Source organism: Sarcophilus harrisii, chromosome 1 (genome assembly GCF_902635505.1).
Source record: "Sarcophilus harrisii chromosome 1, mSarHar1.11, whole genome shotgun sequence".
NCBI classification, from domain to species: domain Eukaryota; kingdom Metazoa; phylum Chordata; class Mammalia; order Dasyuromorphia; family Dasyuridae; genus Sarcophilus; species Sarcophilus harrisii.
The window spans coordinates 219,310,207-219,371,154 of record NC_045426.1 but is presented as its reverse complement, the minus strand read 5'-3'; the positions used below and the strand labels follow the sequence as shown (position 1 = coordinate 219,371,154).

The 60,948-nt window shown below is 35.1% G+C and overlaps 1 protein-coding gene and 1 pseudogene across 1 annotated transcript; one reads left to right on the top strand and one right to left on the bottom strand.

Moving 5' to 3' along the window:
• Nucleotides 1–9,237: 9,237 nt before the first annotated feature.
• LOC100921936 lies at nt 9,238–37,405 on the bottom strand (annotated as a pseudogene).
• Nucleotides 37,406–49,668: 12,263 nt separating this feature from the next.
• On the top strand, nt 49,669–50,828 carry LOC100925584 (olfactory receptor 2K2-like). The gene is given in 2 exon segments (XM_012542673.3): nt 49,669–49,882; nt 49,885–50,828. Coding segments are annotated over 2 exon segments (942 nt in total). The 3' UTR covers nt 50,613–50,828.
• Nucleotides 50,829–60,948: the final 10,120 nt, after the last annotated feature.

Below are 60,948 nucleotides of genomic sequence, written 5' to 3'. Positions count from 1 at the left end.
GTTGAAAATTATCTTTGCATGTATTTGGAAAAATAAAATACTATTAATAAATTTTAAAAATAACTGGATAACAGTAATGTTGACTGACAGAATATCAGATGGGGTAAATAAAACCTAAATAGAAAATAACAAATAAGGAACTGACAAACTTGTACCCACTGCTGACCAGGGTAGGGGGTGAAAGAGGACTCAATGAGGTAGAAAGTATCTCTGGAGCCACCCTCTCACTTGATCTGCTGTCACTTCCTTGGAGCTACCACTCCCACTCTGTGACATCAAAGGATCAGTTCAGACCTTTTGGACAGCTAGTAGCTGTTGGCTTCCATGTTAGACTTCTGAGTCCCTTCTTGCTTTTCTGGGATATTCCATCCATAACTCCTTTTTTTTTTTTTTTTCCTTTTTCTTTTTTTAGACCCCAGAGAAAGTGGGATCTGAGTTTTAGAGGTTTTTTCAGTATGTCTAGTTACGTCTATACCAAAGACAGTTTATATCAGGAAACATCTCCAAAGATAAGAAGGGGTGAGGCAAAACGCATGATTTCCTTTGCCTTGCAAAAAAAAAGGAAATGAAAAAGGACATGCAGAAGGGGCCTTGTGGGTCAAGAACTTGGAGGATAGAAGTAGGTTGGTGGATTCAAGTCTGTTTTGAAGGTACAGAGCAACATAACTGATATCATTGATTTAAGTGATATATATATAGGCATGGGAGTATTTGAATTTCATTTTTCAACTTCTTTTTTTTATTATAACTTTTTATTTACAAGTTATTTGCATGGGTAATTTTATAGCATTGACAATTGCCAAACCTTTTGTTCCAATTTTTCCCTTCCTTCCCCCCATCCCCTTCCCCAGATGGCAGGTTGACCAATACATGTTATATATATTAAAGTATAAATTAAATACAATATAAGTATACATGTGCAAACAGTTATTTTGCTGTACAAAAAGAATCGGACTTTGAAATAATGTACAATTAGCCTGTGAAGGAAATCAAAAATGCAGGCGGACACAGATAGAGGGATTGGGAATTCTATGTAATGATTCATAGTCATCTCCCAGAGTTCTTTCACTGGGTGTAGCTGGTTCAATTAATTACTGCTCTATTGGAACTGATTTGGTTCATCTCATTGCTGGAGATGGCCACGTCCATCAGAATTGATCATCATATAGTGTTGTTGTTGAAGTATATAATGATCTCCTGGTTCTGCTCATTTCACACAGCATGAACTCGTGTAAGTCTCTCCAGGCCTTTCTGAAATCATCCTGTTGGTCATTTCTTACAGAACAGTAATATTCCATAATATTCATATACCACAATTTATTCAGCCATTCTCAATTGATAGGCATTGACTCAGTTTCCAGTTTCTGGTCACTATAAAGAGACTTCCACAAACATTTTGGCACATACAGGTCCCTTTCCCTTCTTTAGTATCTCTTTGGGGTATAAGCCCAGTAGAAACACTGCTGGATCAAAGGGCATGCACAGTTTGATAACTTTTTGAGCATAGTTCCAAATTGCTCTCCAGAATGGCTGGATGTAGTCACAATTCCACCAACAATGTATTAGTGTCCCTGTTTTCCCACATTCCCTCCAACATTCCACATTATCTTTCCCTGTCATTCTAGCCAGTCTGACAGGTATGTAGTAGTATCTCAGAGTTGTCTTAATTTGCATTTCTCTGATTAATAATGACTTGGAGAATTTTTTCATATGGTTGGAAATAGTTTCAATTTCTTCGTCTGAAAACTGTCTGTTCATTCATTTTTCAACTTCTTAACAGAAAGTATTTTAAAATGTCTCCCACAGTTCAAAATTCCATACTGAAGTCAGTATGGAATAGTGTAAATAGTTCTGAATTCATGTTAGCTATTTGGTTGTAAACAGCTTTCTGAGACAATTTCTTTCTCTACCAATTATGAGAATAGTGTTTCTTAAATGTTTTATGTGAGGTCTAGGGCAGGATATTGGGATTAAGACAGGTAACTAAAACATTTTCTGTGCCCAAAACGTTTAGTCTACTAAAGAAGAGGCAAAAGACAGGTGCAATACATCTATATGTGTAAAATACAAAATAATTGTAGAAATAAGAAAAAATTAGCCTGGCCTTCTGCAAAAAAAAAATGGTATTTGAGTTATCTTGAAGGAAAGGAAGGATTTTGAGAAGAACAGCATAGGAGAGAGAATTTTAGGCAAGGAAGGAGTATAGCAAAAGATCAGAAATGGTAAGAGAACATGAGGCTCTATCTTGCATATTTTGGGACTTTAGAATGAATATGCCAGGGAATAATGTATAGGAAGACTGGAAAGATTTTTTTTTATTTTAGTTGATTCTTTATGTCTGCCTCCTTTGTGACACCATTTAGGAGTTTACTGGTAGAATTACTGGAGTGGTTTGTCATTGATGGGGTGAGCCCTGAAACTGTCCTTGACTTTTGGGGTGAGCCCTGAAACTCTCCTGACAGGGACCCACCACCCCTCCCTACTTAGCTCGAACTTAAGTGATCTCATTTAGCTGGAGATCTGGAACTGATATTTCTATTGAGTAGCTGTACCCTCTATTGAGCTGAAAATTACTCCAGGATCACTCCTTCTTAGGTCGAACTTAAGTGATCTCATTCAGTTGAAAATCTAGGCCTGAGGACAGTGACAACATTGAAGGAATTTTATTAAATTAAAACCTCAGTCTCAGATTCCTTATAAAAACACAATTTTAAACTCATAATTTGCAAAAGTAGGAATCATGCCATGCCAAGGGACTTCTTTCCCCTTGGCACAGCTGTCTACCAGGGCCCTTGCCCACTGTGAAGAGACATTCTCTTCTCAGTGATAAACTTTTTGTTATCTCTTTGCCAGGATTTCTCTGCTAGGATCTTTATCTCTCCACCAGGACTTTGTCACTTGGAAGTCAGTCTTTCTAGCAAAAATTGACTTCTGTAATGCCAACAATAAACTTCCTTTTGCTGGTCCAATATTTCAAGTTTGTGAATTCTTTCACGTTGGACCTGCACTGACCAGAGAGAGGTTCCCACAACTCTATACTGTCAATGACTACATCATCATTTCCTTCTCCAGCTCATTTTACAGATGAATAAACAGAGAGAAGTGATTTTCCCAGGATTACACAACTAGTAAGTATCTGATGACTAGAATGAGTCTTCTTAACTTCAGGTCCTTAATTCTGTCCACTGTACCACACAGATGCCCCTGTACTTTAAAATTGTATGAGCAGGGAGTTGAATCAGGAAGACCAATTAGAAGTCTATTTATTGCAATAGTCCAGGAGAAAGGTGATAAGGGTGATGTCAATGGAGGAATAGGGAATGTATCCAAGAAACATTGTAGAGAAAGGAGCAAAAAAAAAAAAAAAAAAAGGCAAATAATTACACATGCAGAGTGAAAGAAAGTGACAAGTTCAGGATGATACTGAGGTTGTAAGTATGGGTAACTACAAGGATGTAGTACTCTCAATTGTAAGAGAAAATTCAGGAGAGAAGTGGGTTTTTGGAGGAAAGATTATAAATTCTGATTTGGACATATTGAATTTGAGATTACTGTGGAACATCTGGGGCAGCTAAGTAGCAGGGTGGATAGAGTGTCATCCTAGAGTCAAGAAGACTCATCTTTCTGAGTTCAAATTTGGCCTCAGACACTTACTGGCTAGGTGACCCTGAGCAAATTACTTCACCCTGTTTGCCTCAGTTTCCTCATCTGTAAAATGAGCTGGAAAAAGCAAACCACTCCAGTATCTTTGCAAGAAAACCCTCAATTGAGTAAAAGAGTTGGACATAACTGAGCAATTGCTACGGGACATCGAGTTCAAAATGTTCAATTGGTAATTGATAGTATGGGATTAGAGCTCTAGAGAAAGATTGGGGTGAACAAATTAAATCTAGGAATTATTTACATAGAGATGATCATTAAATCTATGGGAACTGAAGAGATCACCAAGTAAAAGGGATTACAGAGAAACTTGAAAAGAAGGCCCAGGACAGAGCTTTGGAAAGAATATCCACAGTTAATTGGAGTTACCTGGATAAAGATCCAACAAAGAAGAAATAAGAAGAATCAGACTGATATGTATAAAGAAAATGAAGAAAGAGAGACAAAGACAGAGAGAGACAGGGAAAAACAGAGACAGAGAAAGACAGGGAGAGAAAGATGGAGAGACAAAGAGATACAGAAAGAGAGAGAGAGAGAGAGAGAGAGAGAGAGAGAGAGAGAGAGAGAGAGGAGAGAATAAGACAGAGACAGAGAGTATACAGGAAGAGGTGATCAACAATGGCTTGAGAAAGATGCAGATTAATTAATTTCAATTTTGCAATTAAGAAATCATTAGTAAATTGTTTAAATTCAAACAACTCTGAATTCCACCTCATACATAGTAGATTGTTGAATATGATAGTGAAGCAAGTAGAATTAGAGAGTACAGAAGCCAACATCATCTGACAAAAGGGAAGTAAGAAAGGGAAAACAAAGTTTTTCCTCTCTCACTGGTTCAAGTTATGACATCCTTTGGGTACACAGATAGAGTATTGGAAAAGAGAGGGTTTCTAGAGAGAACTATAAATGTAATTCTCTAGAATAAGCTACAATACTATAGAGAAAAATAGCTTTGAATGACAACAAACACAATGACAATGAACCATAATTTCCATCTTTTGACATAGAGATGGTAAACTAGAAGTGCAGAATATGAAATACATTTTAGACTTGACTAATGTGTGAATTTGTTTTTTCCTGATTACACATTTATTGGGGGGAGGATGCCTTTATTTTTCTTTTTTTTTTTTTTTTGTAAGAGAGAATAAGGAAAAGGGTAGTGATATCTATATTTTAATTAAGGAAAAATGTTAACAAACCATTAAAAAAAAAGAAAAATTCAGAAAGGGCATAGAAATTCTCTTCCTGGTGTGGAGGGGTGGAGCGGGGAGTGGAACTTTGTCATGATCAGTAATTAAGATATCTTTTTCTATCAACCTTGTTCATCTAAGGATACACCCTGGTCAAAACCTAACACATTTCTTGTAGTATAAACTGTTTTTTCCCTACTCTTTTATTGTGCTTACATTCCAGGTAGCCCTTGTCTAATAAAATCTAGCAGTCTTCATCCGGAGAGGCAGAAAGTGAAAGAAAAAGTAGTTACTCAGTAAAGGCTTTATCCAATTCAACTTCATTGGTGTTATCAGTTCTTTGTATTGGCATTTGAAGAATTTCTCTCTGTGTCTCTATCTCTGTCCATCTCTTTCTGTCTTTGTCGTTCTATTTTTTTTTTCTCACACCTCCCTCTAGTTGTAGATCTCAATTCACATAGCAAAGCAGTATTATTTGCTAACAGGGTTTCATAATAGGAAAAGGCAATCTAAATAAAAAGCAACAGATAAAACAACATTTCTACATCTTCCTAAGTAATACACTATAATGCTCTTTCAAAGTCTTTTCATTTCTCTCTAAATCCAGGATAGTCCTCCCTTATCTTTATCCTATCAGGTAAGAACCATGCCTCATATTTTATTTTAAAAATTGAGGTCAAATAAATAATAAATAAATTGAGGTCTTTCATCAAGAGCTTCCTCTTCTCCTTATCTCATATGACTCAGATGTCTTCTATCATTATCTCTTCCTTCAACCCATCTCATATGAAGATTTAGCCCTTCTACTTTCCCAGGCAAATCTTTCTACTTTCAGGAATGATCCCATTCCTTCTGTCTTCTTCAGCAGATTGATCATTCTATCATCTACACTCACTTTTCTCCCTGGCTGGTGGCTGCTCCTCTATTGCCTACAACATGCCATGTCTCTCCCATCCTCCAAACACTCTCACTTAAATATTTCTATCCCTGATAACATGTTATAGCTCTCCTGCATTTTGAGGCTAAACTCATTGAAAAGATAGGTGCCTCCATTTCCTCTACTCTCACTCTCTTCTTCCTTCTATAGTGTGGCTTCCAACTTTATTCAACTGAAACTGCTTTCTCCAAAAGGTACCAATGATTTCTTAATTGATGAATCCAATGGCCTTTTCTCATTCTTCACCCTTCTTGATCTCTCTACAGCCTTTGATTCTGTATATTACCCTCTTTACCTTGATACTTTCCTCACTATTCACTCCTGGTTCTCCTCCTACTTATCTGATCTATTTTCTGTCTCCTTTGCTAGATCCTCATCCAGATAAGGTCCTCTAACCACAGGTATTCCACAGGACTCTCTCCCAGATCCTCTTTCTTCTCATTCTCAGTAAACTCCAGTGGTGCCTCTTGCCTCCAGTATCAATAACTACTTAAAAGGATTCACAATCACTAATAATCAGAGAAATCCAAATCGAAAAATCTTTAAAATATCTCACCGAAGAAATTGGGAAAGGTGATAATAGAGGGAAAAATTAAATGTTGATGAGGATTTGAGAAAACTAGTATGGTAATTTTCTTTTGGTTGTGCTCTGAATTCTTCCAAATATTCTGGAAAATAAATTTAGAATTATGCAATAGACAATTGACTAATAAAAACTTATCTGTAAGAAGATATTCATAACAGCATTATTTGTAGCAATTTTTCTTAAAAGGAAATACTATATTTATTTTCAATGATCAAAGAATTATTGGAGGGAAATGATAAGAACTAGAATATCATTGTACCACAATTTATGAATATGGAGACTTCAAAGAAATATAAAAGAATTTGTATGAAGTGGTGCAAAAAAATGACTAAAGCAAAACCCAAAGAACAATACATAGAACTACTATAATTCTCTATATGAGAAAAACTTCAAACAGCAAAAAAATGTTAAATATCAAATTAAAATATTCAACAATTAGACAAAAACATTAGACAATTAGAAAATGACTGAAATTCAAGATTCCAATCATAAACATTTGCCCTTTTATGTTATTTTACTTAACTATCCTGAATGGGAGTTAAACTAGGAAGTTTTGAAGTTACATACATACATACATACATATATATATATATATATATATATATATATATATACATAATAAAGCAATAATTTAAAACAAAGTTTCAGTGGAAGGTAATGGAGAAACAACATTAGCCACAGAATTTCATCCTTTGCCTTTTCCTCCCATAAGAGTCCTCTAATTCAAGGTAATTATGTAGTGCCTGGGATAGAATGTTGGGCCTGAAATAAAAAAGACTGAGTTAAAACTCTCCTTCAGAAATTTAATAGCTAGCTATATGATTTCTCTGAGTCATTTAATCTCTGTTTGCCTCAGTTTCCTTAACTATAAAATGGTTACTGTAAAAGAGTTGCTGTGAAGATCAAATGATATATTTGTAACAAGCTCTTGTAACATGCACATCACCTGGTGCATGATAGGCACCATATAAATGCATATTCCCTTTCCTAGGCAAAATGAATGTTAAGTACAAAAGGTGTTATGAGCCAGAACTTGAAATAAGGTGCTAAATCAGTGGAATTGATAGAGACAATAATTATTTAGCATGGGTTTAACAATACTTAGTACTTACTATAGTTCCACAAGATTCACACCTTTAAGAGAGCATATATAAACTAGGAGTCTCAACCAGGATTCAGTTGGGGAGATTCAGAAGCCAGCCTCAAGCTCTTGGAACCAAGACTACAGAAGGCCTCCAAGAAACTAACCAGGCCACAGGAAAGGAGACAAGACTTTGAAAGAGAAAATAAAGGATTTGGACTTTAATCCCTGGCTGCACTCGTGATGATTACTGAACTGAAACGAAGGCTGCTCCCAGAGACCCCAAGAAAACCCCAACAAGAGAACATTACATTTTAGAGAAGAATATTACAAAAAGGAATCACAGGATTGGGAAAAACTTGCAATATCCAGACCCAGAAAACCCTCGGCAGTTTGTTGGAAGGACAATCTCCAAACTATTCCTGAACAGCTGTAGTTTAGGACTCAGACATTAAAGGGGAATTACACAGGATTTCTTTCATTCTCAAAGAGAGCCATGACATAAGAAAAGTGATGTCATGATTTGCAAATCAATTGGATTTAAGTAATAGAGAATTGTAAACTCAACACTCTCGCTCTAGATCATCCAGTGGCAAGATATAGATCAGGATTAGTGGATCAGGTGGACAACTCTCTCACCTGTGGCTCAGAGAAGCTGTAGCATATATCACAGTCACATCCTGGTAAACCATTTTGGCAAATGGACTAAAGCAGGTTGAAGGTAACCAAAAAGTCTTAAACCCTACAGTGGGTCAGGGGATGTCTACACCAGGTATGTAAAGATTTCCTTGGTGGAATGGGTGGATGAGAACAATTTGTTTCAATGGCCAGGCAGGTAAAGCAGGTGTTATGGAGCACTTAGAGTTTAATTAGACATTGAAGACATCAAACTTTGTCCTGCCAATGAACAGTGATGGCTTTAGAAGAGAGAGTGAAGATGATGACTATGCAACTCTGCCTCTCTTAAATCCAATTCTTTGCTTTTCTAAAACAGCTCTAGCTTAGGTCTCTGGGTTTAAAAATAAAAGAGAGATAACAGAGCCCCACACTTTCTTTCATGAAGAAGAGGTAGCATCTTAGTTGAGGAATCTGGCTTAAGCTAGAAACTGGAAGGAGAGGAAGAACTCATTATTATATCCAATAGAACCATACTTGGCAACAATTAGAAGAATCACTTCAAGGCTTAGAAGAAACACCTGACAAAAAGGGCATGGAATTTGAGAAAAGTAGAGAGCAGTCCCAGAGAGATCAGCAAAATAACATCACCAGATATAGTGGTGATGTTATTCTTCCTAGATATAAGTTATCCTTCCACAAATATGTCCCAGCTACAAGAATTCTCTATGTATGTCCTAGCTGTGTGACCCTGGGCAAGTCACTTAACCCCAACCGCCTGAGCAAAAAAAAAAAGAATTCCATATGTATGTATGAACCCTGGCTATAAATTTTTCCTAATAGAAAATGGTAAGATTTTGTCTGCTTGCTCTTTGAACATATGAACCATGGCCATATATGTTTCCCACATATCTCTCATACATTCTATACATGGTTACTCTCTACAGATGGTATATTTATGAAAGAAGATTATGAAGTGTAGTGGGCCGCAGATAATGGGGGAACTCTGAGTGAGGTATAAGACTTACAAGAAGAAAGAATATGAAATTCCAGCAATAATAAGAAATGAATAAAATATTTGGAATGGAAGACCTAAGTGTTTGCTTTTTGTTGTTGACTAGATAACTAGAATTTTCTGCATTATTTATGCAGCATGGAGTTTTTATTATTTTACCTAAAGAAGTCTCTTTTTGGGAATGACAAACGTTTTTTAACAAGCCTGGTTTTCTCAATACACCTTTAAAGGCTTTTAAATTGTTTCATATCTGGTCAAGTTGAGATTTTTAAGAACCTCACTCAGAGTTCCCCCACTATCTGAGGCCCTCTACAAAGAAGGGAGCTAATCTGGATTTCACAGAGAAAAATCAAATAAATCAAAAGAGATTGTTGGGTGTAGGAGAGTGAAGAATTTCACCTTGTATAATCCAGCTGTGAGGAGTGCGAGGAGCACCAGTCTCCCAGTGCTGCTTCCCACAATGAGGGGAATAGGAGAATGGACTTTATATCATTCTACTTTGGTTACTGTCTGGATGTCATTTGAAAGGATGGGATATTGAGGGAAAAGAAACTCCAATTAACAAAAGTCATCACATTAACTCTTCTTTTTTCCTTCACATGTGCTTTGATCCACCACTTAGGGCTTTCCTATCTTAGATAAATTGTCTTATTAGAATTTTATTTCTTTTAAATCCAGTCTATTAATCCAACACAGATTCTCTCTTTTCAGGCTTCCTAAGCCCCCCACCAAAAAACCAAGAAGCACTTACTTTTTCTGTGCTCCTGGTCCTTAAACCCTGCTTCTCATACCAAGGAACCCTGCTTTCTAGATTGCAGCAATCCCTCCACCCAAGGCTCATTCCTTTCTTGGAATACTTATACCCTTTTGTGCAGACAAAAGTGTTAGATTTGAGTCAGAGGACATGGATTCAAATTCTGTCCCTGACATCCTTTAAGTTATTTAGCTTCTCTGGGTTTCATTTTCCTCATTTGTTAAGAAGAACCAGATGAACCAACCTAATCTTATCTGGTAGTGTGAACATGAGGCTATGGAAATCAGAGACCACTACTGATATACCTGAGAAAAGGTGAGTTCAGGCTTATTCCAAATGGTTTCATTGTCCAACATCACTGGAACCCAGAAGTCAATTTGGATGGGGAGATTCTGTTGACCCAGATTATTCACCTGTATTTAGAAGTTATAGAATACAATATTCCATACCCAGATTTCCCTATCAGCTCTTCTTCCAGAGCCAAAGAGAACTTTCCCCAAAATCAATCATTTACTTCTTTCTAAGATATTAGGAGTAAGAGGTCCTACATTTATGCATAAACTGGCCATTATTCATCCTCCTTACTTCCCAGAACAAATTGTTCTGTCCACCCCCCAATATACTATTTGCTTCCCATCAAGTCGTCAGTAACATTATTCTCATCTCTAGTTTTATATTCAGAACCCAGGAATCCTAAACCAACTCCCAGACCTTAACTCTCACTTGGTATCTGTGTTCTACAACACAGCTGTTCTTGTCTTCTGAGGCTGAGAAACTGAGATATTTTGTAGATTGTTCATGACTAATGGAAGAATGAATAGGAAAAATAGATGGGATATAAGGTGGTACTACTAGAATATAAACCCCCTTGAAGGCAAGACTATCTCTTCCTACCCCCTATCCCAGCAAAAAACCATGAATATATAAATAATACCTGTTAAATGAATGAAGTATTAGGCTAGAACTCAAAATTAGGGGGAATCCTGAATGCCTGAGAGGTGCAAATGGGTCTGCAGAAGATAGACTTGCAGAGTATTATAAAAGGAGGAATGTAGTCCAAAAGCATTAAGAGGCAATGAATGACAATGCTTTAATAATATCAAAGCATTAAGGGGCAATGAGTGTGAAGTATAAGCAATACTCATTAATTTGTACATGTTTTCTTCCCAGAGTTTTTCTCTTCAGGGACCAAAAGAGAGTCTGGGACCTCACATCTCTCTTCTCTTAAGCTCTCACCAAATCCATTCCTCATGAAGGCAGTGAACACTGAATAATTAAAAATCTACCGGTGAGAAGAGTTGCATGAAAATGGCTTTTGAGCCATAGCTATTAACATACACAATCACATATATACAATAATGCAATTATAGACCACTCTGAGCTAGGTGGGAAGCCAGTCTGTGACTATAATCCTCTGGGAATGTAAGGAAGAACACTGGCACCTGATGATCATCATGTAGACAGCATATTTCACAGATAGCTCCAACCGAAAGACAGCTTTGCTGGTCTTAGCAGTATTATCTTCACTGGAGACAAAAGAGGAAAGTCCATTCAAGAAAGGCTGCATGTAAGGTTTGTGTGCCCAAGAGCATCCAGTGGATGTAGAGTAGACTTCACCAGTTAACAGTAGATGGGATTTTTGAAAGAAAGGTTCTGATCTCACCTAGTCATGTTGGCTTTGAAGAGTAGTTTGTCTCCAAGGGAAGCCATAGGGAAGACATCAAATGTTATATTAAAATTGATCTGTATAGGGAGAAAAGAGAGAAGGGGAGATGATATTCAAAGGGAAGGAGTGCGAAAAAAGAAAGAACAGGAGGAAAAGGAAAGGAGGTATCACTGACCTCACTTTTCCCCCCAAAGATGGGGTGATTAACATGACAGTGACTGCTTCTTAAGGTCTCATCATCAGCTATTCCTAACTCACAGGTCACAGGAAGCAAATTTTGAGGTGGTTGGGTCTAAAGGAAGGGAGAAAACCAGAAATACATAATAGTTACATAGATGAAAAAAAAGGAAACAATAGATTTGTTCTTTGTAGGGCAAGTAATAGAAACCATGTGTGGCAAATTTCTGCTCTACACAAGAAATTGCTAATAACTAAGGCTATCTTGTGGAGTTATAGGAATGTGGGATTTAGAGCTAGAAATAACTCTAGAAATCATCTTCTAACCCAACTCCCTCATTTTACAGATGGAATAAGCAATTTTATAGGGAATAAGCATTTATTATGGCACATGTTATTATATTACATCATAATATGCTATGTTGTATTATATTATATGTATATTATATATGTCACTGTGTGAAGAGCTTTACAGATATCTCATTTGATTCTCATAAGAATACCTAGAGATAGGTACTACTATTATTATTCCTATTTTATAGTTGAAATAACTGAGGCAGAAAGAGGTTAACCAATTAACCCATCTGGAATGGCTAGTAAGAATCCATGGAGATGGTCAGACCTGAGGTCAGGTTTTCCTGACTCCAAACCTGGCTTTCTATCCACAGTACCACTTAGCTTCCTCAGTTGAGGAACCAAGACCCAAAGAGATATCTTGTCTTTCCCAGTTTCCCAGCAGAGTTGGGGTTCAATCTGTCTACTGATGCCAAATTTAATTCCTTTTTTTTCCCCAAGGCAATGGGATTTAAATGATTTGCCCACAGTCCCACAGTTAGTAAGTATTAAGTGTCTGAGGTCAAATTTAAACTCAGGTCCTCCTGATCCCAGGGCTGGGACACTATCCACTTTTAAGATGTGGTTCAATCTATCTCTCCAATCTTACCTCACATTACTCTTCTTTATGTATTAGGTAGTATAACCACTACAGTGGTAAACTACATATGCAAGTGTACTATGTACTAAGTGGTACAGTAGATAGAGCACTGGACTTAGAAGCAGGAAAATCTGAGTTTGAACTCTTAGATATTTGCTATTTGTGTGATCTCAAGCAAGTCACAAATTCGGTTTCTCTCAGTTTCCTTATTTATAAAATGAGGATAATTAGAGTACCTACCTCTCAAGTTTGTTATTGATCTTTGTGTCTCCCTCACCAAATAACCTGGTGCTTTGCAAACAAAAGGCATTTAATAATGTGGACTGAATTCTTATATTGAATTGGAAGTTAGAGTAGATGACCTTTAAGGTGTTATGATTTTATGATATATAGATCTTGCAGTATAAGAATCCCTTTGAAAAGGGATGAGGGAGAAAGGGTGGTAAATGTTTTTTTTTACTTTGGAAAGCTGAACATAATAGCTTGACAAATGCTCTCTCTGCCACAGTTCTTCTCAAAGGGAAAGGGGAAAGTATATATATATATATATATATATATATATATATATATAGATATAGAGAGAGAGAGAGAGAGAGAGAGAGAGAGAGAGGTAAGAGGAGCACAGGAAGACAAAGAAGAGGAGGAGGTGAAATGTGAGGAGGAAAAAGACAATAAAGAGGAGGAGAAGAAAGAAAAAGAAAGAAGGGAGGAAAGGGAAGGAGGAAGAAAGGAAGAAGGAAGAGGGAAGAAAGGAAAGGAAGAAGGAAGGAAGGAAAGGAAAGAAAGAAGAAAGGAAGGAAGGAAAGAAAGAAGGAAGGAAGGAAGGAAAGGAAGGGAGGAAAGAAAAAATGAAAGAAAAGAGAGAGAAAGAAAGAAAAGAAAGAAAAAAAGACAAAGAAGAAAAGATCTTAGTAACCTCATCCATCTAGGTCCTACTGCCTTCCCAGAACTTATACATCCTGCTTTCTCTAATCCCTTTTCTTAACCATTCTGTAGCAGTTCTTTCCCCAGCACTCACTGATGCAGTGAAGACAGTTTGAGAATTTCTGGCCAATACAGTGGGAGGTTCCCAGATAAAGATATGGGCTATCCCTCCACGGGAAAAAAAAATGATTGGGGTCAATGAATCCATTATGCATTACTTAAAAAAAATCAGGTATCCTCACACTCAAATTCCCCAGTTTTACATACTAGGTTCCCCATAAGTACACAGATAAAAATAAGAATCTATCAGGAAACAGTCCCTAATTTAAGATATACAAATGGGGACTGGTAATACAAAGAATGGGGAGAAGGAATAAAATTAAGACCTCAAATAAGGGTTAATTGATATAGAAACTGAAGAATCTCCTTTTACCAGTGCTGGTCAAACATCTTAGAAAATTGTGTAGAGCAGAATTTCTTAAACTTTTTCCACTTGGGACCCCTTTTCACCTGAGAGACCCTGAGTATATAGATTTTTTAAAACAGGAATACAAATCAAACATTTACTAATAATAAATCATAGATTTGTGACCCCCATGGGATCATAATCCAGGGCTTAAAAAGTTTTGGCCTATAGCATTGGGGGTTTATGGCACTTGCTCAGGGTCACAAAGCCATTATATATCAGAGCAGAAATTGAGGCTAGGTATTCCTGATATTAATGCCAGTTTTCTCTCCACTTTTTTTTTTTTTTATCATGGAGAATAACAGAGAAGCCCAAGAAAGACAAAGATGGAGAGAAGAGCTTTAAAGTCAACCCTTCTTCCTTCATGTTCTTATACATTAATTCATTCAACTAATATTTGCAAAATGTTATACTATTTACAATATGACAAATAAAAAATGGTGAAAAACACAGACTCATCTTTAAAGACTTTATATCTAATTGGAAAAGACAAGTTAACTATACATGAAATAACTAGAAAGGAATAAAAGTTAAACTATAATCAAGTATATTATTATTATATGATAGGCAGCATAATGCTTTTAAATTATACTAGAGGAAATGTTTGAGAGTCCATTGAATAGCAAGGAGTTCAAATCAAGGAATACTTTAAAAAATTTTTAATAGTATTTTTTCTCAAATACATGCAAAGAAAGATAGTTTTCAACATTCACCTTTGCAAAATCTTGTTTTGTAGAACGTCACAGACAGTGGGGAAACTCTGGGTGAGGCATAAGACCCTTCAGCCCAGAGGGAACCTCTAACAGTCTGGTTCGGCTCCCCATCTCCCCTAAGGGCTCTTAGCCTTCCTGAGAAGTCAGGGAGTGGTGACAACCTGTATTGTGATTGAAGCAGAGTGATACCAGGTGGTAAATAGGGCAATAGCAAGTTGTTTATGTGGTCCCACTGCACAGTATATACTTAGCGTGTTCCCAGTGTTTTGGTTACATAAGGATATGAGGGAATAAAAAAGAAAAAGAACTAGGAATAAATGGACTCCATTTTCCCACCATCCTAGGGAGTCCTGCCTCATCACTTCTCTACAAGGATGGTATATTTTAACCACCCCAGTGTGGAGGGTCTAGAAAGCAGGATACAACATTGTATTACAAATTTTTCTCCCTCTCTCCTTCCCTCTCCCCTCTCCATGACAGCAAGCAATCCAATATAGGGTAAATAAGCAATTCTTCTAAAAATATTTCCGTACTCATCAAGGTACACACAGACACACACAAATCAGATCAAAAGGAGAAAAAAAAAACATGAGAAAGGGGAAAAAAAGCAAACCACCACCAACAAAAGGTAAAAATACTATGCTATGATCCACATTCAATCTGTATAGTTCTTTCTCTGGATATAGACGGCACTTTCCATATCAACTCTATTGGAATTGCCTTGAATCACCTCATTGTTGAGAAAGAAAAATCAGGCAATATTTAAAGAAGAAATTAATTCAAGCTATTCATTGGGAGGTCAAATACTAAAACTCAAGCTCAAATAGTTTGGACACATAATAAGAAGAAAGGATGCACTGGAAAAGACCTTGATATTGGAAAAGATTGAAGGAAGAGGGGATTAGAGAGGCAAATTGGGTTGATGGTGTCATGGAAACAAAGAACATGACATTGTACAGATTTGGAGAGATAGTAAGGATAGAAAGGCCTGGCATGCTTTGGTTCATGGGGTTGTGAAGAGTCAGACTTAACAGAATTACTGAACTACAACAAAAGTATGACTTAGAGGGCCAGGTTTAAATATAGTTGAATTGTGGAACAGATAAAATAAAGGTTACTGATAATTTTAATGCTAGAATGGGGATTTTCTACTTGTGAGTTTCACTTCAGAGCTCCTGCAACCCTTGAGGAAGGAAGTCATTCTTTTGGAAGATTAATATGTTTGCAGCATGCAGAAATATTGGTGGACTAATTCAGACAGGAACAATTCAGAGGGGAAGTAGATAGTGATGGACCTGGAATCAGAAATACTCATCTTCCTTATTTCAAATCCCTTCTCAGACACTTACTAGCTGTGTGATTCTGGACAAGTTACTTAACCCTGTTTGACTCCGTGTCCTTATCTGTAAATTGAGCTGGAGAACGAAATGGCAAACCAGTAAATAGATATAAACCTCACCTGGCTAGGAGGGAATGATGCTGGACTTAGCCATTCCATGAAACACAAAGATAGCTCCATGATTTTCTTTCTCCTCTGTAGTCCCCACAGCCACATCTATTATCTAATCTCCATTAATGTTCCCCAGCACAGTCAAGGTTACTCCAAAAAGGCCCAAGGGATGTCCTTGCTGTCCCTATACAACAGCTTCACAGTGCCATTGAACCATCTGTAAAATGAAATTAGCAATTATCTTCAAAACCCAAGCAACATTTCTAGCCACAAATCTCAGACTCTCATCCCCACTCAGAACTTCCTGTACTCCATTAACCCACTTACATTCTGGGGTAAGGCACAGATGTGTACTTGACTTCTTTGTTTTTTTCATAGTAATTGGGAGCTCCAGTGAGGATCAGTGTTTTGGTTTTGTTTCAAGTCCACCAGTCAGAGTGTTATTGCAAAAATAGGAACCAATCTGAAAAGATAGAGGCCAAAATCACATATTCTCCTGATGTGCTTCTCACTACCACTACCACTAGAATTGCTCTAAAAGAAAAAATAATCACTGCTCCTATCTCTTCCCAGATATAAGCACTTTCTTCCTAGTAACTCCAAAGTTTCCTAAAGCACCAGAGCTTTAATAGAACACCTTCTCCCTAAGAAATCCTGCTCTTTTTGACCCTCATCCAGGGGTATGTTGGTAAATATTCAGCAATTACGGGGAGTGATAGAAGAGGTGAGGGAGGATGCATTTTAAAACCTAATAATTAACATTTTCTTCATCACTTTCTTAAGTGATTAAGCCCTGACTTGTAGCATTTTGCTAATTTACCGGGTATAAAAAGATTACCCTGAAAATTTAACAACCAGCTCTTACCAACTAGTTTGAGCTGGACCCTCACCTTTTACAATCATTTCATTATTCACCTGTGTCCCTTTCACTTCAGCTATTTGCTCCCAGCTACTTGATTTTTGAGTGAAGATGACAACCATTCCAGCATATTGGTAGCTGAGGGGCCCCTAGGATAAGCTTTTGAACCCCCATTTGAAAGGCCATTTCCATAGAATAATCTGGAGACAAAAACACCAGCTCATTTACCTCATTCTCTGCTTATTCTGTTCCCACCTTCTTTTCCCTATGATAGCCTTTCCTTTGAGTTTCCTTCTTTCTTTGAACCTTTCCTTACCAAGATAAGCAGTATTCATGTCTATGTCCTCTTTTTGTGTTTTAATAAAGACAGGAACCCCACTAGTGAGGTACAAGAAGAAGCCTCCAGACCAATCAAAGCTCCCCACAGCTCCAAGCGCTGGCCCTTCCTGGGAGAAAAATGCATCAGAATTGGGGGAATGGTGAAGAAAATTGAAGTGTGGAGTGCACAATATCTTTCAAAGAAAATGTATTCTCAGCTTCACCCTCTCTGCCCATCCTATCCCCAAGAATCCAACTCAGCAAAGAAGAACCTAATTTTCCCATTCAGAATAAGGACAGCTTTCCTGAATTTGTACAATTCAGTCTCTCCTGTCACTCTACTCTCACTTCCTGAGGTCCCTTTCCTGCTTTCTTTTTTAGGCAATGCGGTTAAGTGACTTACTCAGTCACATAACTTTTATGTTATGTCCTCTTGACTCCAGAGCCAGTACACTATCTCCTGTACAACCTAGCTGCTCCAGCTGCTTGTCTTCCAAGAGCATGAATGAACTCACCTGAGTATTGTACTGAACCCCTCTTGAGACATCCCATGCTCAAAAAAGCTACTTTTCACTGATTGGGTACCTGTGGGAAAGCAAGAAGGACGAATTCAGAGAGTATGTGTGGATATTCCCAGAGTAAGTGTGTTAAAAGTTCTTAGAATCAGAAAATGAAATCTAGACTTGGAACCAGTGTAAGTGCTTTGTGGTACAAGTGAGGGAAACCCAAAGCTGAGGAAGTGAAATACTAAGAGTTTAGAACTGAGAAGTGGTTGCTTTGGGAAAGAATAGGAATGAGAGAATAAGAATTTTTTAGTGCACCTACTATATGCCAAGCTCTGTTTTTTTTTTTTATACAAATATTTACAGTGCTTTTTACAAAAACTTATTTAAAGCTCATAACAACCTTTCGAAGTGGGTGCCATTATTATCCTAATTTTGCAGCTGAAGAAACTGAGACAAACAAAAGTTAAAAGGGATCCTGACTCCAGACTCAGTATTCTATTCTGGAAGTCAGAAATCTGATGACTGAGAGCTGGTTATGCTGGAGCTTGACTTGGGCACTGGCAATCTCATCTCAGCTTCCATGGCAAAGATGTTCTCTTGCATTTGGTTCTGGATGTTCTTCAGAGCCTCAGAGTTATCCACCTGAAATATGTACTCCTTTCCTGGGTCAGAGGCAATGAGGTTTAGTTCTTTCAGATAAGACTCAGTGTTGAAGACATTCCCCACCTGTCACAACAACAAAATCAGGGTCAGTGTGGGAACAGGTTCTTACTATTTGAAAATCTCTAAGGAAACAGAATTGCAATGCTATCCAGAGAGAAAAACAAGACAGGCAGCATGATACATTGGAAAAAGCAAAAGAGTTCAAATCCCACTTGTGATGCTTAATACCTGTGTGGCTTGGACTTGACACTTGACACTTAACCCATTTGGACCTCGGTTTCCTCATTTGTAAAGTGAGGAGGTTGTATTACATGGCTTTTGAGGTCCCTTCCAGCTCTATTTCGATGATCCTATGAGGTGGAAAGTATTTGTCATTCACAGAGAAAACGTCATAAAGGATGAACTTATTGAATGAAGCAACAAGGGAGGAGAAGCAATAATGAGGATTTTCCTTTCAGTGAAGAAAATAGAGAAAAGCTTTTCTTGTCCCATACTCCACTCACATATTGGATAATTCATTTTCTCTCTCTGCCAGAGGGGTGACGTCTTCATATTCCAATCTATCTCCTAGCTTTTGCCCATCTTTGATGAAAATGAGAATCTTGGTAAGATTCTCCATTAGAGCTCTGAAACAAGTCTTGCCTGTATAAGAAACATAAAGGGAAAGTCTCAAATTTCCACTAAATTTAGTCATGACAGACTCAAGAAGGAAATTCTTGATATAAAGACAAAGCTAATTCATAAGATCATAGCATAGTTAGAAGGAAGCTTAGATTTTCTTTAAGAGTTCTCTTTAAGTTTTTAGCATTTTTTCATTTTACAGATAAAGAAACCAAGGCCCAGACAGGTTAAATGACTTCCCAAGAATTAGAAAATTAATAAGTGTTTGAGGTGGGATTTGAAACTCAACTTCCTAATACTCAGACTGCTGAAGGAGGACACAGAGTTGAATCCTAGAAATGTCTGACTTGTGATTATCAGTGTGGCATAGTAGATAATGGGCTAAACTTGGGGTCAGGAATATTTATTTTCAGTCCTGTCTGTGACACTAGCTATGTGGGCCCATTACTTACATTCTCTAAGCGTCATTTTTTTTCCTCACTTGTAATATTAGCAAATTAGACTCAAAGACCTTTAAGGTCCCCTCCTATTCTAATTGCACAATCCTATGAGATGAAGCAAGATAATATAGTACAGACTTAGATATAATCAGGGGACACCTTCTAGGAGTGGAAAAAGCAGAGATGATGAACTTGACACTATCCTAGCTCCAATATTATTTCTTTCTATCTCTGAGAAAGGCAACAGTCTAATAATGATATTCTAATAATGAAAACATTCTAAATTTTATAGCACATCTTGATTCTGAGAACATTTTAATATTTATTATTTTATCCCAAAAGTCAAGAAGAAATATTGATGACTCTTATTTTAAGGAGGAGAAAAATGAAATTAAATGACTTGACTAAGTTTACCCAGGTAGCCAAACTTAGGTTTTCTGGCTCCTACTTTTTGGTTCTAGCTGCAATATTTCACAGAAATCACTCCCCAGCAAAGTAAAAATTAGCTGACTTTGATGAGGAAATTGCTCCAGTCGTGCAGATATAAAACTGCTTTGGGGGAAGGAACACACCAGATAGCTGAGTATAATTCTAAGAAGCCTCTTAGATCTCTACATTCTATATTATGTAAATCCAGCCTGGACCAAATTCTAGCTTCTCTGAAATCAGTGAAGTTAATATGTTTCTGATACTGTTTGGGAGAGAACTGGAGGAATGTCAGAGACTTCCCACTACTTCTCCAATTCATTCATAAAGCCAGTATTTAAGTGTCTTAGTCCTTGACACTTATAATCCAATAGGAAGATTCTATTGAATTGGAATTTGAAGAGAAAATACAACAGGGCTATCCTTGAGTGGGACTACAGAAGAAGTAAAAGCTTACAATACTTTCAGAATGGCTGAGGCAGTGAAGGTCTGCCCTATCAGTTGGAAAATGGAATTCAGCAAAATTCTTGGGTTAAGACTATTCTTGAATTGATTGAAGATGAAATGGATCTGGTATCTATTAGAGTACTGCATCAGAGAGAATTGGGGAGGGGGGGAGAAAGAAGGATAGGCTGGGATTACTTTGTAGGTAACCATCATTCAGAACCATTCAGAACCACCACTCAGCAACATTAAGCCCTATATGAACTTAATGATTTTTGAAATCCTGCAATTTTCCCCATCCTACAGACATCCTCCCTAGCCTATCCTGAAATTTCTCTGCTCCCAGCACCTCTTTCAATCCCACTTATTTCTAATAACCAAATTCAAGTATCTTACCAAATCATCCCATGGCCTTCACCAGAGTCTTGGTTTCATTGAATAGACCCAATACAGTCCTGATGAAATCCTTCATTCTCTGAAAGTCCTCAGATGAGATGCTATCGGAACCATCAATCTGGAATACAATGTCAATTTTTTTTTTCCTTGGGACACTCTGGAGATAAGGGAGGAAAAATAAAAAGAATTGACCAACATAGAATCATGGCCCTCTTTCTTGAACAAAGTAAATGACCAGACAGACAGCACACCAAAATATTGCTCTCTAAAGAACACTTTATCTTTCATTATGTAAGCTGAACATAAATGTCACTTCTTCCAGAAGTTCCCCCTATAGAATTCCCATAAAAGTAATTTCTCCCCATCTCTTGTGAATTTTCATAGTTCTTATTACCTTTCATATACATTATATCACATTTAATTATATTCTTTTATCTACCTCCCAGGACCCCTCCCCCCACCAATTTCTTTCTTTTTTTTTTTTTTTGGTCTCCCTTTTGTCAATGTTTTCACACACTAAATCACTACAGAATCAGAATTCATTTCAATCACTTCTACATCAAAATCCATCTCCCTTTATCAGAATAGTCAATCAGCCTGTCAAGAACCATATATTAAGTTGCACAAATTGTGCTAACTCTTGAAAGTACCCCCCCCAAAAAAAGGCATCAATTCTTCCTTTCTAGGAGCTTACTTTTAAATGGTAGATCATTTTCTCCTAATATACAGGTCTACTCTGTTGGGTTACAAGGAGGAAACTGGATAGCAGGGAAAAGGATTGGACTTGGAAAAGGATTTGAAACTCCCAACTGGGAAATTGGCAGGATAGCACTTTCTTGTCTTAAAGAGCTGCCCAGAATACCAAGAAGTTTTGAGTTACCCATGGTCACAGTGACAGAAGCAAGATTTGAACCCAGACCATATTATCAATGAGCAGTAGTCTGATGAAATCCATGTATCCTTTCTTAGAATAATGTGTTTAAATGCATAAGACAAAATATATAGAATTAAAATGGAATATAATTACACTGAAATGTAGCTATCATATGTATGTGTATTTAAAAATACATGGACCCTAGATTAAGAACCCTTGCAATATATCATGCTACTCCTACAATCAATTTATGAAGAATTATTGAAGAATAATTATGAAGCATAAGCCAATGCCCTGTTTCATCCATCCTTGGGAAGGAAGTCCTCTAATCCTGGCTCAAACAAAATTAGCAAAAGAACTCTCTCAACCTGGCCTGAAGCATTCATTTTCTGTTCCCATTGGTTGCCATTCAATATTAATTTCCCCCCTGGGAAAGAAGTTTAGTGCTCTTTTTTTGGTTGGGGGTTTGCTACTGAATTATGGATGGGGTAATGAGATTGTTCTAAGTGCTGTATTAATAGTTGAATACCCCTAAGGGCAATAGTCCAGGACCTTCTGGACCTCTTGCAGTCTGGAATTCAGAAAGAAGCAGAGACCATTCAGGTAGAAAATCTCTCCACAGAGTTGGTGCGCTGTGGAGCCATAAGCCTGTGGAGCAAAAAGGTACTAATTAGAAGGAGGGGGTTCCAGATTGCTGAGATCCTTCTCCTTGATCTAGCTCACTCTGACTTAGGATCAAAGGACCCAGAATCATAGATTTAGGTCTGGAAGAAACCAGAAGCCATCCCTTCCTGTTCCCTCATTTGCTAGAGATGACATGTTAAGTGACTCACTTCAACTCTGAAGGTAGGCTTTCCACTTTCTGAAGGTAAGTACTCAGATTTTCCTGACTCCAAATCCATCACTCTATCTATCTACAATATTAACTGTGTAATTTCAGTTTACATGTTTTGGTAATCCAGCAATTTTACCATGAGTTCAGAAGGACTGGTGGCCATGCTTAAGGTAAAGCCTAAAGACAAATTCACTGCATCCGAAGAAAATAGAGAGAAAGACAATTATTTGTATGTGCCTGGATCAGGGACTTGGAAACAGAGGACTAGAATCCAGATAGAAAGCAGTTACTCGAAGGACAGGTTGACGTCTTCCTGTGCCATAGTTAGTCATAAAGTTATCCTGTGTGATTAATGGATCCCTTCTCCAGGTGCACTCCAACCACAAGCCTGGTAAATGCAGACAGATATTTCTGAAAAGCTTCATACAGATTCCTACATATTGATTCCTATGTTCATCGTTCCCTGTTTTACAGAGTGTATCTTGGATGTTTTTAAGGAGTAGAAAAAACTTGGAGTCAGAGGACCTGACTTCAAAGCTCATTTTTTTATGCTTATGTGACTTTCAGGCAAGTCCCTGACCTTCATTAGACCTCATTTTCCTTATTGTAAAAATGAGGAAAATGGGTTAGATGGCCTCTGAGGTCCTTTTGGGGTCAGAGCCAGAGTCTACTAAAAACTACATACCCAGATAAGGAAAGTGGAGCAACAAAACTTCTCATCTATTTCTCTTTATTTGTTCTGCAAAAACAAAACAAAACAAACAAAAAACCCCAGCAACAACAGCTTTTTGGAGGAATATGTACAGGTTTGTAGAAATGAATTATCACATTTTGGTAATTCATTCAATATCTTTTCATTCTTATTATATCTGTTATTGTGATCTGTGATATTACTATTGTAATTGTTTTGGGATGCTATAAATCATACTCATTTAAGATAGTGAACTTAATAAAAGTTGTGTGTGTTCTGATTGTTCCTCCAACCAGCCTTGAGGTCAATTCTTTGTCTATGATTTCAACCCAGTATAGCATAGAAGATTGAGAAAAGCTATGATGTTTATCTAAAGCATGGAATAATGGTATAAAGTCTTGTGGTCCAAGGGAAATAACTTTGCAAACCAGAAGAAATTCATTTCACATAAAATAGAGAAAACTGGATAATTTGTCATCCTACAAAAGATCTCCAAAGAACAGTTGGGGTTCTCTAATAACCTATTACCCATAGGGAAATTAAATTCCCTGGTGAATAGGATCCCACAAAAGCCCAGGGTTTGAGAACAAGCTAGCAAAAATGCTTTTAATTCCTTTTAATTCCTTTTCTCAGTTTTCTCATAAGAGCAGAGGAAGAAGGCAGAAGGGTATGTGCAAATTATGTAGCAAGATATGATGAGAGTGGGGAAAGATTCCATTTCACAGAGTACACTAGGCTGAATTGATTAAGGTGGTTACGTAAAAGTGGTTGCTTCAGAAGTAGGAAACACTGGAAAGAGGAAGAAGAAAAGAGGAAGAAGCAATATGAGATGTGTAGAACAGTTTCCACCTTATGTCACCAGCTTAGAAGTGAAAAGTTCTTTCTAAGGGCAGCATCAGGATCTTAAATATATGTTAATGATAAGAGTGGTGATCTCATGACTTCCAGGCTATTGGATGCCCTGTTGTTTTCAGGATCTATCCATCCTGGAAAAAGATTTTTTATTTTAGTTCCAAGTTCTGGCCCCATTGAGAAGGCAAGAAATAGAATAGCCATGATACATGTGAATTTATGCAAAACATAATTTTGTACTATGTTCTGAAGGAGAAAAAGCAAGGAAAATAAAGAAAGGTAAAAAATGTTTCAATCAACACTCTAAAATCATCAGTTCTCTGTCTAGAAGTGGAAATCATTTTATATTATGAGTCCTTTGGAATTGTGGTAAATCATTGTATTATTAAAGTTATTAAGTTTTTCACAGTCAATTATCTTTAAAATATTTCTGCTACTGTACAGATTATTTTCTTATTTTATTTTGTATCATAAATCACATAAATCTTCTCAGCTTTTTCTGAAACTTATTTTCATTATTTCTTTTAACTCAATAGCATTTTTTCACATTCATATACTTGTTCAACCATTCCCCAACTGATGAATATGCCCTTAGTTTTCAACTCTGCCACCACAAAAAGAGATGTTATATTTTTGTTACATATGGAGCCTTTTTATTTAATCTTTTTGGAGAATAGACATATTATCAGTATTGCTGGATCAAAGAGTAGGCACAGTTTAATAGCCTTTTGGACATAGTTCCAAATTGCTTTCCAGAATGACTAGACTAGTCCATAGCATATTTTTATGGGTCACACATCAGATTGACAAGAGATAAGACCAAAGTTTTCTCTCCTTACAACACTACCTTTATAGAAAAGGTGGATCCTGAAAACTAATTCATACCATTAGGGTATACCCAACAGTGTGAATGCCCTGAGCATCTGGATGCCATCAGCAAGTCATGAACAAGGAGATGAAGAGGAAAAAAAGTCAGAATCTTTGATCTGATAGTCCTTTTTAAAGTCTCTGTAAAGAATCTCCTACTCACCGCTTGGTTGGCTGACCAAAACCAGTTCAGAATGTTAATCATACTCCAGGATCAATCCAAGTCACTTCCAGTATATGTCATCAGACTCTCCCAGAAGCAGGTTTCTCCATATGGAAAGCTACCTTTAGAGGTATTCCATAACATCATTACAGTAATAACATAACTCATTTCTAGGTAAATGTCATTTCCTAAGAAATTCTTAATTTCTTGATCTCTTGATAAAGGAAATGAAATACTAGCCACTTCACTTATTTCTAACTGCCTTACTGTCTGTATTTAAATACTGATTAGAACTTTGAGTTTACATACAGAAGAAAAATTTAAATTATCTCAAACAAGAGTTAGAAATGAGCAAGATTCTGCTTTTTAAAAATTTTTTTGAAGAGAGAGACTGAAAAAGGGCATGTATGGAGTAAAGAGTTCCAAATATCAAGTAATCCCAGGATGGAATTTAGGTCTGTATCAGCCCAGAGCTCAGAAGAAGATTATGTAGGTTATAATTATGAAAAACTTTACTTGCTGGACACTAACTAGTATATATTTTGGCAGCACTGGACAGTTGAGATTCTGTGTCTGTCTCCTCTGTTAATTCTAACATAAGAAGCATCTTCTTAATCAAATAGTTACATCATTAGACCAAAATAATGATACCACCCACAGGCATGGGAAGGTATGGACTAGTCCATGGCATATTTGCATGTAGAGATATAGAAATCTTCAATAAAGGACATGACATCTTACACCAATTTAACTCCCAGCTCTATATTCTCAATCCAATTCTTAATTGAAAGTCTACCTCTCCCTCTTTTCCACAACAGTTTTAAAAAAGTGCCAGTGAATAATCTGAGTACTTATTTTTAACTATCAATATAGTCTTTAAATTGAAACATTTGAGAAATACAACAGGAGAAGTACCTGAAATTGAAAGAATTTCCTCATTTCTAATTTCTTTCAACATTCAGAAGGCCCAAAGAAAAAGTTTCTCTCCATTTCTTGAGCATTCTGGGCCCTGTTCCCTATTCTTACTCCAGTTGTATTTCTTAATTGTTTCAATTTGAAGACTCAATGCTCATTTAGGTAAGATAGGTGGAAGTTGCTCAGGGGTGGATTTAACATCAATTTAGGCAAAAACCTCATCAATCGTTAGATTAATCATTCTACCAAATTGAGTAGAGTAACCATCTAGGGAGGTAGTAATTTTTCTTCTGTGGAAGGAAACTGATCTTGTAGTGGATAGAAGATGGGCTTGAAGTCAGAAAGAACTGAGTTTAAATTGAATCTTTGATACTTATTAGTTATGGGACCTTGAGCAAGTCACTTAATTTCTGTCTGCTTCAGTTTATTCAACTGTTGCAAAAGTGATAATAATGATACCTATTAGTATACTATATAATATTATTAAAATAAATTATCTTTATCATACAATATTTTATTAGTATCTTAATCATATTGATATATTAGTATCATAACATATCATTTAATATAATTCATGTCATATGCATAATATAATAAAGTACTAAAATAAAATATTATATTATTACATTATAATTATATCTTATCATAATAATATCGTTGTTAATATTAATAATAACACCTATGGAGAAAGAAATGGCAAATCCTTCCAGTATCTTTGCCAGGAAAACCCCAAATGGAGTCACAAACATTATAGAAAAGACTAAACAATAGCAGTTATTTAGTAAGGTTGTTATGAGGATCAAATGAGATGCATAAAATGCTTATCACAAAGGAATGGTAAGCACAAAATAAATGCTTATTCTCTTTTCCTCATTAAGCTAGGTAATCATTTTCTGAGGGTGTTGTTTAAAAGATTCTTGGCAAGGAATAAGGGAACTTTAAAAAGAGCTGAAATTATGAATTTTCTTACTCAGACACAACCACCATAAACCTTACTCAATGCAATCAACCCTATCTCCATTTTTGCTTAAATGTGAAGGCCAGAAAATAGAGACTTTGAGTGTTGGTCCAAGGCTGATGCTGGTGAGATAACTAAGAAGTACTGGGGAGCAAGGAGTAATAAGAAAAGTGTGCTTTCAAATAGCTTCCATTTAAATTAATTCTTACTAATTAGGTACTAAATTTTCATTTCTATATCTTATTTAATTTTGACTTTGATTTCTTTCTTGCTGAAGTATTGCAAGTGGCATCAGCAACTTTAAAATTTGACATCCTTTAAATTAGATGTTTTGGGGCAGTTACCTTAGAATTCTGATTCTGAGGTCCCTTTCAGTTGAGATTCTGTGATTCTGAACTAGTATCCCAATTAACTTTGACATTTTTCATTTGAAGTTTGAATAAGCTTTGAAGTTGAGAATACACATAATAAGGTTTGGTCAAAAGTATATAACCATACTACAGATGGTTATATAAAGTTGCATGATAAGGAAGAGTAAGATTTGGAAAGTGATTCTGTGTGGGAGGACAATTGTAGGTGGGTTATAGGATATCTGGATTCTATAAGTACAAGATCACTTAAAATAAGTTGATTAATGGAAGAAAAATAATTATTTCTCAAAAAGGTCAGGTGGAGTCCTAAATTCTGTGGTCGATCAGCTTCTCATTTCATTTTCACAATATCCCAATTAAGAAATAAAGATTCTTCATTATTACATAAATATATGGGGCAACTAAGGGGAAGAGACTTGGGTCACACAGTGAACAAATAGATTAGAAATAAAATCCACAATGGTTTTTTTTCTTGCATGTGCATGAAGACCTATAAAAGAAATATATCTTTGCCTACAGTAAGAAGATATTTGAAGGCAGAATAGAATAGGGAGTTTTCAATTTTTTTTCTCCAGGACCTAAAATTGAAGTTTATACAACAATCCACACTATGTTCCTGCTTATTCATAAATAAGAACAATCTAATTCTGACTAATTATCTAATTGATTCAAATTATTAAAGATAAAATTTTTAATTGACTAAAATTTGGTTCCATGGCAAATGAATTTTTTTCATGCTCCTTACTAACCTTGCCCCCCACAAAAATTTAAATTCTAGAGAAAGAGCAACTAAAGTTGAATTTATGAGAAGACTAAAACATAATACAAAGTACAAAACCTAATGAAATAACATTAAAAAGTTCACTTAGCACTTCCACTCAGAATTCCCACCCTCAGATACATTTGATATATTAGGAACAATTAGTATAAGCAACTTCATAGTTTTAAGATTAAGGGTACAGCTCTAAGTACTATCCAGGCCCCACCTTGGAAGTGAGTTAGTCTGAATCTTTCCTTTCCAAAAGGAGTGTCCAGCTCCATGAAGGAAATGAAGAACAACTTGAGAAAACTACCCAAAAAAAGTCTGGCAGTGCAGGGTTCTGTACAGAGCTACTGGCTAGAGAGGAATCCCTCTCCAACCCATAGGGAAAGGGGACTGGAAATGTGGATACATCAAGGAGAATGTGTCCCAAAAAGCAATGATTCTGAGAAAAAGAACAAATTGAAATGCAAAAATGTTGAAGCAGAAAAAAATTTGCAAAAGAGTACAAAAGACAACAATGTTAATAGAATACATAAATGCTACAACCCCAAATCACTAATCTTGAAGATAGGTTGAAGCAATATAAGGATTATATTGAAGCAATATAAGGATTATCATGATGTACATAATAAATTTTAAAACCTCAATACAATACTGAAGGAAATAATCTAGAAAAACTGTCCAAACCTTTTAAATAGAGACAAAAAAGCATCACTTGAGAAGGACTCTATATCACTATCTTAAAACAAAACATCAAACATTTTAAACATTAAGGTATACAGAAATTAAATTCTATAAATTCAGTAACAAAAAAACAAATTTTACAATTAGCAAAGTCAAAGGCTTTGTAATAAAAAGGAATATCAACTAGTATAATTCAATATTATTTCACAAAAGAAACTGGAATACTAAGTTAAAAAAAAAAGGAAAAGAATCTCAAATGGCAATTCAAAATAGTATATCTACAAAGCTGAGCCTAATCAACATATTCTTGTCCACAATCTCAGATGCACAACCCTGAGATTATTTAATTTTTAAACGCTGAAATAACTGAATACACAAGGATTAATAAAAATAATTATAAAGAAAAGACTGATCAATTCAATTCATAGAGTAAAAAAAAAAGAAAAGGAGAGATTATAGAGAGGCAAAAAAGATGAAAGCATTCAAGATTTAAGGAGAAGAATCATAAGGAAAGGGGGAAAGATAAATATTCCCTTGACACCAAATAAATGAATTAATATCTTGATATTTCTTGGATAACCCAGTGAGATATAATATGAATACAGGGAGGGAATGTAAGATCTAATGGGTATGCATTAGTAGTGAAGAAGAAGTAATTCCTCTAGTTTTTTTACAAAAATGTAAGGCATAGAAGAACCACATGGGAGCAATACAAGGAAGGGGCTACATTGGGGCTTATAAATGGAGGAAAGGGGGAAAAGAAAGAGTGCCACCAAAAAATCCCATGGAATCAGAGATATGATGATACAACCTTAATATTAAAGTCATATATCCTTTTAGAATGCATTTTAGAATATGGTAAAAAGTGTTAAGGTAAGCCTAATTTTTGCCAGGCTGTTTTTCAAGTTTTATCAAATAGATAATTCTTCCCTACGCAATCATGTTTTCTGATTTATTGAATTTTGATTATTGAGTTCCATTATTTCTAAATCTCTCATTTTCAGTTTGTTCTTTTTATTTTCTATTTTTTTTTAAATAAGCACTAGACAGTTTTGAAGATTGATGTTTTAAAATATAGTTTGAGGCCTAGAAGTGCTATTTCACTTTTGTTCCTATTTTTGAAATTTTCCTTTGATATTCTAGATCTCTTACTTTCTCAGATAAGTTCTATTATTACTTTATGAAATTTTAAAATTTAAAGATAATTTGATTAAAATATCATTACTATGCTTCACCCCTCCTTGATTTAGGAATTAGAACCAGATTTTTCTCATAAAGAAAACATGATTTCTTTCTCAATTTTTAAGGAAAAAGTTTGTTAATTTTGGGAATAATTTGCATAGTATTAGTCATAATTGTTCATTAAAGATTTATTCAAAGTTTCTTACGAAACCATCAGGTCATTTTTTTTCCCATTAGTAATTTCATTGTAACTAATATTATTTCTTTTTCTGAGACTGAATAATTCAAGATTTCTACTTGGTCTTCTGTTAGTTTGAACATTTTGTATTTTTGAAGGTATTCTATTTCTTTTGTGTTTTCAATTTTGATAGCATATGCAGGTTCTGAAAATTATTTTTTTTGCTTTGTTTTAATCTTGTGTTTGCTATTTTTCATTTGAATTTCTGCCCTCTTTTTAATCAGATTAATTAAAAGTTTTTCAATTTTATTAGTTTTTCAAAGAAATTGCTTTTAGTTTTGTCATTTATATAGTGTTTTTTTCCTTCCAGTTTATTGGTTTCTTCTCTAATTTTTAATACATTTATGCTTATATTGGATGTTTATTTTTTCAGTTTTTTAATTTTACAAATGAATATTTTGTTCATTAATTCTCTTCTTTTTTATTGTTTTTATATTTTTATATCATTAGTTTATGTTTTGGGGACATAGCTTTCCTCTTGAGGACCTTAACCTGAGCTTTACTACATCCTTGAAATTTAGGTATCCTATTTCATCATTATTTTCTTTCATATAATTGCCTTATTGTTTTTATGATTTGTTCCCCATTTCATTATTATTTAGATTTCATTAGTAAACATCTATTTGGGTCTATATTTTTATTTATTCTTCCTGAACTGATTACAATTTTTATTGTATTATGGTCTATAAATTATAGACTTATTTTTCCTTTGCAATATGTCTGTGCCATGATACATGATTAGTTTTTTTTTCAAATTACTGAGAAGCATGTATATTCTTTAGCTGATACCATTTAGAAGATGGCTTTTGTGCTAGAATGCTTTTAGCTCTAATTTCTCCAGAAATTTGTTCAATTCTATATTTCCTTTTTTATTTTCTCATTGTTAGATTTATCGAAAACTGGAAAATCTCTTACCACTATTGTTTTAGTATCTTGTAATTCAGTTCATTTTTTTCTTTATGGATTTTGATCTTAAGACATTTGTAACATGTAAGTTAAATACTAAAAAAATTGATATTTATGATTCCTTTCAGTACAGTATAGTTTCTTTGTTTATATATTTTAAATGCTTGTTTTTTGCTTTACTTGACAGTATAATTGCAATTCTTGGTTTCAAAGTCACCTGATGCATAGTAAATTTTGCTCCATTTCTTCATTTTTATTCTAATATGTCTTTGATTTTTAAGTGTGTTTCTTGTAAACAACAGATTGTGGGATTCTATTTTTCTAACCATTCTATCACTTTTTTTTATTGTTTAATACATTCATTTAAAATTATGAGTTAAGTTTATTATTTTCTTTCATTTAATTATAACATATTTTTCCAAGTTAGGATTTCCCCCTCTTTTTCAGTAAATACAATATTTTGTCTCCTATTATTCTATCTTAATTTATTTCAAGGCATCCTATTCCCACCAGTTCTCTTCCCTTTATTTTCAGACACCTTACCTGTTATTTGTTACACCTTTCCCTTTGTTTGGAGTTTTCATTTACTGTTTAATTCCTTTTCCTTTATTATTTTTGTATTGTTTTCTGATTCTTCCCTCTTTTTTCTCTTTATTAAATAATCAAGTAAAAGACTTCCCTTCAATTTATTTCATTTGTTAATTTTTAAATTTCATTTTCTGTACCTTTTCTAAAAAGTATTTCCCTCATTCTCTTCCCTTCCTGTCTATTCTGGACTTTTATTCTTGGATTCATGGCCTTTCCATTTAATCTCTTTTTTCTTTAGTCTCTGTGGTCCTTATTAAAATAGAGTTTCCAAGTTATCTATTTTGAGTTCCCTCTTCAAAACAGTTTCTATGTCATTGCCTATTTTTGTCTCCCTCTATAATATTTCATTGGATGATCTCATCAACTCTCATGGATTTAATTGTTATCTCTATACTGATGATTCTCATCTGACCGCCAGTCTCACATTTCTAGTTGCCTTTTAGACCTCTCAAACCGGATATCTAGTAGACATCTAAAACTCATTATATTTAAAACAGAAATAATTATCTTTCCTCTTAAACCTTCCCCCCTCCCAACTTTCTTATTACTATAGAAGGCAAGAGCATCCTCTCAATCCTTCAGATTTACAACTAAGGATTTATCCTGGAATCCTCACTATCTCTCATCCCTCATATCCAAGTTGTTGCCAAGCACTTTTGAGTTCTTCTGTGTAGATTGCAAATAACAGAAGGAATTACAAAACCTGACTTATTAGAGAATAGAGACAGTACCATTTAGCCTGGGCTATTTTGGGGGCCATATTTGGGACTTATAGCTAAGACTGACACACCTACAAGAGGTGTGCATATGAGGGTTGCAGGAGTATCACTGAGTGGGACATGACAGAAATGCTAAGACTACCTAGCCAGTGAGCAGGCTGACATAAGACATTCCAAGGGTTATGGATAATGAGGTTTATGCATCTCTTTAGATTGTGCTCCTTGGAGGAGGCTATAAATTTCCCTATTTGCAACTCAAATATGGATGGTATGTACAATGTACTTTAATTATTTAGGATAATTTGCCTATGACTAAAAGTTATACTTAAATTAATATTCAGAAGCTATTCATTCAAGGTTAGGTTTGTTAAGTGATATTTTCTATTCCATGACCAAAGATTTGAGAGGAGTATGTCCAAATAAACATTTAAGAAAGAACTTAAAAATAACAAGGGGATGGATGCAGGGGTGTTCTGGAACAAACTTAAACGGGTTTTAGAAACTACTGTTAAATTTTCACTGTGAGTATCTATACTTCAAAAATTGGCAAATGCTAAAATTCAGAAATTAATTTACTCTTTTATTGATTTTTAGACTTTTAAAAGTGATGGATAAAATGTAAATATTGTAGATTAATTTAAGAGGGTGTACATTTTTTTTGGAAGAACCAGTTGTTAAATACTCACCAAGACATTTGGAGTGGATGTTTCATTTTTCATATTGCTAATTTGTATATTTTAACAAGCCACCATGTTAGAATGTAAGTTTATTTTAATCTTTTATTTTTTGCAGACATATGTAAGTGAATTTCAACATTCACTTAAATTTTTAAAAAATTTCAATTGTATTTTAGTTTTTCATATACATGTAAAGATAATTTTCAACATTCTTTTTAGACTTTGTGTTCCAAATTTTTCTCCTCCCTTCTCTTACTTCCTACATATATCCATATTTGCTGTGTTGTAGAAGAAAAATATACTAAAAGAAAAAAAATAAGAAAGAAAAAAAACAACAAAAGTGATGAAAATATTATGCTTTCATCAACATTCAATCTCCATAGTTCTCTCTCTAGTGAATGGCATTTTCCATACCAAGTCTATTATTGGTACTGCCTTGAAACACCAAATTGTTGAGAAGAGCCAAGTCTATCATAGTTGATCCTTACATAATCTTGTTACTGTGTACACAATTCTCTTGATTCTTCTCAGATTGTAAGCAACTTAAGGACAGAAACTGGTTTTGCTTTTTCTTTGTATCCCAGTACTGGGATTGTGCCAGGCAGATAGTAAGTACTTAATAAATGCTAGTTGATTGACTAATTAATAGGTAAGAAATGCAGCATGAACTCTCTGAAAGTAATACAGGAACCTCACTTTTTGAATTCAGTATCCATTAACAGAAATTCTTTGTAATTAGCTCTTTGGGACATTATCCCCAAGACATCTGAAATTTTTCTCTTTGAATATTTTAGTTTCTAAACTTTAAATTGTTCAGAGACTAAAAGGAATCCCCAGAAACCAACAGAAGATTTAAATTTGCTCATAGCTTTAATAGTTAGTTCTTTGAAGTTTTCTTCTGTCTTGGAACAATTTTGAAAGAAATGGATATGTGAGTTTGGACTTTACATTAAATTCTTTCTCATTCTTAACCTTTAATATTAATGCATGTTTTTTCCTGGGGTTATCAAATTTTGTCCGTTGCTAAGCTAACATCATCTCACAGAGTGGCAATGACTGGAATACTGAAACATCGGCGTAATTCTTCTACTTACCGTCATAGCAACAGCATTTGTTGGGTACGTTCTTCCTTGAGGCCAAATATCATTCTGAGGTGCTACTGTAATTACGAACCTATTATCCGCTATTCCCTACATTGGCACAACTCTGGCAGAATGAATTTGAGGGGGCTTTGCAGTAGATAAGGCAACTCTCACACGGTTCTTTGCCTTTCACTTCATTCTACCATTTATCATCATAGCATTAGCTATTGTTCACCTACTCTTCCTACATGAAACAGGCTCTAATAATCCCTCCGGTATCAATCCAGACTCAGATAAAATCCCATTTCACCCTTACTATACTATTAAAGACGCCTTAGGCTTCATATTTCTTCTCCTTGTACTCCTACTCTTAGCTCTTTTTTCACCAGATTTACTAGGTGATCCAGATAACTTTTCACCTGCCAACCCATTAAATACACCTCCACACATCAAACCAGAATGATATTTTCTATTTGCATACGCCATTCTACGTTCTATTCCTAATAAACTAGGAGGCGTTCTCGCTTTACTAGCATCTATCCTAATTCTCCAAATCATCCCACTACTACACACAGCCAACCAACGAAGCATAATATTTCGCCCAGTCTCCCAAACCCTATTCTGAATTCTCACCGCTAACCTAGTAACACTCACCTGAATTGGTGGTCAGCCAGTAGAAAAGCCGTTCATTATCATTGGCCAATTAGCCTCTATGCTCTACTTCCTACTAATTCTTGTCCTTATACCTCTTGCGGGGCTATTCGAAAACTATATACTAAAACCTAAATGAAGAGTCCAAGTAATTTAACTAAAATACTGGCCTTGTAAGTCAGCTATGTAGGTAAACCCCTTCCTAGGACCAATCAGGAAGAAGGCATTATGCCCCGCCATCAACGCCCAAAGCTGATATTCTACTTAAACTACTTCCTGCACAAAAATATTTTTATTTTTTTATTGCAAAATTTAATTTGTATACTATCCCAGTATTAAATTTTTTTGTAAAATTTTTATAAATTTTTAATTTAAGTCAAAAATATATATCTATATATAAGTACATATATTAATGTATTATGATATATTTATGTATATAGAGCATACATTTATATTCCTCTATCATATAATTAATATACATAATAATCATATATTACTAAATACATTAATATAATATATTGCTAATAATTAATACATTCATATCTTTAACTAATATAAATCATAATAGTACATAATACATAATATGTATATATTACATAAGACATATAATGTTGGCGTACATAGACATTAACTCCATGGACCGAGATCAGCAAAGCTATTTCCTCTAGCAGATCACCGTCATTATGGGTACCTTTATCCTCCACTCACGAGAGATCAGCAACCCGCCATCTGAAGATACAACATCCTTCAGAGCAAGCCCATAACTTGTGGATGAACCTTCTTTCCTACGACTGGCTATTGGTTGCTACTTCAGGCCCATTCGTTCCTATTTCAGCTCAACCATGCTTTTCGTAGAGGCATTTGTGATGGTAACAATGCTGTTTGGCCTCATATCGCGGCATCTCCAGTGATCGCTACGGCATTAGGTAGTTTTTAATTTGGGGGTGGTTTATCAGCAGGGCGGGAGCCTGGGGGACGCCATTAAAAGTGCAGACTTACATAACAAGGCCAACGACATTTTAAACGGACATCAACTGAGGACTCTTTTCGGACACGCGTTTATTTCCATCATGGTGTAAATATATGAATGATGATTAAACATTAGATTAATTAAAAGCAAGATAGATATATATTGTTTAGATATTAAGATATATATTAGATATCAATTAATTTACACATATAATCAATGATCGATAGACATATTATTATATTAATAAACCTTACTAGACATGAGTTTATATTCCTCCCCCCCCCCGCAATATTTCACTTTCGACTAGACAATATAACTAGGAACGTGTTTATACGAGTGGGCGTATGTGTGTGTGTATGTGTGTGTGTATGTGTATGTGTGTGTATGTGTGTATATATGTGTGTGTTGTGTGTGTGTGTATGTGTGTGTGTGTATGTGTGTGTGTATGTGTGTGTGTGTATGTGTGTGCGTGCGTGTTTAAAATAATAACAAATATAAACAACACCTATAAAAGTTTCTTACCACTAAACCCCCCTACCCCCCTTACTAAATTTTATCGCTTCCGTCAAACCCCCAAACTGGATGATAGGCCTTTAGTATGGTAATTGAATACCTCAGAGAAATAGGTTTTAAAATACATGTAAGTAACAACTAGGCCTAACTAAGACCAATATACCACTACTTACTGTTAAACTTCTACTGCTATAGAACATTACAATAAACACCCTAATATTCCATTAATCAAACACACAACCGCTTTCCAACCCAAACTTAAAATTTTTATGGAAAAAAAACAAAAATAAATTAAAATAAATTTAATACTGACATAGTATACAAACTTAACATTTTCAAAATTTTTGATAAATTTTGAAATTCATAATATACTGTTTGTGTAGCTTAATGCAAAGCAAAGCACTGAAAATGCTTAGATGGACTTTAATCAGTTCCACAAGCACAGAGGTTTGGTCCTGGCCTTACTGTTAATTTTTATTAGACCTACACATGCAAGTTTCTGCAACCCAGTGAGTATGTCCTTTTAACTTCATTAGAGTATAAAGGAGCTGGTATCAGGCATACTTAAACAAGCAGCCCATGACACCTTGTTCAACCACACCCCCACGGGTTACAGCAGTGACTAACATTGAGCTATAAACAAAAGTTTGACTAAATCATAATAAACAAGGGTTGGTAAATCTCGTGCCAGCCACCGGGGTCATACGATTAACCCGAATTAACAGAAAAACGGTGTAAAGGGTGTTTAAGCATATAACCAAACAAATAAAGTTAAAACTCAACTATGCTGTAATACGCCCTAGTTGATATTAAAATACGCAACTTACGTGACTTTACCAATGCTGAAGACACTAAAGCTAAGGTACAAACTGGGATTAGAGACCCCACTATGCTTAGCCGTAAACCTAGGTAATTAAACAACAAAATTACTCCAGAGACTACTAGCAACTCTTAAAACTCAAAGGACTTGGCGGTGCCCTAGACCCTCCTAGAGGAGCCTGTTCTATAATCGATAAACCCCGATACACCTCACCCCTTCTCGCTCAACAGTCTATATACCGCCATCGTCAGCTCACCCCAATAGGGCCCCAAAGTGAGCAAAATCATCAAACCATAAAAACGTTAGGTCAAGGTGTAGCATATGAAGGGGGAAGCAATGGGCTACATTTTCTACATTAGAACATAACGGATTGTCTACTGAAATAAAGACATGAAGGAGGATTTAGTAGTAAATTAAGAATAGAGAGCTTAATTGAAATAGGCAACAGGGTGCGTACACACCACTCGTCACCCTCCTCGATATAGTAACCTTTAATACCTAATTAGAATACGACAAAAAGAGGAGAAAAGTCGTAACATGGTAAGTGTACTGGAAAGTGCACTTGGACAATCAAAATGTAGCTTAATTAAAGCATTTAGCTTACACCTAAAAGATTTCAGCTAATCCTGACCATTTTGAGCTAGATCTAGTCCTAGAAACAATATATTAAACTATTTTTTGCATCAACAAAACATTTATTAGGCCCTAGTATAGGTGATAGAACAGACAAACACCTAGGCACAATAGAGAGAGTACCGTGAGGAAACGTTGAAAGATTCCATCCTGTAAGCAATAAAAAGCAAAGACTTCACCTTCTACCTTTTGCATAATGATTTAGCCAGTCAAACCCGACAAAACGAATTAAAGCCCGTCTTCCCTAAATTAAGTGAGCTATTGTAGAACAGTTGACAGAACGAACTCATCTGTGTAGCAAAACAGTGAGATGATTTTACAATAGAGGGGAAAAGCCTATTGAACTTAATGATAGCTGGTTGTCCAAAACATGAATTTAAGTTCAACTTTAAATTTAACCTAAGTACCTATAAACATTATTTAAATTTAAATTTAAAGTTACTCAAAAGAGGGACAACTCTTTTGATAAGTAGACAAACTTTTCTAGAGGATAATGAAACTAACACAAAACATCGTAGGCCTAAGAGCAGCCATCAATTAAGAAAGCGTTAAAGCTCAAACTTATCTAATACTTAATACCTATAATTAACCAAAATCCCTAATCTTATATTGGACAATTCTATATTTATTTAGAAGGTATAATGCTAATATGAGTAACCTGAATATATTCTCCTTGCACAAGCATAAATACAGATCGGAACAACCGCTTACACTTAACCAAACAAATAATTATAACTACATACTAGTACCTTACTATATATTTTGTTAACCCAACCCAGGTGTGCATGTAAAGGAAAGATTAAAAGGAATAAAAGGAACTCGGCAAACATGAACCCCCTGTTTTACCAAAACATCACCTCTAGCATTTACCAGTATTAGAGGCACTGCCTGCCCGGTGAGTTATGACTTTAACGGCTGGTTCCTGACCTGCAAAGGTAGCATAATCACTTGTCTCTTAATTGGAGACTAGTATGAATGGCACCACGAGGGTTCAACTGTCTCTTATTCCTAATCAGTGAAATTGACCTTCCCGTGCAGAGGCGGGAATAATTATACAAGACGAGAAGACCCTGTGGAGCTTAAGTCGTATAACTCAACAAATACCAATATTTAACCTATCGGAACAACCTGTATAATCCTTGAGTTATAGTCTTTGGTTGGGGTGACCTCGGAGCATAAAATAACCTCCGAATGAATATAACCCAGATTAACAAATCTAAGTGTAATATTACCAGTAATTGACCCACATTTTGATCAACGGAACAAGTTACCCCAGGGATAACAGTGCAATCCTATTTGAGAGCCCATATCAAAAATAGGGTACGACCTCGATGTTGGATCAGGACATCCAAATGGTGCAACCGCTATTAAAGGTTCGTTTGTTCAACGATTAAAGTCCTACGTGATCTGAGTTCAGACCGGAGAAATCCAGGTCGGTTTCTATCTGTAAATTCATTTCTCCCAGTACGAAAGGACAAGAGAAATAGGGCCAACATTCATAGTAAGCCCTAGAATCAACATATGAATTTATCTAAATATACTAAATCAATTTATATACCCCAAGAACAGGATTGTTAAGATGGCAGAGCTGGTAATTGCATAAAGTTTAAGCCTTTACTCCTAGAGGTTCAAACCCTCTTCTTAATAAATGTTTACAATTAATCTTCTACTCTATATTATCCCAATTCTCCTAGCAGTCGCTTTCCTAACACTTATTGAACGTAAAGTATTAGGCTATATACAATTTCAAAAAGGTCCAAATATTGTAGGGCATACACCTCCTCAGCATTTCTGACTTGATAAAACTATTTACTAAAGAACCACTTCATCCACTAACCTCTTCCACCTCAATATTTATTATTGCCCTATTTTAGCCCTCTCCATTGCTTTAACAATCTGAACTGCCCTACCCATACCTAACACCCTATTAGACCTAAACCTCGGACTTATTTTCATCCTCTCCCTGTCTGGTTTATCAGTTTATTCTATCCTATGATCAGGATGAGCTTCTAACTCAAAATATGCTTTGATCGGAGCACTACAAGCAGTAGCACAGACTATCTCACATGAAGTCTCCTTAGCTATCATTCTCTTATCTATCATACTAATTAATGGATCTTTTACATTAAAAACAATATCAATTACCCAAAAACTTCGACTTAACAAACGGCCTCTTTAAAATATGATATATCTCTACCTGGGAAACAAATCGGCCCCGTCTAACGAGGAGGTCTGAACTAGTATCGGCTTTAATTGAATCTCTGGCCCTTTGTATATTCTTTTTAGCAAGTATCAAATATTATTTTTAAAACACTATCCCTTTTTCTTAGGACCTTCCCTCATCCAAACTTACTTACCTAAACACCTTTTTATACAAAAAACCTCTTTCTCCCAAGCTTTTCTTATGGGCATCTCCCCGTTCCTAGTCAACTAATACCTATTGAAAAAATTTCCTTCTTTAAATATCCTATGTTTTTCTCCCACCAATCCTTTTCCTTATTTACAAATATGAAATATTCTGATAAAATTTCTTGATAGGGTAAATAATAGGGTGCAAGCCCCCTTTTTCTAGGACAATGGGACTAAACCTATCCAAAGAACTCAAAACCCTTTCCCCCATTACACCAATTAAAGGTCACAAATAAATATAGGCCCATACCCCGAAATGTTGGTTCCACCCTTCCCATACTAATGTCCCCCTGCCTTTCATTTTTAACACTAAGCCTTTTTTTGGGAACCTGCCTAAATTTCAGTGACACTGATTCCAGCCTGAATAGGTTAAAATTAACACATCAGTATTTCCCATAACAAAACAACCCACGGCCAACAGCTAAAAATATTTTTCTTCACAACCCCCTCTATGGTAATAATATTTGCCATCATTTACAACCATGATCAACAAATCAATGAACCAATCCCTTTAGACATTTAGGCTTCCCTCTCAATAACTTTGTCAGCTGTCAAACTAGGTCTTGTTTCACTTCTGAGATGAAGTACACAAGAATCCCTACTAACGGAATTCCCCTACAAAAATTTTCCTACTCTATTTTTCCTCGCCCTCACCAATAATAAAAATCCTAGTAATCCCTACTTCTATCTACTTTGTAGGGGGGTGGCCCTTTCAAACCCACCTCGTCCTGCCCTTTCCTATCCGCCCATATAGGGAATAGTATTGCAAAATTAACCCCCTAATTATCCCTAACACTTACTTCTATTTTAACCTAAACATTTCCCAACCCTTAACCTTTCAAATCCCAAAATCAAATCTGGGGTCTATGAAACTCAGCTACAGCAACTTCATTCCCTCCCTTCCCTTCTATCCCTTGGAGCCTACCCCTCTTCGGCTTCATCCTAAATGACTTATTTTGCAAAATTAATTCTGGCAACATCAAACTGCCACATTAATAGCCCTCTCCCTACTAAACCTTTTTCTTCTTATGGACTTATCTACATCCCCAATACCATCACCAATAATTCTAAAAATACAATGATATAATAACTCAATCAAACCATACTAATTCCAACAGCGACAGTAATCTCTTCCCTACTTCCTCTCCTCCACTATTTAACCTCTCTTAACTAAAATACAAGTTTATCTTGCTAATCAATCCAAATCAACACTTTAATTAATAAGTTCTCTAAAAAGCCTGCTACAAGCTACTTCTTCAATTTCTTCAACTAATTAAACTTCAGGCCATAAAACTTGGAAATCAGACCAAAGGCCTTCAAAGCCTTAAGCGGTGTTAAACCCCTTAAAAAGGTCCAGAGACTCCTTTCCTCTAAGAAAAAAAGGCGGGGGGTCCGGGGTATCTTAATAAACTATCTCTTCAAACTGGGGGTTTTTTCCTACTTCTTGTTAACATGCCCTTAACATTTTGGCTTCAATTTATTAACCTGGTAAAAGGGGCTCTATCTTGTCTTTAATTTAATTCAATGCTTTCCTACCATTTCCTATTTCATTTTCCATGACTTTTCTCTACAAACCATAAAGACATCAGACTCTTTATTTCTATTCCCCGGGCAGGCATAATTGGCCGCTCTAAGTCTCTTAATTCAGCAGAACTGGGCCAACCAGGTACTCTTATCAGTGATGATCAGTCTGTTTATCTAACTGCCCTGCTTTTGTAATAATTTTCTTCCCAATTAACCTTATTATAATTGGAGTTTTGGGCAGTCCCCTAAAAGGACTCCTAAAGCTTCCTAATAAATAATGGTTTCTGACTTTACCCCTTACCTTCTCTATCGCGTCTTCAACAGTTGGGCGCTGGGACTGGATGAACAGTTTTCCCCCTTTGGGTAACCTACCTCAGGGGGCCTCTGTGATTTTATTTTCTCACTTCACCTAGCAGGTATTTCATCCATTTTAGGTGCTATTAACTTTTTTACAAAATTATTAATATAAAACCCCCCAATATCTCTATCAAACACCATTATTTGTTTGATCAGTAATAATCAAGTTCTCCTCTTTCATTGCCCCTTACGGCAAGGGTATCCCAAATTACTAACAGACCGTAATTTAAATACAACATTTTTGATCCTGCTGGAGGAGGAGTCCTATTTTCCACATTTATTGTTTTTTGGACCCCAAATATATATTCTAATTTTCCAGGGTTGAATAATCTCCATATTTACATACTATGCAGGTAAAAAAGAACCGTTTACACAGGGATAGTCTGAACAATTATCGTTGCTTTCTAGGCTTCTTGTATGAGCTCATCACATATTCACCGTAGGATAGATGTTGACACACGGCATTTTTTCCAATATAATTTCGCTATTCCTAAGTAAAGTTTGTGACGCTACATTACATGGGTAATTTAAATGATCCCCAAAATATTTGGCTTTGGCTTTTTTTCTCTTTACAATTGGGGAGGAATCTATTAATTTTAGATATTGTTCTTCTGATACATTTTGTAATGGCCACTTCCATTCTCCTATCCATGGTGGTTTTTTGCAATTATGGAGGCTTTGTCCTGATTCCCTCTAACAGGCTATATCTAAATGAATATGACAAAATTCATTTTCTATTATATTTTAGCGTCAATATAACCCCAACACTTCCTGGGTCTCATTCCTCCCGATACTCAGTTATCCAGATCTTACACAGCAAAATTACTATCTTCAATTGGCTCCTTTTTCCCTCACAGCTTAATCTATAGTATTTATTATCTGAGGGCATTCCTCTAAAGGGGAAGTCTCTTCCGTAAATAACCCACTAATATCGAAGCCTTGGTTTGCCCTCCTCCATACCATACATTTAACAAAGTTTTCATCAAAGCAGATAAACAAAAGGAAGGAATAACCCCAAAAGTTGATTTCAAGTCCCCCATAACCATTATGACTTTCTCCAGTTTAGTTAATAACAATTCATAACTTTGCCATGGTTAAATTCGGTTTAACCCTGTTTTTATTTGCCATATCCTATACAGTTGGGTTTCAGATGCTACTTCTCCCATTATAGAAGAACTCATATACTTCCGATCATACAGTAAAATTCGTCTTCTAATTAGCTCCTTAGTACATGTACTATTCTAATACACAACAAAACTAAACACACCAGTACTATAGACGCTCAAAGGTAAGACCATTTGGACAATTATACCTGCAATTATCCTTGTCTAATTGTTCCCTCCCTTTTTTCTTTATAATAGATAAATTTTTTAACCCTATCACAGTTAAAATATGGACATCAATGGTACGAAACTTGAAATACACTGACTGAGGTTTATCCGACTCATATAAGGTCCAACCAGACTTAAACCCTGGGCACTGCGACTGCTGGTTGACAATAGTAGTTCTTCAGACTACCATTCGAATTTAATCTCTCAGGTAATCATGGAAGTACCCTCTCTTGGACTAAAACGATGCTGTCCCTGGACGATTAAAAAGTACTAAATCTCCCCCGGGTTTTTTTGGTCAATGTTCAGGATTTGTGGGCTCTAATCCGCATGCCTATTTTGGAAATTCGACCCTAAATCTTTGAAATTGTCTATAATTCAAACATCTTTGGAAATAACATAATTAAGTTTTTTGGGTTTAACCCCCTCAAAACTTTTTCAATTAGAAACATCAGCATGTTCCTTTTTAAATTTACTATTTTCTTTTTTTAATACAACTCTGGTTTGAAATAATCTATTTTTCCTCAGAAAATCCTCAAACTCCAAATTGTTTCCCTGGAAAAAATGAACGAATTTGTTTCATCTGCCCTACTATTTGCTTTCCCTCCAAATTTTATAATTTTCCCTTGTCTTATTTACAACATCTAACGTTGACCCCCAATCAATTCAAATCCCGGTCCACATCCGATCATTAAAAAATAATAAAATCATAATAACCTGGTTCCATGAAATTTATCTCATCCTATCCAATTGCTATGAATAAATCTTCTAAATCCTCCTTATTCTTTCCCCCAACAAAAACATCAGTTTATCCCTTTTGAATAGGATGTGGCGGGTTTCGGAATAAAAAAAGTCTTTGTCCCCTACGGAACTCCACACCTTGTTTATATTTATTATCAGAAAATCGCCTCTTTTTCCTTTGCATTGGTTCGTTAATTTCCCTGGTCTCTAATTCACCTAATTAGCTCACCCTTAGGCTAGTAGTTAACTTGTACATCCTCAATCACTTCCCCCTTTAAATTTTAGGTGGCGTGCTAAATTTTTTCACCTTGGGGTTTATTGCGATTATAATTATTTAATTCAACATATAATGATCAACCAAACTCATACTTAAGTAAACCCCCTGACCACTAACAGGACAATATCAAACATCCACCTCGGAATAATTATATGATTCCTTTCCATTCCTGCTTTAATGGACTTTAACTATACCTAAATATCAATGATGCGAGATTTTGGGGGAAGGAACCTATCAAGGACATCATGCCCTTGTCCAAAACCTGCTTGCGGTCCTTTTCATTACATCAAGTTTTCTTTTTCCTAGGCTTTTTCAGCTTTCTCCATTACCTTCCCCAGCTCTAGAATTGGGGCTCTGACCTCCTTGAATTCATTCTTAATCCACTAGAGTACCATTAAAACACAGCCATTCTTCCTTAGGGTTTCTATTACCACCATGCCTAATGAAGGAACATAAAAAATAATCCAATTAACAACTACTTTGGCTTTGGTTTGCTTACAATCTTCAAGCACAGAATATTTGAAGCCCTTTACTTCTCTGATGGGATTTAGGATCAACATTCTTTTGAACTGGCTTCCGTTTTGTAATTTTGGTTCTTTTTCTTAATTGTATGCCTTTCACACTTTTCATCATTTCCCATCTACATCACTTTGGGTTTGAGCTGCACTATTTGACACTTTGTTGGATGTTGTATTATTCCTATTTTTCTACTGATGGGGCTCCTATTTTTCTAGTATAATTATCGTTTCCAATCTTAGGTTCTGGGTAAAACCAGAAAAATAATTAACCTAAAATAACCCCTTAATCAACTCTGCTCTAGCAACTATGTATTTAATGGCCCTACCACAATTATACTTATACCTGAAAAATCAAGCCCTTATGAATCGGGTTTACCCAAATAAAATTTTCCTATAAAATTCCTAGTCGCTAACATTTTTATTTGATTTAAAAGTATCCCTACCCTGGGCTTTCAAACCTACTACCAGCACTATACTCTTTTTCTATCCATCATCATCCAACTCAGGGGCCTTGCATTAGGTGGTTTCAAAAGGTTGATAGAATGGTTTTTAATCTAATTAAGATAATTTTTCGACTCAATAAATCATTCCCTAACCCGAATACCTTACTTTCTATTAACATAAATCTTATTTAGCCAATTAGCCTAACGGTTTAATCTAGTCCACCTAATATCTACCCTTCTTTGTTTAGAAGGGATAATATTGTCCTTGTTCATCCTTATAACACTACTAATCACCCACTTCCATATATTCTCAATATCTATAACACCATTAATTCTACTGGTCTTCTCAGCCAGTGAAGCAGGAATCGGCCTTGTACTGCTAGTAAAAATCTCAACAACCCATGGTAATGATTACGTCCAAAATTTAAACCTATTACAATGTTAAAATTCTTACATCAACTTTCATACTTATCCCCCTAACATGATACTCCAAAAAATCCTGACTATGAATTAACACCACTACACACAGCTTTATTATTAGCATTTGAAGCTTAACCTTATTCTACCACAACTCTGACTTAGGCTACAACTATAATAATTCTTTCTCCTTAGACTCTTTATCAGGCCCACTATTTATTCTATCATGCTGACTTCTTCCACTAATAATTATTGCTAGTCAAAATCACCTAGCTCATGAACCTTTGATATGAAAAAAAATTTACTTAACTACACTTATTATCCTCCAACTTTCCCTAATCATAGCTTTTACCTCATCTGAATTAATTATATTCTACATCCTATTCGAAACTACCCTAATTCCTACTCTTATTATTATTACACGCTGAGGTAGCCAAAATGAACGACTTAATGCAGGCCTATATTTCCTCTTCTACACCCTAGTAGGCTCCCTTCCTCTTCTAGTAGCATTATTTTATCTACATAATAATCTAGGCTCCCTTCATATGCTTACTATAACATTAGTATCACCTACCCTGGACTCTTCTATATCAACTTCTTTACTTTGATATGCCTGCATGATAGCATTTATAGTTAAAATACCACTCTATGGCCTCCATCTTTGATTACCTAAAGCACACGTAGAAGCTCCCATTGCGGGCTCTATAGTATTAGCTGCCATTCTACTAAAACTAGGCGGTTACGGCATTATACGAATCACAGCATTTACAGAACCATCTACATCAACTTTATGCTACCCATTTATAATTCTATCTCTTTGAGGTATAATTATAACAAGCTCTATTTGCCTTTGCAAATATAGCAAGCCATATTCATTTCTGACTTACTTTTTGCTATCAAATTCCATACAACCTTGTATCCCAGAAAGTCAGGCTCAATCTAGTTACATCAATAGCACAATTTAGTACCAAAATTTAGGATATTCTGGAATTTTTTTAAATTGAAAAACCACAACTGAAAGAAAAGAAAAAAGTATAATAAATTCAAGTCCTGTCTGTGAGGCACACTGGACATGTGTCTTCACTTACCCTCTCAGTATTCCAAAATTAATTAAGGCTTTAAGGTGCAGAGAAGATGCTGACCTGCATGGTAGACAGAGTGTCCTCATTTTGTAGTTTTGTATATTAGTGAGACTATGAATTAGTCCTTATCCTTATTCCTAACAAGCAAGAAGAATCAAAGTCATGTGAGAGGGACAGGGATAGATTTCAGGGTAAGTATGAATATAGTGGTAAAAAAAAATTACCTCTTTATGTTCACTATCTAATTGAAATAGCATTTCCTACAACTATGGATTTTTAAAAATTTAAATTAAAATTTATTCAAGTAACAAGTATAAGCAATTGTAATTTGTAAAAAAAAATATTCTAAGGAGTCCTTACATTTACACCAGATTGCCAAAGATATTTGTGGTATTAAAAAGGTGAAGTGAAGAATCCTTAATATCAAAATTTATATTTTCAAAGTTATTTTAATAATTAATATGTTTCTTCTAAATTTTTGAGTGTGATGAGCTGGGAGAAGGGGATGCCTTTGACAGAAGTAGAGCAGTTGGGATAGGGTGTTGGAGTTGAGCAAATAGAAACAATGAATGTTTACCAGGCAGGAAGGAAATGGAACAGTGGTTAGAGAGTGCCCCAAGTTTTAAGTTTAGGATGATGGACTTGTGTAAGTCTTAATATAGCAGAGAAAAAGACAGAGGATGGGGAAAGAAAGAAAATGCTAGAGAGCAAAGGCATTTAAAAGGTTATTTAGTTTGGAAGAAATAAAACTTAGAGGAATATGATTGATCATATTATGATCAATAATTTCAAATATTTGAAGAACTACCAGGGGAAGAAGAATTGAATTAATTTCATGTAATTCTGAAGGATATAGTCAATTAGTAGAAGTTACAGGAAAGTAATTTTATTCTCAATTTAAAGAAGCATCTCCTAAAAATTAGATTTTCTTAAGAGATGAGTTCCTTGTCAGTAAATAGAGGCAGGATGAAAGGGTAAGAAATGTTGAACTGGCTGGCCTCACAGATGCCTACTAAATCAAATTTTTTGACTTACATTATTCAATTCTTGGAGCAAGTTAAGGGACCAAAATAAATTTTTATTAATACTGTGAAGATCTATAAAAAGCATGATTATCTCTGCTGTTTGATTTTTTTTAATACAAAGCCTCTAGTATTTAATTTTTTTTAAAAATCTGATTAATAATAGTCACAGTTTAGAGAAAATTTTCAAGTAATATTTTTATTCATATCTTCTGGTTTTATGCCATCTTCATTTTAAAATATATCCCTCTTTCATATTCCACCCAAAGAGCCATTCCTTGAATAAGCCACATTCAACAAAGGCTAATAAGAAGAAAGAAAATAGACAGTTCATCAAGACCAATCAATATATCAATTAATTTGGGCTGAATAGGCAATGCTTCACACTGATTGTCTCCCACATTCATAAAGAAATAGGGGAAGGAGGTGCATTTTCTTGAGATATGACATTTCATGGATACTGTATACTGGGGTTGAAGGAAAAGAATATAAAATTGCATATTTCTATCGTAAACATGAATTTCTTTTTCACATTTCTTTCCCATAAGTATTTTATGTTCTTAGTGAGTTGCTATGAGTCAACTAGATAATGACAGTGGATAGAATGATAGACCTGGAGTGAGGAACGCCTGAATTCAAATTCTCCTTCAGACATTTATTAGGTGTGTGACTTGGGCAAGATATTACCTTTGGCTCAACTTTCTCAACTGTACAATGAGAATAATAATAGCACTTTCTCACAGAGTTATTGTGATGATCAAATGAGATAACATTTCTAAAACACCTTCTACATAGTAGACACAATAGAAATGTTAGCTATAAGTATTACTATGAAAGATTTTTAAATTTTTTAAGTGTTTTAAGTTCTAGTATAACAACACAAATAATTTTCAAGAGTAAGCTGAACCTGAGGTCATTTTAATTAAACAGCCAATAACCAATCAATAAGTATTTATTAAGCTTGGTATTCTGAGCCAGATAGGTCAAATAGATGGCATGGTAGAGAGAGTCCTGGGATTGAAGTCAAGAAGACTCATCTTTCTGAGTTAAATCTAGCCTCAGATGTTTCCTAGTTGTGTGATCCTGGGCAATTCCTTTAGCTCTGTTTGCCTCAGTTTTCTCATCTGTAAAATAAGCTGAAAAATGAAATGGCAAACCATTCCAGTATCTTAATCAAGAAAATGCAAATGAAGTCATAGAGTCAGGCAAAACTAAGATGACTGAACAATAACAATGTGCCAGATATTGTGCTAGGTATTGGGTGTACAAAAGCCAAAACAAAATCCAATGAAATTTCCCTGTTTCAAATAACTTAATTCTTTTGGGGGGAGATAACTTGTAATCATAAAAACATATACAAAACATATGCTATATGGATGTAAGATGGTTTCAGAGAGGAGGCAATTGTGAGAGGAGGTATCATTAAGAACTCATATAAAATATAGCATGTGAACTGAAAGTTGAAGACAATTAAGTAAAATAACAAGCAGAGGGGATGTATGTCAGACATGGTAAATTGCAAAGACATGGAGACTGAAGAGGAAATTTTATGTGTAATGAAAAATAAGAAGGCAGTTTGATTGAACTGTAAAATGTATGGAATTTGAAACAAAACTTTGTTACTTAACAATCTTTGGGGATCAAATTATATGTAAGTTAGAGAAATAATCTTTGCTAAGGATAGAATTTACTGTCACTCAATTAAACATTATGAAATGTTCACCTCTTTCTATATCCACAGATAAAAGAGGAAAAACATGATAGAAGGAGAAAATCACACCATTTGGACCTATTTTGTTTTGGAGGGATTTTCTAAGTATCCAGAATTAGAGATGGTTCTTTTTGCATTCAGTCTGATAATGTACCTGATTATACTGCTTGGGAATAGTACTCTTATTGTAATCAGCATCCTGGATTTTCACCTTCCCACCCCCATGTATTTCTTCTTAGGGAACCTTTCCTTCATGGACATCTGCTCTATTCCTCCTCTATTCCAACTTTGCTAGTGAACTTGTTGGCCACAGAAAAAACGATCATCTTCTCGGGGTGTGTTCTGCAAATGTATCTCTCTCTTGCCATGGGGTCCACAGAGTGTGTCCTCTTGGCCGTGATGGCATATGACCGGTACGTGGTCATCTGTAACCCTTTGCGATACTCTATTGTCATGAATTAAAGGATCTGTGTGCAAATGGAAGCTGGATCGTGGATAACTGGTTGCCTCACAGCTCTCCTAGAAATAAGTTCTGCTCTACGAGTGCCTCTTTGTGGGAATGTGATTGATCATTTCACTTGTGAAATTCTTGCCATGCTAAAATTGGCCAGTAGCAGCTCCTTGTTCATGGACATGATTATGCTAGTGGTTGGCGTGCTTCTCCTTCCCATTCCCATGCTCTTAATTTGTATTTCCTATTTTTTCATCCTTTCTTCCATTTGGAGAATTAACTCAGCTGAGGGAAGAAACAAAGCTTTTTCTACTTGTGAAGCCCACTTGACAGTGGTGATTTTGTTCTATGGGGCTGCCCTGTCCATGTACCTCAAGCCCCCAACAACAAGTTCTCAAGAAACAGACAAAATCATTTTCTTAATTTATGGGGTGCTGACGCCCATGCTAAATCCCATCATCTATAGTCTGAGGAACAAGGAAGTCAAAGAGGCTGCAAAAAAACTATTTAAGAGAAATTCTCCTTTGTCACAAATATAAAAGATTCTGATTGGGTTAAGATCACTTCGTGCCTGCAGGAGTAGATCACTATAATATGGCTACTTTGAAGAACAGCAAAGAAAGTCATTTAGCACCTAACGCTCTGTCTTAGACTCTTTATTCTATGAGCTGATAGCAAATGAAGTCAGTTATTACAATATAAGAGACATATATTGTACTTGGAGGCACTATGATGTCATAGAATAAAATGCTGGATCTGGGATCAGGATCTCTGATTTGAATCAGGTGCTCGTGAGCTGTGCAATCTTGGGCAAGTCCCTTAATTCTTTTGGGTTTCAATTTTCTAATCTGTAAAGTGAGAGTAATAAAATCTATGCTACCTATCTCTCAGGTTGTTGTAAGGAAAGAACTTTATAAGGACCTAAGTGCTATTAAAATGTTCATTATTTAATAAATGGAATATTTGCTCAAACCCAGAATTCCACTGCATATGTATTGGTATCTTTTTTTTTCTATTTACTCTTTTTGTATTTTTCATTGATATAAGCTATTTGGTCTTTGTATCTGCCAATCCTTGTATTTCCTCCATTTAGAAAATACTTGTTCCTCAAAATTCACTAGTTTTAGGATGTCTTTTCCAATGAATTCAAGTAAAGTTATATTCTTTTTGCTTGACATTCAAGGTTTCCTACAGATTGCCACTAGGCTCCTTTATTTCATTCTCATTTGGCGACTTCATCAACTCCCAGGAATTCAATTATGATCTGTAGCCAACTCCAAGATTTAAATATCTAGCCCTCGTCTATCTCCTGAACTTTAATCCTGTATTACCAGTTGCCTGTTAGACATTTCAAAATGCATATTGCAGATCTTTCATACTCAATATGTCCAAAAAAGAATGAAATATTTTTTCCCTTCCCAATCCCACTCCTTTTTTGAACTTCCCTATTTCTGTCAAAAAATATTTTCTATCCTTTCAGTTAGCAAATGTGGGGTCATGCTTGACTCCTCATTTACTTACCCCAAACATTCATGCAATGTCTACTCTTGTTTCTATCTGTATAACCTCTCTCACATTTGGACACATCTCTTTATTCCAGTGGCTACCATCTTAGTGCAGACTGTCATGTCTTTTTCTGGACTATTATAATACCTTCCTAAAAGATATCTCTTTCCACTCCAATCTATTTCTTTCAAACAGTTGCCAAAGTGATTTTTTCTAAAGCATAAATCCAATCATGACACTTCTGGGCTCAAAAAACTCTAGTGGCTCCCTATTACATTGAGGAAAACTTCTATTGTTTGTAATTTAAAGATATTTCTTGCCCAGCCCCATCCTACTTTTTCATTACCCTTAAACAGTACTCCTCCCCCACCCCCTCTACACACCCTATAGTTCAGCCATTTTTCATAAGGAACACTTCATATCTCATCTCTATGTGTTTATGCAACAGCTTTTGAAGTGTCTTGCATTTCTGAAATTCTTTCCTTCCTCACCTCTTCATCCAGTAGTCCCTGGTTTCCATCAACTCACCCCAAAGGCTACCTTCTTTATAAGGCTTTTCTTAAGTCACTTAAGTTGCTAGTGCCTACTACACCAAGGTTTCCTTATATTTGGATTATGGCTGTTTTGAATAGATGTGTCTCCCATTAGAATATAAGTTCCTCAGAGGTAGGAATGTTTTTTGTTTTTTTTTTTTTTTTTTTTTTTTTTTGTCTTTGTTTCTTTAGTGATCAGCCCAATATCTGACATGAGATAGATGCTTAATAAATGCTTTTTGATCCATCATAACTCTCCTTCATATACTCTTTGCTCTGGTCAAATTGTGTACTTTGCCTTGCAAAAATAACCTTCCATGTCTTTGCTTATATTATTCTTTATGCCTGGAATTTCTTCCTTTTCCAACTTTATCTGTTGAATTCCTACATTCTCCACAGAGTTTTCCTTGATTCCATTCCCACTCAACATTTCTTATGTCCCAATAGTTAGAAACAGCTTTGTTCTTGGATCTCCCAAATCACCTTTTTTTTTTTTAAGGACCTCTTTAGTCAACAACAAGTAGCACTTATTAAGGGTTTTAATGTCCTACATTCTGAGGAGAGAAAGCTGAACTCTGCCACTTTGGATAATTTGAAGCAATTTAGTTCATTTATTCATTTGGCTAGATACAGTGTATTCCTCCAATTAAATAATATGGAACAAATAAAAGCACTTGTAATAGAGAAGGGAATAAATCCTATGTGAGTTCTTGAATAAGGGGAAAAATAACGGCAAAAAACCTCACATTTAGTGCAAAGATTCCAATTACTGCAGTAAAGGTTATTGGAGAAAAATTGGTTGGAAAACTAGAGAGTATTCTGACAGTAATTGGTTTGGCTTTTTAAAATTTTTGATTTTATGTAATTTTTGGTTATATTTTAAACTTCTGAACTGCTACCTTCCCTCTTTATCCCATACTAGAAATGTGACCATTTGATACAGATGTATGTGTGTGTGTGTGTGTGTGTGTGTGTACAATACCCTATGCATACTTCTATTTATCAATTCATGTTCAGAGACAGATAGCATCTTCCTTCATATGGCCTTTGTAGTTGCTTCAAATACTTATAATACTCAGAATAGCTTAGTTGTTCACAATTATTTTTTGAACATTGCTGTTACTGTCTATAACCTTCTTTTGATTCTGCTCATTTCACTTGTCATTATTTCATGCAAGTCTTTCTATGTTTTTCTAAAATCAACCAACTCATCATTTCTTACAGTACAATAATATTCCATCACAATCATATAACACATCTTATTCAGCTATTCCCCAATTAATGGGCATCCCTTCAATTTCCAGTTCTTTGCCACCAGAAAGAAAGCTGCTATAAATATTTTAGAACACATAGGTTTTTTTCTTTTTTCCTTGATCATCTTAGAAAACATATTATGCTGTTTTCCAAGATGATCAAGGAAAAGGGTAAAAAACTAAAATTGAAGGGATGAAGGTAATAGAAATAATCATGAAAGATAAAACTAAAAATGTTTTTAAATACATGAAACCCACACAGTCAAAAATAAAAGGGACAATGAACTGAGAAAAAAAACTTAAAGTTAATTTTTCTGATTAAGTTTTCTTATTCAAGATAAATAAGAAGCTCTTTAAACATCAGAAAAAGGTGAACAAAAACCATTATCTGAATTATAAATGGTCAAGTAATATGAACAGGCAATTTTCAGAGGAAGAAACCTATATTATCCATAATAATTTTTAAAAATCTCTAAATTAGAGAAATATATATTCAGTTATCCATTGTATCCATAAGATTGGCAAAGATGAGCAAAAAAGGAAAATAACAATTGTTGGAGTTCCTTCAGGAAAACAAATACACTAATGATAGATCTATATCCACAGATCATTAAATTACTACTGGGTCAAATAGATCAAAGTATTGCCAATTCTACTCCAAAGTTATCAAAGAAGAGAAAAAAAATCAAGTATACAAAAATATTTATAGCAGTAGTTTTGGTGTAACAAAGCACGAGAAACAAAAATTGGAATTGTCTGAGCTAATGGTATAACTGCATTGATGAAAGGGAGGCTTTCAGAGAACCTAGAGATGAATTGTCTGTGAACTAGTATGTTGTGAAAGGAACAGAACCAGTAAAACGATTTTCCAATAACATTGTATAAGAAAACATCAGTGATCAACCATGATTCCACAGAATCAGTTATGAAGCAAGTTACACACTTTGACAGGGAAGTGTGGAGTCAGCATAAAATGAAACACATTTTCAGACATCAATGATGTAGAAACTTATTTTGCTTGACTATATTAAAAGTTAATTTTTTTTTTTAATTTTCAGTTGAAGGAGTGGGAGAAAGAAGGAGCTTGGGAATTGAGAAAGTGGGAGAGAGAAGGGAATTGAGTCTGGGAAACAGGACCACCTTTCCTTATGGCTTAGAGACCTTTAATTAAGAATTTAGGTTATGTTGATCAAAAATTCAGACCTAAAGATTGATCCAAGGAATTATCTCACAATTATACCCCTTAAGCAACCCATATGTCTTATTCTAAAACTGGCTCTATACTTATCATTCAATTATTGTTTCCATGTTCCTTTGTTTATTGACACTTGGGTAAAGTGGACAGCTTTTGCTGAATATTGGAACTTGTACCTCCTTGCTCTCCCCCTCCAAACTTAGAAAGTCCTTAATCTTTCATTAATCAAAAATCAGATTACTTAATGTGGTATTCTGATTGTTTCCTTTTAACTAGTTGTCTTTATTTGATAATTGTTTTTAACATAGGAAAGTGCATCTGCCCCTATATTGGGGAATCAGGTCTAAACTGAGGATGGTCTGGTCCTGATTTGTCTGGCAGTTGCCAGGCATTGCTTAGCAAATCCATATGTTCAAGAAGAATTAAACTTCTTTTCCTTTGTCATTTATTTTTCACCTTCCATAATAGCCAAAAAGGAAAAAAAAAAGGCCATTGAAATATTTTTTTAAATGAACTGAAAAAAAAAACACAACAAAAAACCAGAAGGAAGAATTGAAAAAGTCACAGATAACCAGGACAGCTTTTAAAGTTATATGCTTTATTTATTTTAGATTTTTAGAGAATAGGTAACAATATCTAAAAGAGATTCACAGTTTCATCTATAATGCTCATTTCTATTATATCAAATATGTATATATATGTATACTATATATGTTATATACTATATTCTATATATGTGTGTGTATGTGAAAAAGATCATTGTTATTTGATGTTAAGTTTAGAATAAAATTTTTCTGAAAATTTAGAACTTACCTCTAAGATGTTTTCCTCTCTTTTGAACATCTATGTTGTTTTTAAAATATCATGTGTATGTATATTTAGTGCATGAATAATATATAATCTGTAAATATGAATACAATGTAAATGAATTTGTGGAAATATATAAACATATATTTATATTTTAAAGACAAATAGTTTTGTGATCTTTTTGATATGAGCTATCCCTTCCCATAGCTATTTCTATTGAAAATAAACACAAAGTCCTTATTAACAAGTATGCTGAATTTATCCAAGAAAAAAAAGGTTCCACATTGTATGTTTATGATAATGTATGTCTCCTTCCGCAACTTGAGTTCACCATGAAGTAGACAGCATGCTTTGTTATCAGTATCCTGGAATCATATTTGGTCAGCATGATAACCAAATACAACTTTAGAGCATAATGGAACATGATAGGGAAGTGAAGGGTTTGTAAAAATTGAGGCATAGATATATTTCTATGTTTATAACATATATTTTAATATGATATCAAACACATATATGACATGGTCAAAATAGGAATTTGTTTTGCTTGACTACACATTTGTAATTGGTTTTTCTTTTCTTGCTTTCTCAATGAAAAAAGAAAGGAAAGTAGGAGGAAAAGAATATAAACCTGAAAATAAAACTGGATTTTAAAAAATAAAATTATTTAAACACACAAAATACATGTCATATATGTGTGTGTGTGTATATATGTATATATAATGTTATTTAAAGAATCTGATTCCCATAAAAACAAAGAATGAATGAATAAACACATACTAGTAAACAATTACTGTCAGTGTCAAGAGAATGTTTTGACAGTCTTTTATGGCTAAGGAAGTAAAGAAACAACAAAAATGTGAGTACCTTTGAGATTTTTTCTTCTTGTTTGTAGAGCTATCTACTTTTCAAGTTTAATGTTTCCAAATTCTTATGCTATTTCTTTACTCTAAAATGGGGGCTATAATAACACTCTCCTCAAAGAATTGTTGTGAGGAAAGCACTATATACATGAGATAATATTGATACTATATATTCTTCCATCAATACTTCAAATAATTTCAAATGATGGAACATTAAATTCTCAGAATATGCAAAATTGCAAAAATACATAAGTAGATTAAAGCACATGACCAATGATGAATTGTAAAAAGAGGTTTAAACAGATAGATCATCAGGGAATTTATATTTGATAAAGCATATAAGCCAATAATGCATTAAGAGTGAAAAACAATGTACACTGATATAATATGTATTTAGATTTTAAAAAATTATACATATACCTTTTATCCCTGAGGTAAATGGGATTAAGTGACTTGCCCAGGGTCACACAGCCAGGGAGTTTTAAGTGTCTGAGATCGAATTTGAACTCAGGTCCTCCTGACTTCAGGGCTGGTGCTCTATCTACTACACCAACTAGCTGCCCCTACATGTATCTTTTTTCAAATTTGAAAAAGAAAAAGTGAGAGACAGTAGATGGAAGCCCAATTGCTGCACAAAATATTGTCAATGAAAGCAAAAATATTGAACACCACCATATTGGTTAGATTTTCTTCAGAAGATTTAAGAGGATAAAAGGATAATAATCAGAGATTATGAGAACTGAATAGGATGAATAGGGTTAGGATATGTTGGAAGTGCTCATATCAATTAGGTCATACATCCAAACAAACATACATGCAAGTATTATTATTAATGATCCACTCTTTGGAACTATTTGATATTAGCAGCAATCATTAGGGACTGAATTTTCTCTCCTCCACAATATGATCCTGGGCCAGAGATCTTTTTCTAGATAATCTGTCTTAGTTCTTTTCATTTCCATTTAGGCTCTTAAGAGAAAAAAAAAACTATCGTAAATCCTTTTTTTTTTTTTTTTTTTTTAACTAAATGAAAAGATGTCGTTCTTTGCCTCAGTCCTTATTTAGCCTTAATCACTGAATGTGAATTGCTTCAGTCAAACTGAGACCTATTAAAGATCTTAACTTAAAAAGTCCAAAGTCTTCTATTGCCTCCAGGGCCATCTCCAGTCATCTTGATCTATTTCTTACCACAGGAACCAGATGGCTCCAGGGGACAAAGTGAAATAGGTGATTTTTCACAATCCTCCCTCACTTCAATCCAATTAATTTGCATGTCATGGCATCAGCTTCCTGATGTCATGATCCTTTTTGAGACAGAAGGACAAACAAAAACAATTATTACTTTAGAGACCACGTCACTTCTGAGAGAATGCAAACTTAATGAGAAGAAAAAAACTGCAACTTTAGTTTTAATAAGATCATCCTTTAAAATTAAAAACATCACTTACTTATGGGACTGAGTCCCACTGTAACCTATTTGTACTTCCATGGCAGAGAGCAAAGAAACTAACTTTTAATGATGTCCTATGAAACATAGCTCCCCAATGAAGACTAAGTATTACAAAGTAAATTTGTATTCCTGTGGGAGGAATAGTGTCAGAATAGGGATTTGAGATAATGAAGAGAGAGAACCATGACTTGATATAGAAACCTTTAGTATGCTCCAAAAGTTTCATATCTGAGTAGACTTCCCCACTTTATATACCACAAGATAATGAGAGACTCCACAATTTCCTGACCCAAAGAAATACTCAGTGATGTGATGACTGTTAGTGATAATATCTGAATTAGGCTTTGTAATTTTAGAAGAGGGGCAATCGTCCCTATACCACTTTATTTTGGAGAAGTTGTGAAACTTTTCTGACTGAGTTCTTCGCCTTTATTTCAAGTCAAAAATTTTTTTTTTCATCTCAAGATCAACTCTTGTTCATACTCCAGTTAACAGTTATTCCAAAATATTTGTATGTTATCTGAGGAAGTGAACACAACTACATATTTGGACTTCATAGATGACTTTATATCCTATTTTGCTGAAATCAGTGTCACTTGGGTCCATTTTCCTTATTAGATTGTAGAGAGACTTTGAGGAGGGGAATGATCTACCAAATGGACAGAATTCTCAAGAATTCCCAACTCTGAATGTGATATTTGGAATGAGAGAGAGAACAGGAAGCTATTGCAAGGAAGAAGACACAAGAAAAGAGCTATGGAGAGTAGATATCAAAGAATAAAGAACACAAGCTGCTAGGAGTTGAGGTATCCAGATCAGTATGATGATTGAGATTATTATGCTGTATCCTATTTTCCAGTATAATACGGGCCATGAAACATGCTCAGATTTGTGCTTACTATTTCCAGTTGACCCTATTTTGGGGAAATCTTCTGGCCAAATGTGACTTAGTGCCTAAAAGGCTTGCATTTTAGGATGATGAAGAATCCCTTTACTGGCAACTGTCTAGGACAGACTAATGACTCATATATCTAAAAGAGGGCATCGCCAACCTCAGAACTCTCTTCCCTTCTTTCACTGAAGTATGTCACAACCATTTGGGGACAACACAAAAAGCAGTGAAAAGGTAGGGTGAGGATATGAGTGACTTGCCTTATTCCTTATTCCAGTCACTAAGACCAGGTTGGGCCTTTTTTATAAGACATAAAATAGGAATTATTTAGATAATGCAGAACCAAAGTGAAATGTAACATCCCTAAATCAACAGTATTACAAACTCCTTTGTGTTCTGATGATTTTTAGCAATCCCCCTCCCAGAAAGTATAATCGCTATTATAAATATAATAAAATATTCATATATTTTTAAATTAATAAATATTTATTTTCTCTCTCCAGTTCCCCTCACCCTTGGGGAAAAAAGAAAAGGAAAAAACAAATCTTTTTTCAGAAATATGTGTGTTTCAGAAATTGTGTATGTACTTAAAACAAATTCCTGTACTGGCTATGTAAAAATTTATGTCCCATTCTGCATCTTAAAATCTCTTATTTATCTGGACAACAGATAAGGCAATGACAAAAAAATGACAAAAATACTCTCTGTGCAAGTCCTGATGTGTTGTATTGGAAATGACAATTTTGGTGGGTGGAGGCAGAAAGACAGGAAGAGAGGCTGGGAAAGATTGGCCTGGATTTAGCGCTGGTAGCTGCTGGTCGTGTGGCTTCTGGTCTAGCTAGCTTCTTGACTCAGCTGCACACATTGCTATTGCCCATTCCCTTCCACCTCCGATCTTTCTTCACTGAGAATAAAGATTGACGATTTTCCCCTAATCTGAATTCCTGACTCCGGCTGATTTTAAAATACACGGTCTTCACAGTATCTGTCTATTACTTGTGTAAAGTTTTCTGCATTCTGCTCTAAACTATTATGTTTATTTCCCTCATAGCTTTTTTATTCTAAATTGAATTTTTGTTTCTTTCATTATTTCAATTTTTCATTCATCTTCCAACCCTTCTTAAAGCCAAGTAACTTCTTCCTCTGTAGCTCCACTAATATTTATTGTGGGGTTACTCTTTTTTGTCTGGGTTTACCTCTATGGCTTCCCTTAATCCTTAACATCTTTCTCATTTTGTATGTTTTTGTTTCCTGTATATTTGAACTTATTTTAACATAGTCCCTCTCCCTCAGGTTTCAGGACCATTTACAAAGATTTGTGCTGAAATAGAAAATTTCAACTATACCAAACTGAAAAGTTTTTGTACAAACAAAATTAATACAGACAAGATTAGAAGGAAAGCAATAAACTGGGAAAATATTTTTACAGTCAAAGGTTCTGATAAAGGCCTCATTTCCAAAATATATAGAGAATTAATTCTAATTTATAAAATATCAATCCATTCTCCAATTGAAAAATGGTCAAAGGATATGAACAGACAATTCTCAGATGAAGAAATTGAAACTATTTCTAGTCATATGAAAAGATGTTCCAAGACATTATTAATCAGAGAAATGCAAATTAAGACAACTCTAAGATACCACTACACACCTGTCAGATTGGCTAAGATGACAGGAAAAAATAATGATGATTGTTGGAGGGGATGCGGGAAAACTGGGCATTGTTGGTGGAGTTGTGAATGAATCCAACCATTCTGGAGAGTAGTTTGGAACTATGCTCAAAAAGTTATCAAACTGTGCATACCCTTTGATCCAGCAGTGTTACTACTGAGCTTATATCCCAAAGAGATCATAAAGAAGGGAAAGGGACCTGTATGTGCACGAATGTTTGTGGCAGCCCTTTTTGTAGTGGCTAAAAACTGGAAACTGAATGGATGTCCATCAGTTGGAGAATGGCTGAATAAATTGTGGTATATGAATATTATGGAATATTATTGTTCTGTAAGAAATGACCAACAGGACGATTTCAGAAAGGCCTGGAGAGACTTACACGAACTGATGCTGAGTGAAATGAGCAGGACCAGGAGATCATTATATAGTTCAACAACAATACTATATGATGACCAGTTCTGATGGACCTGGCCATCCTCAGCAATGAGATCAATCAAATCATTTCCAATGGAGCAGTAATGAACTGAACCAGATACGCCTAGAGAAAGAACTCTGGGTGATGACTAAAAACCATTACATTGAATTCCCAATCCCTATATCTATACCCACCTGCATTTTTTATTTCCTTCACAAGCTAATTGTACAATATTTCAGAGTCTGATTCTTTTTGTACAGCAAAATAACGGTTTGGTCATGTATACTTATTGT